General features: G+C 39.2%; 3 protein-coding genes and 1 pseudogene across 5 annotated transcripts; 2 read left to right on the top strand and 2 right to left on the bottom strand.

Annotated features, from left to right (window-relative positions):
* Window positions 1–23,629: 23,629 nt before the first annotated feature.
* LOC121400681 lies at window positions 23,630–26,060 on the top strand (annotated as a pseudogene).
* Window positions 26,061–32,196: 6,136 nt separating this feature from the next.
* On the bottom strand, window positions 32,197–34,977 carry LOC108712908 (EKC/KEOPS complex subunit LAGE3). Its single transcript, XM_018255423.2, has 3 exons — window positions 34,800–34,977; window positions 33,845–33,973; window positions 32,197–32,629 (listed from the first exon to the last, which is right to left on the bottom strand). Exons 1-3 carry the CDS (start codon window positions 34,820–34,822, stop codon window positions 32,512–32,514), a joined length of 270 nt encoding a protein of 89 aa, XP_018110912.1. The 5' UTR covers window positions 34,823–34,977; the 3' UTR covers window positions 32,197–32,511.
* A 178-nt stretch (window positions 34,978–35,155) lies between these two features.
* LOC108712891 lies at window positions 35,156–52,373 on the top strand. 3 transcript variants are annotated; one of them, XM_018255403.2, is made up of 9 exons: window positions 35,156–35,288; window positions 37,713–37,865; window positions 39,872–39,977; window positions 43,692–43,794; window positions 44,479–47,562; window positions 48,086–48,248; window positions 50,125–50,284; window positions 50,534–50,663; window positions 51,026–52,373. In XM_018255403.2, exons 1-9 carry the CDS (start codon window positions 35,230–35,232, stop codon window positions 51,196–51,198), a joined length of 4,131 nt encoding a protein of 1,376 aa, XP_018110892.1. In that variant the 5' UTR covers window positions 35,156–35,229; the 3' UTR covers window positions 51,199–52,373. The 3 variants fall into 3 exon arrangements, with proteins under 3 accessions (XP_018110892.1, XP_018110883.1, XP_018110901.1); XM_018255394.2 differs by having other exon boundaries at window positions 44,416–47,562; XM_018255412.2 differs by lacking the exon at window positions 35,156–35,288 and adding an exon at window positions 35,329–36,674 and having other exon boundaries at window positions 44,416–47,562.
* Window positions 52,374–56,805: 4,432 nt separating this feature from the next.
* LOC121393510 (C-C motif chemokine 25-like) lies at window positions 56,806–65,931 on the bottom strand. Its single transcript, XM_041562097.1, has 5 exons — window positions 65,798–65,931; window positions 64,051–64,183; window positions 60,270–60,390; window positions 57,401–57,509; window positions 56,806–56,892 (listed from the first exon to the last, which is right to left on the bottom strand). Exons 2-5 carry the CDS (start codon window positions 64,109–64,111, stop codon window positions 56,875–56,877), a joined length of 309 nt encoding a protein of 102 aa, XP_041418031.1. The 5' UTR covers window positions 64,112–64,183; window positions 65,798–65,931; the 3' UTR covers window positions 56,806–56,874.
* Window positions 65,932–72,089: the final 6,158 nt, after the last annotated feature.

The following is a 72,089-nucleotide window of genomic DNA, read 5'->3' as shown; positions in this document are numbered from 1 at the left end:
GTGACAGTTCTCTTTCAACAAAATGCACATTATGTTATGGTCAGGGTCGGACTGGGCCAGCGAGACACCTGGAAAAAACCCGGTGGGCCCCGGATCATCAGACCCCCTCCCTGCACTGCCTCTCCTTTCCTCCCTCTCAGACCCCGGTCGCGCTGACATGCAGAAAAAAGATATGCGCATGCGGGGTGGAGTGTCATGGCAGCAGAGAGGACTTTGCAGCTGGGGGTGGTTTGGGGGTCCCTGAGGTTGCAGGTCTGGTGGGCCCTGGGCCCCCAGTCTGACGCTGGTTATGGTCAGTATGAATGGCTGAAATTTCCTCTTAATTTATATCCTCATACATTTGTGTTTTTGCATTTCCAGATGTATTCTTTCCCCTGCCCAAATAGCTAACACTTTAAATGAATGCCATTCCATACGTTTTCCCACTTCTCTGCTATTTCTTAGATATGCAGCATTGAAAATGTCTATCACTGTATGTCTTAACATATATTCAACGACACAACTGAACACTCAAAAACATAAATAGAGGTGCAAATAAATGGGTAATTCAGGCATACTGAAATGTAAACACACTCAGCAATGTATACAAACACTCTGCTACATGGATACTTCAATAACATCCATAAAAGGGCACAATGAGGGGGGGAATGTGTTCCTCGGTGTGCGGAATCCCCAACGCAACTAAAGCAGAAATTAAACGCTAGTAAGGAAAACCCTGCCATCAATCCCTGGTCTGATCCTTTCAATGTTGGATCATACTGCTAAGCATACTGCTTAGTGCTATGGGTGCAAAATGCAAAATACTAAAGATGCATAGTAAGATGAACAGAAGGCTACGAATGTAAATAGTAATTCTCTTACAGCTGCAATAAGGGCAGGTAAAATAATGTTAATGTCAGACCAAATATCTTTAATTCTGGCCAAAATTCACCCCAAGCAGGCAGTGACATCAGGGGCGCTTAAACAGCAAAATCAAGGTCAGCAAAAGGGGCGGCAGTTGCTACTGTAAACAGTGGCGTAACTAGTTGTTACTGGGCCCCATAGCAAATTCAATTTAGGGCCCCAAAATATTTATAAGTTGGCCTATTTTACCAAGATATATTAAAATTGCTAATTAATTAGGGTCTCACTGGGCCCCCTACACTCCTGGGCCCTGCAACCGCAGGGTCTGCTTCCTCTATAGTTACGCCCCTGACTGTAAACTTAACAAATAAAGTTTGCAGTAAAGGGAAAAAAATGTACTTTTCAAAGAAAATAGCAACTCCGCCTCCAGTGGCCTCCTGCTGCCCTGCTACCTTGCCCAGATCGATTGCTCACTGCCTGCCTTCGGAAGGAAGAAGAGCCGATAGGAGACTAGTTCGGCATACGCCTCTGCTTATGTCATCTATTCAGACTTTTAGTGGTTTTCAGGTTTTTCCCCTAGTAATTGTCCAGAAAACTCAAATTTTTAAAGGTTTTGGAGGTTTTCATATTTTTTTACACATTGTTCAGATTTTTTTTGTTCAGGCTTTTTAGATTTGGATCTTTTCATAAATTACATGGCATTCATGATTTTAGAGAAAATACGTTTATTCATGGTTTCAAAAAAATCATTTTAACAGTCAGTAAATGATACATATTTATGTAAGCTACGAATGTGAATAGTAACTCTCTTACAGATGCAATAAGGGGAGGTAAAATAATGTTTTCTTTCAAGACGAGTTGTACAAGGAGTTAAAACGTGATAGCGCAGATGGCATTCTATTACCTTAAAAATCTAGGTCATAAAAGTAAGAAAGAGAAAATTTAAAGCATGACGCTGACTGTTTTATAACACAAGGTTAATTCACAAGAGTAACCATAATATTTAAAGTAATTTTACAGTTGTTTTGTTTCATAGACAGCGTGAGTTAGGCCTGCCGTGGCCAAGGGGACTATAAATAAGTCTGAAGCAAATTCTGAAAAAACAATTGCGTTGCGGAACACTTGCAGACACTTGTAGTTACTGATATTTTCACTGGATTCTGATTTGCAAGAAAAATGTCCTTAGGAAGCTGTATTCAAGATATAAGTAATATCGTTTGACTTATATTAAATAGAAAGTCCACTGCATGATTTATTTTTTGTAGAATGGCATATCCTATTTTTTACATGCTAGAGACTCTCTTTTAAAGGCTATCCAAATTAATTTTGAAAAAGGTTTTATGCCAGGATGTTATTCCTATGCAACGTGAACTGTTACAGTTTATGTCTATGGAATCATGTGCCTTCACACCTCCCTCATTGTACCACAAGAAGAGGTTTTGGCAAAACTGTGGACTGGCACAGAATCACAGGCACGAGGCAGAGAAACATTGCTGTAGAGGTAGAGTTACTGGAAATTATGAGGGGCTACTTGCTCTCCAAGAAACTACCTTCTTAGCAAGAAAAGATGTCCCCCTCATTGGCTTCTATAGGATATAAGCTCTGGATATACAGTTTTTCCTTGCACTAGATTTATATTTTCCGCATACCATACAACTGGCTGCAGATGTTTGCTGTCAGCCTCCACTGTCTCTCTGCCTTCACTCAGCCGCAAACCAGTCTGTTCTAGCTGAAATCTGTTCTTCCGCTCATCCACCTGCCTCTTTGCCACACTCCTTTTGTTTACAGTGCAATATATATACAGCACATAAGTAGAACTAGTTCTGCAGTTGGAAGTAGCTTTTATAACTTGCCAAAAAGGGTTGCTCTTAATTCACAGAGCTGAACCCCAGCCCAGCTCACTGCCTATGAGTGTTTACATGAAGAGGAGCTGAAAGTTCATTCACAAGATACCACGGGCAAAACAAGCTGCATGTGCTGAAAGTACTGCTAAATATAATCAGTGTCCTAATGAAAGTGACATGTTTAAGAAGACTAGGCCTGTCTTCTGTTCTTGTGGTAGTGATATATTTAAGGGGTCAAAAGTGTGTTGCAGATTACAACATACAGTCATATGAAAAAGTTTGGGAACCCCTCTTAATTCTTTGGAGTTTTGTTTATCATTGGCTGAGCTTTCAAAGTAGCAAATTCCTTTTAATATATAACATGCCTTATGGACACAGTCGTATTTCAGCAGTGACATCGTTTATTATAGTTTATTGGATTAATAGAAAATATGCAATATGCATCATAACAAAATTAGACAGGTGCATAAATTTGGGCACCCCAACAGAGTTATTACATCAATACTTAGTTGAGCCTCCTTTTGCAAATGTAAAAGCCTCTTCTATAGCCTTTGATGAGTGTCTGGATTCTGGATGGCGATATTTTTGACCAGTCGTCCATACAAAATCTCTCCAGTTCAGTTAAATTTGATGGCTGGTGAGCATGGACAGCCTGCTTCAAACCATCCCATAGATTTTGATGATATTAAAGTGTGTTTAGGGTCATTACCTTGTTGGAATATCCAACCCCTGCGTAACTTAAACTTTGTGACTGATGCTTGAACGTTATCCTGAAGAATTTGTTGATATTGGATTGAATTCATCCGACCCTCGACTTTAACAAGGGCCCCAGTCCCTGAACTAGCCACACAGCCCCCCAGCATGATGTATACTCCACCAAATTTCACAGTAGGTAACAGGTGTTTTCTTGGAATGTGGTGTTCTTCTTCCACCATGCAAAGCCATTTTTGTTATGACCAAATAACTCAATTGTTGTCTCATGTGTCCAAAGCACTTTGGGGCAAATTCACTAACGCGCGAAGCGCCGAACGCTAGCGTTAATTCGCTAGCGTTTGGCATTTTCACTACTGCGCAAATTCACTAACGAACGCTGGCGTAGTTTCGCTAGTGTTACTTCGCAACCTTACGCCAGGCGAATCTTCGCTAGCGACGAAACTACGCAAATTCACTAACTTGCGCAGTGTAGCGAACGCTACCTTTTACGCTAGACTTCCTTCGCCACCTCAGACCTGGCGAAGCGCAATAGAGTAGATAGGGATTGTTTCAAAAAAAGTCAAAATTTTTTCTAAGTCCCAAAAAACGCTGGCGTGTTTTCAACATGATGGCTGATAGGCTGAAAAAGATCGAAAATTTTTTGGGGCTCCCCTTCCTCCCCCCTACATTTCCTGACTCATGGCAACTTACCTAGACAGTGGGCACATGTGTAGGGCAAAATAAAATTTTTATTTGCAGATTTGAAGGTTTTCTAGGCATTTGTAGTGCAGATACGTGTTCCTCCATTGAAATTTGAATTTCGCGCCGTATGCAAATTAGCCTTCGCTAGCGCAACTTCGCTTTATATAGCGAAACAACGCTAGCGCAACTTCGCAACCTTACGCTACCCCTGTGCGCAACTTCGGATTTTAGTGAATTTGCGGAGCCCTGGCGAAACTTCGCCTGGCGAAGTGCGGCGAAGTGCGGCGAAGTTGCGCCTGGCGCAACTTCGCACCTTAGTGAATTTGCCCCTTTGTTCCAAAATTAATGTGTCTTGTCCAAATGAGCTTTTGCATACATTTGAGATGTTTTACCATGTTAGCCATTGAAAAAATGCAGAAAATGTAAAGTTTGGTGATACCTTTGATTGGCTAACTGAATAAGTAACAATTGCAAGCTTTCAGAGCACACAGGCCTCTTCTTCAGTGGAGTAAATTATTATACAGGCTGAGAGTGGTTTCCAAACTTTTTCATATGACTGCATGTGTTATAAGAGCAGAACATACTTATTAAAGGTATATGATCAGCAGTGCTTTGCTATACTTTGAACATTTAACAAAGAAGTGGAGGGATGAAATGAACTTGACTGTTGCCTATTTGCACTTTCTGTGCATTTAGGGTTAATACTGAGGAAAAAGATATACACCAACATAAGCAGGAATTCATGTATGTGTGTTCAAAGAAAATCTTGACAAATTATTCCTGAAAATAATGCTGAGCTGGATCTGTTGTTAAAGGTGAAGAGCCCTGGCATTATGTTTCTAATCTGTTCCTGGTGGCAAATTTTGCAACAAGCTGTCCATTTGATGGCATTATGGGGCTGCAGATTTACCATAGATAAACCCCACAATTTCCTTCATTATACAAGATGCAACATATAAGAATGGTGGCACTCACAGAAGAGACTGCACACTATCGGTAGATCATTACTTGGTTTAAAGTCAATATTTGAGCTGAAAACACGAAGAGCAAAACTACCTTTTTGCTTTGCCCAAAAAAATTGCTAAACCACAGAAAAAGTCACAAAATTTAGCAGAAATTTTGCCAAATGTACTGGAGTTATTTGGTGTTTTTTCTCTGCATTTTTCTTGCAACAAATACGTTAGAGTTAATAGTCTTTTGAAAATTGCATGGAAAATTCTAATAATTCTGTTGGAATTGGCGGTTTTATCTTGAATTTTTTTCCCACATGAAAAAACACATGGCATAATAGAGCAAAATTGCATGTTATCTATAATGTGGAAGGTATGATTCAGCTGCCTTGCTCATGCTGTCTTTAGGCGGTCACTTAAAATATAAAAAATAATAGGGGTTACACCTAGACACTGAATTGTTTTGGAAAGTCATTTGCAGGTTGTCCACATTAATTGTATAGAGAATTGAGACCAAGAAAACCAAGAAGCTCTGGCTTCCCACAGCACAAAGCAAAGTCTTAGATAATTGGAGGATGATTATCTGGGATCCTTTGTATTGTGAACCTTTGTAACAGTATTAAACACTGCACTATATTCATATCTCACTCTTCTGACTTCAATGACATTGACATAAATAATTAAAAAAAGCACTTGGCCTATGGAATAGTCATGTACATAACTCCTTGGTGACTTCTAATCTCCTTATTTCTAGACAGAAAGCAAACCAATAAATCTTTCTTGTAAATCTATGCCATACAATGTTGTCTGTTTACCCCTTTAAGGACACATATGTACTTATATAATATGTGCCCTCCCAATATGGTCAATAATGAATAATATATAGTACTGGTTTTACTTTGGGCTAAATATTAATATTATATGGCCCCTTCATTGGAGCTCCTTATAGATCTTCCACAGGCACTGTCCGAGTTTAAATGAGGGGTGGGTGTGTCATAACAGTCCCTGCCAGAAGCACAATAGTAGGGGTTATAGCCAACCATAGCCCTGCACCCACACAAGCAAGGCCAGACTTCAGTTCAGCCTAACTGCTAATTGGTTCCTATCCTACAGTGCACTGTGCTGAGTGCCGCCAGCTCACCTGCACATTATGGAATTTCCTAATTGCACTTATCTAATAAATCAGCTTGTGGCCTGAATCACTGTGTTACACCAGAAAGGCAGTATGCTCTTTATTCTGATGACTGGTTGCCGTATAAATTAGGCTTTATTTATGTCAGAACTTTTACTGGCCTACTCCACCGTAAAATTGGCCATATACCTGTTACTGACTACTGAAAAGGGAATTTCTCTCATACTTGCCACTTTTTCTGCCAATTTATGTAAGCCATTTTTCTTCTGTATTAACTCTGACAAATGTCACAGTCCCTGTTGATGAGTACCATGCTCCACATAGATGTTTTGATTTAGGTCAAATAATTAAATTTTATTTTGTTTAATTCAAGTTAAATTTAGCCAATAGTTCTTTTAAACACACCACTGATCTCACTTATTCACTTATCCATAATCTAGTCATAGCAACCCTTTTCTAAAAAAAAACATTCTCTGTGACTTTTAACTCACTCTACCTTCTGTCATTTCTAATATATAATAATCTGCAGCATGTGCCAGAACCCAGGTGGACGCAGTGGTTTTTCCACAGGCCATGAATCAGCCCTGTGTGGTGTTATCCTAATGTCGAACAGGCTCATGCCTGAGCTGAAGGTGAATATTCAGGTACTTCATAAAGTTTCTGCTCTTGCAGCCTTCTATAACTGAACCATGCATTTAATGGATACACAAACATCAAGTAATAGCTACCTTTTCTTTGCTGGTAGAATGAATAAAGGGGTCTGTAAAGCATGAAGAATACAAAGAACAAGAGAATGCTTGCACTTAGAATATGGATAGAAATATGACCATGGGTATTTTAAGTCACTACTGGCTAAATACAAGTTTCATGTTAAAAGACAAGTAAAGAGAAAAATATTAGGGGGTACTATTTTGACATACATTTTTAAAGAGGAGGAACCCCAGTTGGAAGAAAACTGCAGTTACCAGGGAAGTCTATAAAATTGTAACCCCACAACTGTTTTCACTTGCCCAGTTTGTACAATTGATAGATTTATAAAAAAAAATATATTTTTCCTTGCAAATCCACCTGCAAAGTTTTTTTCCTGATTTTATAAATTGTCAACTTGTGTGACAAAAACTAAAGCATTCGTTAAACTTTTCCTCTATGCATGTACAAAATAGTGTTAATCTTACAGAGTGCAAATTATTACTAGCTGTCATAGCAGTCCTGCATACTTGTCAACACTTCAATGTAGTCCTGAGTGTGCTGGACATGGGTCAACCTTAATGAAACACTAGGAAACATTATACTAATAGTTAAAGTGCATTTATGTTTGACTGCAAGGAATTTCAATTCTCAGGTGGTTTTTGAGGTTGCACAGTAAATCATAAAGTGTCTATAAAAATGGAAGTACACAGTTGTCTCTTGTGGTTTCTGACTTGTGACTGGACAGAAAGCTGCATCAACGCGAACCTCTATACTGTGAGAAGGAACTACATTAATAACTTGTATATACAGTATTATTGTGGACACAATCTTTCAGGGTCTTACTTTGGCTTGGTAGACAGTATAAATGGCACCAACAGCAGCTTCTCTTAGTGGCTTAGCTAAATAATTTTGGATCAGAGTTTAATGTTAAATACTAAGACAGTGTTGCGTTGAAACTGTACTGCTTGATTTAACATTAAAGGGAACTGTCACGAAAATTTTATATAAGCTTCATCATACTGAAATAAGAAACTTTCTAAATACAATCAATTAAAAATTCTGTAACATTTCTGAAAGGGGAACTATCATGAATGGGAATCTGCTTAACTTGGCCCAGTACTGACAGGCAGCTTGTGTTCTGAGCAATGCGGAGTGGGAGTGGTCCAACCATTCTTGACTGATATAAAGTTCCACCCCCACCTGGCCATCTTTCCTATTTGATAGAAAACCTGGCAAAGATTTTGAAACAACAAACTTTATTTCTTGGATATTTATGACTATCACTTGGAGTTATATGGCACAAAGGCCCAGCAGTTTAATACATACATGGCAAGTAAGCTGGCAGGTGATTCTGGGAGTTGTAGTTAAACCTATTGACCATTAGGGTATATGCTATCTACCAGTGAGCACTGTGCACGGGTCCAATACCACCTTACATATGTTTAAAATAAGAAGTCATGCACAGTATCTCACTTCAAACATTTATCTGTGCAAAATCCCCAATAACAATATGAATAACATTGAGTCATTGAGAAATTCACATGAAAACCTTCTCCCACACTGCCTTGTGGTGTGATATGGGGGAAGGTTTTCATGTAAATTTCTCAATGACTTAGGGACCCATTTACTTAGCTCGAGTGAAGGAATAGAATAAAAAAAAACTTCGAATTTCGAATGTTTTTTTGGCTATTTCGACCATCGAATGGGCTACTTCGACCTTCGAATCGAACAATTCGAACTACAAATCGTTCGACTATTCGATGGTCGAAGTACTGTCTCTTTAAAAAAAAACTTCGACCCCCTAGTTCGCCACCTAAAACCTACCGAAGTCAATGTTAGCCTATGAGGAAGGTTTGCTATCTTTTTTGGGCCGAAGAAAAATCGTACGATCAATGGATTAAAATCTTTGAATCAAACTAATTGCGGTCAATCCTTCGACTTCGATATTCGACAGTCGAATATCGAGGGTTAGTTAACCCTCGATATTCGACCATAAGTAAATTTGCCCGTTAATGTTATTCATATTGTTATTGGTGATTTTGCACCGATAAATGTTTGAAGTGAGATACTGTGCATGTCTTTTAAACATATTTAATGAGTTGTAGTTAAACTATAACTTTAGGGCAACCACTTGCACATTCCCATAAAACTACAATTTGCATTCTGTATAATTTATAAATAAATGTTGTAGGAACAATAATCTATACAGAATATTCAGCTATTTCCTAAGAATACATACACAAACTGAGTGGGGATGTAGTTATTATAGGGAGACTGAGTGTCAGTCACTTTGCTTATGTAAGTCAGCATGTTTGGGAAGGAATATAGTGTTTGCGCAAAAGATTCCCTTGTTTTGCTTATATATACTGTCCAGCACAGGTCAGCCTCTCCCCAGGTCTAATGGGCTGAGTACAAATCTATCCCTATAGAAGAACATTGTTCTGTTGATAGGCTGCTGAGGGGTGGGGGTAATATCACTCAAACTTGCAGTGTAGCAGTAAAGAGTTTATCAGAGCACAAGTCACATGGTTTGGGGCACCTGGGAAATGGGCATCATGTCTAGCCCCCTGCCAGTTTTAAAAATTAAATATGAACTTTACTCTTTTGCTGGAGCAGCACTATTAACTGATATTAACTATAAGAGAGCTCTGACTGAGACAGACATAGAGATGAGTCTGTGAACCCAACAAACAGAAGTCTATGTGCCTGTACACACACATTTAACTGCACAGAGGTCTGTAAAGTTGTTGTCATTGTGTTGCCACTGAACTGGTAGTGCTGCTGAAAACTATTTTTGTTGTTCTGATCTGTTTATGGAAGAAAACTGCCTCTGTTTTCCAACCAGTTGCTGTTGGCTGAAATAAAATCCCTTTTTTTCTTCAAGAGACATCTGCTGTCTTGACACTCTGTAGGAACTGCCATACTACCTCAAAAATGTTGCTGCAGTGTGTTATTCATTTTGATATTCCTAGCTATATGCAAGTGAGTTTTCAAAGTTGCAAGAAATAAAAGAAAACAATAAAGTTTAAGCTGTCCTGGGCTTTTAAAAGGTGTTAGAAATGATGTGTATGATTTCTGTTACTGTCACTGGTATAGAGCAAGTCTCTTTAGGGCAAAGCCAGACGTGGCGTTTTTACGTTGCGTTTTTAAAAAAGAACAGCCAATCATAAATACGCATAAACTGCACTACCACTGAAACTAATGGAAAATGCACTATGGCAATTCACACAGGGTGCTTGCGAGCTGAAATCCGCCACAGGACGCCAGTATTGACTTTTTTTAGCAGAAACGCCAATACTTCAAGAAACTACCAAATCAATAGACTCTATGGGATCTGCACGTTTGAAACCACACTTTACGTAAATACGCAGCGTATTTTAAACATGGCGTCCAAATTCAATGAGAACAATGAGAACAATGAGAACAATGAGAAGTGCATGTTGGGAAAAGAATCCTACGTGTTGAAAAACGACGGTCGCATGTGGTTTCATTAGCGTATTTACGCCTGGCTGTTCTTTTTTTTTTTTAAAACTGAAAGTTTTATTAAGCAGTTTCATATATGCAACATCACATATGTGGGGATATGTAGTATGAAAATAGGAGGAATGGGAAGGGGGGAAAAGAAAAAAAAAAAAGGGTGAAGGGAAGGGGGGTAAAGTAAAAAGTCTGTAGATATACAGTAGGAGAAAAACACAAGCAGTTTGGCTGCAGGTCCTGCATTCAAAAAAGAGAGTCCAAAAGTGAAAGTGTCCATCATACAGCTATGGCGAGGGTGACTTAGAAGTTTCATCCTTCAATTCGTTGAGGCGTGCCTATGAAGTGAGGGTTCCCCCCAGTCGGAGTTAGACGTGTAGAGCCAATAATAATTGTGGATCATGTTCGTGGGCCAGCCAGGGTAGCCAAATTGCATCGAAAGCTTCCATGTCTTCTTTAAGCAAATGTGTAAGTTTTTCGTTTGCTGCGATGTACATTATTTTAGCTCTCAAGGTTGCTAAAGAGAGTGTAGGTTTTTTCCATTGGCTAGCAATGATGAGTCTGGCTGCCATTAAGATGTGTTGGCTCAGTTTATGTGCAGCATTTTTAAATTTGTTTGGTTTCTTCCCTAGTAGCAAAGTAGATGGGTCCTTGGGGAATGTGGTATGTTGTACCCTAGAAATGAGTCCCAAAATTTCGAAACCGTGGGGCAGGACCACCAAGTGTGTTCCATTGTTCCCTTGGCAGAGCATCCCCTGAAGCAGTTTTGGCTGTTCTTTTTTTAAAAACGCAATGTAAAAACACAGCAAAAACGCCACGTCTGGCCATGCCCTTACTGCTATATGCACAAGTGTAATTTCATCAGCGCCGAGCCTGGCTCCATTTTTTTACTTCCCCCTGCACGTTTGCTGTTGGGGGGTGTGGCCTCATGACATGCCACAGCAAATCAGCTTTCACTCTGCTCTTTCACTCAAACCTTTCTCAGTCACAGACACCAGGTAGGGAGCCAGAGATTCTGGAGAGTGGTGATGGGAGGCTGTTTCAATAATTTGCCATAACGTTGTAATGGTGCAAAAGTTATAAATTGTCAAAATGTTTGTCTAGACTTTATATTTTCAATATTATAAAAAAAATCATGATAGTACCCCTTTAAATGTTCACTACAATATATACTTAACTTACTAAATCTAAATATAAACTGAGGCTGCCTATAGGTCTCAACCAAGCATATAACATTTCTTTGAGAGGTAGACATATCTTCATTGAATAGCATTTGCCCACATCCTTGTTTAAAGTACCTAAAACGTTCTACTTTCCATAGAATCACCACCCACTGTAGAAAGCAGGGGGTCCTCAAGTTCCAGAATTCATGACTTTACAATAGAACAAGGCAAGGTTGGGGTTGCATTACACTGTGAGCCTACAGGAGTGTTCAAGCGATCAGCCAGCCTGTTAAGGTTTCCTTTCAATCTATGGATTTAGGTATGTCTGTGTAAAATAAATGAAAGTTCACCTAAATGTGGTCATATTAAAAAGGGGTATATTTCCCTTTAGTGAAAATTTTGCCAAAAAACATTTTTTAAAATAATTTATTTTTTCTCTGTAATAATAAAACAGTAGTAGTAGCTAGTACTTGATCCCAACTAAGATATAATTAATCCTTATTGGAGGCAAAAAAATCCTATTGGGTTTATATAATGTTTACATGTTTTTTTTTAGTAGTGAGTAACAATTCCATTAAGTTCACTCCTAATAAATTGTAATACTGGCTCCAGCCTTAGATAGAAAATACTGCCTAGTTGCACCTAATGATATGTAAGTAATCCATAACAATGGCAAACTACTAAAATCCCTCTATTTGGAAAACCTTAAGCATTCCAGACAACACGTCTCATAACTTTAATTATTTCCTGTCCTGGGGTCGGCAATGTGTACCACGCTTCCATTGAAGACTGCTGTTGCCTACATACTGGCACTGAACCTTATTTATAATTGACAGGCCAAACATGCTGACCAATCTGTTTATGGATCACTACCTGAAACTATGATGCAGTGAAGTGCTATATATGGTGCATCTGGAATGGCAAGCATCAATGTTGAGGTACAGTACAAATCAAAGTGTAGATAATAAATTAGCCCCACCGTACCTGCAGCTTTTTTGCATCAGCCTGCCACTTTTACTGATGGTAGGGCTGCTGTAGAACCTCTTGTTCAACATGGTTTTGACTTACATTTCCACAATCCAAGCTGAACAGGTAAAGGCATTTGCATGTTACCTTTCCCTTAACATGAACAATGTAAATGTAGACATCTGCTACAGGCAATTACAAGGGCTACATACAACCATCACTCTCTACAGTTCTCTGCACTACGTAATGTTGCACCTTCCCTCAGTAAATGGTAATATAGTTCCATACCTTATTTCCTAAGTCAGCTGTAAAATTGCTTTTAACAATGTGATAAAAAATTGTTTTTGAATTGAATACACACCGTACTTTCCATAGCAGACCCCCTCCCCCGTTATAATATTTTATTAGTATATGTTTTGTGTACAGTAATTAGTCACTGTTTCATTTTTCAAGTAGACATGGCTCAAACTAATCCAATTAACCAATTCAAAAAACAAACTGAAAATTAGAAAATACAGATGTATTCTATGGACAACAAAAAATCAGCACATTTCTCAAAATGTATGTTTAAACAGAAACAGTAGATAATGTTTTATGTCAAATTCTGTAACTTTGTCTCAAAGCTACTGTGCATCTCTTTGCATGACAGCTCCTTGCTCAACTTTCTGCTTTCATGCTCAGCCTTTAAGAGCTGTCACAGTGTAAGAATCTGAAATGACTGATCTCTCATCAAAGCAGAACACAGCATTTTATTATTTACCTCTTTTGAATGACCACCTCTTCAACCAAAGTTTAGAGAAAGACGGCCAGGAGTTATTTAGGATGGAGTCAGACATCTCTTAAGCAGGTGGTGACTGGACTTTCACAAGGACATTTAATCCAGCAGTGTGCCTGTGGCCGCCAGGATCGATCTGTACCATCAGGACCAAAACAGCTCAGGATTCCCATCACAGCTCCAAATTAGGGTCTGACTGCAGGGGGAGGAACGGTTTTCTAAGAGCTTGCATTAGCTGCCGTGCAAGTTGAAGCCAATGGGAAAATATTTAACTCTACACTGTCCAGAAACAGTTTTTGAAACGTACAGCTTCAAAAACATCGACATAGATAAAAAACAGAGAAACACTTTATACAGTAAATAACTGCCTATAAGTCCATTTGGTGTAAAAATTATTTAATAAATACATATAAGTATACATTCAGTAAAATACATCCAATGATTTCATTACAATGATTTTGATACAGTAAATAAAATATATTTTAAGAATGTTGTTTCCTTTTAAAATATGTATATTAATGTGCATAAACATCAGGGGGTTTTCATTTTACTTTTTTGTCCTGTATTCATGTTTCTTACATTTTACATGACTGCATTTTCTCTGAAATTATGTTACATAAGATAAAGCTTACTACAATTGCAACCTTTCAGTTTAATACACTTTAAAATTACAGATTCTGGACTGGGAGTCTGGGGGCCCCGGCCCCAGTCGCAAGATCCAGCTCCTAGAAATGCCACCCCATCCTCCTGCCGAGTACCGCTTACCTCTTGCGACTGCTAATGGGGGGGCAACAAAGCATGCAATTCTGGCTGGGGCACAGGCCTGAGTCAGCAGTGGCCACAAGGGCTGGGCCCACTGGGATTTTCCCGTGTCCCGCAAGCCCAGTCTGACTTTGCGCTAAAGGGTTCAAGCTGACTTTTTCTGCTCCTTGCAGAGTGTCAGCCCGCTTAGCCAGAGCTAACTATGCACTTGAACTGGTGCACTAAGGGGCACAAAACAGGGTCTGCTGTGGGTTGCCACTCTCTACTCAGGGCTGTATTCTGGTCCGATGCTGCCCTAGGCACCATAACTCTTTGCTCCCATCGGCACATGACATTGGAGGAAGTTGCATCACTTCTGTAGCAACCTGCACCTGATACCCCACACCTCTGCCACCAGATTTCATGGGAATATATATGATATTTTGCCAATAAATCTTCGCCAATTCTAAACTGGCAGAGGTGTCTCAGCACATTGGGGGAATGAACAGTTCAGTTACATTTTACATTCCAGTTAGACGGGCAATTCTACTCTATTACAACATCAAAATGCCATTTGTTCTAAATGTGTGATATATCTGCAAAGTGTAAGGTGAGCTTTTGTTGGATATGCCAACATAGACTGATTAGATGAGTGAGGAGTCAGGCCAGAGCTGCATACGATTTTCGGACCGTGTGTGGAGAGTCCCGATATTTTTCGTCCAGCGGAGATCGGCCGTTTGGTCGATCGGACAGGTTAGAAAATTTCTGTTGCCTGCCGTTAATATCTATGCATATACTGCCAATCGTACGATTTTCAGTGGGAGACTGTAACCAGCTTTGTCAGACATAACTATCATACGATTGCTGTCAGAGGTAGTACATTGGCTGATCTGGCTGATCTATTCTTTTACTACTTTATTTGATCGGAATGGTAAGACTTTGATCTGAATGGTTAGTGGCGGGTCGGGAGATGGGAAAGTCCAGGAGGCATGAGGGGAACAATAATGAACACATTATAGACACCTGACCTAATGCATACCATACAGGCCAGGCCCAAGAATCCTGACATTACCTCATGGCAAAAGTTGAACTGTGGGCTGATCGGATCGGATCTTTGCATCTATGGCCAGCTTTACAGAGATCAAATTATCAGGTGCTTGTGCAGATGAATGAGTAATGCAGTTTTGCATTGTCTTTACTGCCTAGTGGGCTGATTTACTAAAATAGGTGCTAACAGTGCAACTTTTGCCATGAGGTAATGTCAGGATTCTTGGGTATTTGAACCCTGGCCTGTATGGTATGCATTAGGTCAGGTGTCTATAATGTGTTCATTATAGTTCCCCTCATGGCCTGTTTCCTAGACATTCTCTATAATTGTGCCTGTCTCTGACCTCAGCCTGTCCCCTGACTACGACAGAATTCCTCCTGCCTCTGACCTCAGCCTGTCCCTTGACTACGATTGAACTCTGCTTGCCCCAGATCTCTTGCCTGAATAAAGATGGCCATACACAGGCAAATTTAAGCTGCCGATATCAGTCTTTAGAACGATTTGGCATGGGACACTCCAGCGGCCTAAATGATCGATATCTGGCCAAAAATTGTCCAGATATCGATCGGGCTGGTTTGATTTTCCCTTGCGCACCGGCTAGTTGATGCGGTCCTCGTCCTGTTGGCGACCATTGCCATTGCTGTAATCCGCGCTAAGGCTGAAAGATCTGATTAGCAAAATAGTGTTGCCTTTGGTGGGCATATCAGTAAAAGATCCACTCATTTGGCAACCTCGCCAAACGAGGGGATCTTCTAGTTTATAGCCACCTTAAAGACTTGCTCTGTTATCTGTCTATCCTCTGTGTGTGCTGAATTTGATTCCTACATTCCATCCAATTCTGCATAGCTACTGTTTACCATTGCTGTTACCACTATATCACCTTGCTGCACCCAACTTGGCTTCTACAACTGATCTGTCAGGCAACATAGGGCCCCTTGCTTGCTCACTCTTCAATCATCTTGTTCTATGTATGCATTTTGTTTGACTTCTGAGAGGCAGATTGGATGTGCCCATTAATATTTATTTATTAAAATGCATTTCTTAGTTCATACCTAAAATAGTGTCCCACTAATAACAACTAATATTAAAGGAAGTACCCAAAAATGTGTGTATCTTTTTTCTATAATTGTTATTAGACATGCACATAACTCTGCTGTCCATGGTTTGTACAGAAGTTTGGCACTGCCCTCTAGTGAAAAGTGAAATGAAGACACAAGAAAGGTTGGAAACCAGTAATTAACATGAGAATATTATTATTATTTTAAAGGCTGGCATTAAAAATGGAGGAGAAATTAACAGAAATTTACAATCTGGATAGATACAAAATACCAGGCATGGCAAAGTAGAGGGCACTGTCAATACAGTAAGGCTAAGGCTCCAATTTAAGAGAGGGAAATGGAAGCCACAAGTACCTAAACTATTGTACAATATCATATATTGTGAGAGAAGCACTGGGAAACATGTTGATGCAGTGTATGTTCCCACAGACTATTTTCATATGTGTGGTGATAAAAACAAGGGGCAGATTTATCAAGGGTCGAATTTCGAAGTGAAAAAAACTTCGAAATTTGACCATCGAATTTGAGTACTTCGATAGTCGAAGTATTTTTTCCAGCGAAAACAGCCGTTTCCGATCGAAGTAAAATCATATGATCGAACGATTTAATCCTACAATCGAAGTAATAGCGCCTTCGATTCGAAGGTTTTGGTCGTAGCGTATATAGTCGAAGAGGATCGAAGTGAACCTTGCCCCACTTGATTCAAAGTTTTATGCCCCCACTTCCTTTCTGCCATTTTTTTCACACAGGAGGCCCTCTAGTGGCCACTTTAGGTGCATTTTCGGCCTGATTGCGCACTTCCTATTTAGACTGCACAGGTGGACGAGGTGTCTGAGGCAAATGGCTGGGAGGAGGAGGAGGAGGGGGAACGTCTCTCCAGCCCTGGGAAGGTGCCAACGGCGGCTGGATCCCACACTATTTGGGATCTTAGTTGTCGCAGGAGGGGGAGCACAGGCTGGGGAGTCACTAGGAGGGGTTCCTGGGGGGAGGAAGAGGAGGAGGAAGAGAGTGGGGGTCCCGTAGGGGGGTTGGGAAGAGAGTAGCTCAGGTGGGGGGGTCCCCTAGTGGGGGTGAGAGTAGGGCAGAGGGGTCCAGTAGTGGAGGTGAGAGTAGAGCAGGGGGGTCACGTAGAGAGGGGGAGCGTAGGGCAGGGGTCCAGTGGAGAGGGGGGGGACCATAGGGCAGGGGGGTCCCGTAGAGGGGAGGAGAGTAGGGCAGGAGCGTTGTGTAGGGAGGGTGTCCCCGAGCGCACGGAGGGAGTCCCCCAGGGCACGCTGCGTGTCTCGCTCACCATCTGGGACACGCAGCGTGTCACTCACCCCACCCAGGGCTCGGAGAGGCTCCCCTAGGAGGAGGCCACGGAGGCTGCCCAACAGCGAGGAGGAGGCGGTGGGAGCACCAACTGCCTCAGAGAGGAGGATGACAGAGGAGAGGAGGGCCCCACCACTAAAATGGCCCGAAGATTTTCCAGTGACAAGAATGGAACACTGGTGGACGAGGTGGTAACGCAATGGGATGTGCTGTTTGGGAGTCAGTCCCATCTCATCAGTGCTGCCAGACACCAACAACTCTGGCAGCAGGTAACGGACAAAGTGAACACTGTAGGCGCTTTACACAAGATCACCCCACTGTGTACAAGCGCTTCAGTGACCTGAAGCGTTGGCTAAGGGCAAAGCTGGTTACCAGGAGAGCTAAAGCCCAGAAGACCGGCAGAGGGTGTGTCCCTCCACTCAGACTGCAACCCTACGAGTGCTGGCTTCTGGACATTATGGGCTAAGAGGGCTGTGAAGGACTGGACACAGACTGGAGAAGTAAGTAGACTTTTATAGAAACAAATACTGTATCTGACTCCTTTTTTTCCATATTCCCATCATTTAGATAAATGTCTAATTTCCCCTTTAGCATTTCACTTCTTTGGTAAAATATTGCTCCTGTTTTGCATTAGAGGAGTTTTTTGTGCTTTTCTTTACAGCTTTGCTGTTTGTTTATTACAAGTTATTTACGTGCAGCTGTAACATAGACAAAATGGCAACCATTTCTTTATTAACCATTTCCCCACTATAGCACAAATGTTTAGAAACTGCATTAAAGGAGTGGTTCGCCTTTAAGTTAATTTTAAAGTATGTTATAGAATGGCCAAGTCTAAGCAACTTTTCAGTTGTTCTTCATTATTTATTTAGTATATATATTTAAAATTAAATGACTCTTTCCTCTGTAAGACTACACATGTGATGTTATTGTGAGTTTGTATTACTCATATTACTAATCAGACCATCCCCTAATTATATTCCAGTCTCTTATTCAGATGAATGCATGGTTGCTATGCTAATTTGGACCCTAGCAACCAGATTGCTGAGATTGCAAAGTGTAGATCTGCTTAATAAAAAGCTAAATAACTCAAAAACCACAAGTATTGTCACATATTACATTCTCTCCTGCTCGCATCATTGCAAATGTATTTAAGTTTTAACCATTCCATCTCGCTTGGTGTACCATTATAGATTCAAGTTTACCCATTTCATCTCCCTTGCTGTGTCATTCCATTGGAGTTAGTATTTGGAATGAGAAATAAAATAGATTTGTTGCATGTGGGAGGTCTCTACACCAGGCTACTAACAAAGTACACTTGCAATTCCATATTGCAAGTGTACTTGCCCCAAACATCGCGGCCTGACTCAGACAGTGACCAGGACGACGCCGCTCAGCAACCCCAGGAAGAGGGTGAGGCTAAAGAGCCAGGTAGAGCCCCGGAAGCTCAAGGTACAGACATGTTCAATGTTGTGACCAATGTTGTTGCTCCCTCAACTTGTTTAGAGCATTACTAATGTCGTATTTCACATTACAGAACACCGAGCAGAACGCCACGCCCAGTCACCAGCCGTGATTCCTGTGGTGCCCCCCAGACATCAGATCGATGTTTATAACTAATAACCCCTTGCTTTATTTGTCTGTGTGTCACCAAAGATGCCATGTAATGGTTAAGCTGAGCTCAGGAGAGGTGGTTAGGAGAACAAAATAGGATCAGACAGCTAGAGCAAAGTTTCTATGGGAACCAGTAATGATATCTCCTCAGTGGCTGTAAGACTGGAGGGTGTGTTTAGTAATCTAAGCTGGGAAGAACTGAGAATGTTCATGAGCCAACAGCCAAAGCATATTCCTGAGGGAGGGGCAGAGTGAGTTAGAAGAGGAGAAGGAATTCTAAGTGATTAAGGGGATACTGCAACCTTTACTGTTAACCTTTAAAAAACCAGTGGCAGGTGTCTGAAGCTTTAAAAGAGGCTGTTCACTGATTACATTTTTGTGGGGAGGGTTTACATGTCCTTTAAAACAATCTTTTTTTGTCTAAAAAAAAAAACAAAAAAAAAAAACATGTTTTCAAAGCTACAGACTGGTTTGAAATTTTCACTCTAATGTTGTGTTTATGCCACCCTCCCCCCAAACATAAACAACACCCCCAATCTAACTTGTAACCTTTTGTTTGTTATGGGTTATGCACATGTCCAATATATATATTTATATTTGATTTTTCTTGTCGGTCATGCTGCCGCCACTACTGCAGCAATTGGGGGACCACCACTGGAGGAAGGACGGCGACTGGGTCATCAATCTGTGGCGCAACCGGGACTTTTTGACGTGATGGTGGCTGCCATGCAGCCTATGCTCCATCAACAGCGCCGCCAGGAACTCTGGAAGGAGGCGTGGATGGCACAAATCCATGCTGAGATTCGGGAGACCCTGATGACCATCCATCGTGGATTCCAGGACCTGGTGGCAGCCCAGCCTCACCGACCAGGGGGCTCTGCTGAGGGTGAAGTCCCTGGTCCACCTGCTGCTCCCCCTCCACCCTCTGAAGCTCCTCAACATCAGAGGGAAAGGGGGCATGGAAGGGGACACAATCCTGTCCGAGGGGACTCCAGTCTGTGTCATTTTCCAACTGACACTGGCCTCTTTGCCTATTTTCTCCTGGTAACAAACTTTGCCCTATTGACGCTTCAGGTATCACTTTGTCCATTACCCAGCAATGGGACTGACTCCCAAACAACACATCCCATTGTTTACACTGTGCTCCATTCTCGTCACTGACATTGTCAATAACATCTGGAAAAGCACTTCAAAACATCTAAGTGCATTTGCTCTAACATATGTATATGCGTATGGTGTTATCAGCACCAAGGTGTGCCATATCTAACATCCATTGGCACTCTTTCCAATAACATCTGGAAAAGCACTTACAAACATCAAAAAGTGCATTTGCTCTAACATATTTCTATGGTGGTGCTGCAGTGTTGCCCAACACATTCACTCGGCCAAAAAATGTTACATGTAAGGGTCAATGAATTCAGGCCCGGACTTAGGGAAAGGCCCCCTAGGCCCGGGCCTAGGGCGGCAAGATGTTAGGGGCGGCGCGGCCGCTGCTGCCACTCCTGGCTCCGGCTGCAGAGTCCTGCTGTGTGCGCAGCGGCAGCGCCTGTCAGCACTCACTCAGCTTTCTACGTGGCGGTGCAGAAGATGATCGCTCCTGGGCAGTCAGTGTGCGCACGGCACGCATCGCACACTGTGCGCGGTGACGTCATCACGTCACGTGACTGCGCATGCGTCACTCGGCGCCAGCGGCCCGCCCAGCCAGCCTCACTGACTCAGCCTGACCTGAGGGTACTACTAGAAGAACATCACATGGTGCTAGTCTTTTCAGAAGTTGGCCCATCAAGTAAGTTAAAAGGAGGAGGAAATAAAGACAAAAATAATTTGGTGTTCTTTTATTTGATAACCCTGCTGCCTCAAGTTTAGTCCACTAAAATTGGCCAGATATTTATTGAGTAAGGATTGCATTGTGCTGTTAATGTTAATGTGGTCCGTCCTACCCCAATTGGTCTGTTTAGGCCTCCAATGTAAACCTATTTGTTGGCCCAGGCCAAAGCATTGTATCAGCCCAATATAATGTAAATTTGGCTGGCTGCCCGCGGCCCGCCCCTTGCTGCAAGCCTGCAACTGAAAATAATTAATATTTAACTGATACTGCCACTGCCCATTGGTACTGGCACAATTGACAGGCAAAATACCGGCACTCACGATAAATGAATCATAGATGCCTGGGTCAGTGACTTCTAATATCCTTATCATTTACAGTAGGGGGTACATTATCCCTTATAATACATGAGTGATACTCAGAGTTCCCTGTATAACTCAGCCTGCAGCCTTGTGCCTTTATATGGTCACAGAACAACCCCTCAGTGACTTCTAATATCCTTATCATTTACAGTTGGGGGTAAGTAAGAATATAGATGTGCAGGGTAATTATATAACAAGGAATGTGTATATAAACAGTGCGGTGAGTGTGTAACGCTGTATATGTGTCTGTGTGACTACATAGGTATGCAGTAATTGTGCAACACGGTAGAATGCAGATGGGGTGCACCTGTAATAGGGGGTTAACGTGTGGCTGTATACAAATGTGTAACAGTAGATGTGCATATTGTTTGCCAAATTTGCATGTAATAGGTGAGTGTGTAACAGCATGCAGGCATGTAAGGACTCTAGTTATTATTCTCATGTCAATCAGTGTTGTAAGTGGCTGGTTCCTCAGGAATAACCCACAGAAGTGCAACACTCAGCCAACCACAGATGTTGGTTTTAACACACACATACATAGGGTTGCCGGTATTTTACAGGCCTGGCTGGTAAAAATGATGGTTGATCACAATGTTATTAATAGGGAATAAAGATAAATATATAGGAAGGTCAGTGATATGATCCCAATGTTATTAATAGGGAATAAAGATAAATATATAGGAAGGCCAGTGATCCCAATGTTATTAATAGGGAATAAAGATAAATATATAGGAAGGTCAGTGATCCCAATGTTATTAATAGGGAATAAAGATAAATATATAGGAAGGTCAGTGATCCCAATTTTATTAATAGGGAATAAAGATAAATATATAGGAAGGTCAGTGATATGATCCCAATGTTATTAATAGGGAATAAAGATAAATATATAGGAAGGTCAGTGATCCCAATGTTATTAATAGGGAATAAAGATAGATATATAGGAAGGTCAGTGATCCCAATGTTATTAATAGGGAATAAAGATAAATATATAGGACGGCAATATTTTTTCCAGAAAAGGTCCAACCCTACACATACCCCCCAGCAGTGACAGTGGACAAACAGAGGCACATGCAGAGATACACTGTGTCCCTCATTGTGAGAGTTTTTTTGAGTGGTGTGCAAAGAGGGATGATTTATTGTACTACAACTCCCAGCATTCCCTATACAGACCCTTTCCCCTCTGAGCTGAGTCTCCCTCTGGCAGGGGCTTCTCCAGGTCCCTCTTGGCTGATGTGAGGCTCAGTCTGTCCCCAGCTGTCTCCTAGCAGATCATAAAAGAGCTGGGAAGGGACTTTTGGCTGATTAGACCAAGCCATGATCCCTAGGCTGGTAAAAAACTAAATGCAAGATGGCCGTGCGTTCCACAGCAGAACTCACGGCCCTTCACCTAAATCATGAGCAGCGGTGGCAGTGGGTGGTGGTGAAGCCAGGGCTGGAGGCCCCCACATTAGTTACTCCACTATGTACTCCATGCTGAGCATGCTGGGACACACACAGCACGTCAGCGTCAGCAGCAGGAGAAGAGGAGTGGGAGGGGCCGAGCCACAGTGGGAAATAGGGAGGAGGAGCGGTCCTACAGCCTGCCGGATTTCCTCCAAAGAGCGTTTCTAATTAGAATTATCACTCTGGACTCGGAGCGGTCCACTTAAAGTATAGAGCGGCCCCACGGGCATTTGCCCAACTTGGCAAATTGGCAGTCCGGGCCTGTGTTACATTATTCTGGGATTTGTAGTCCAGCAACAAAGTTTGGTTGATCAGTGCAGTGCAGCAGGGTTTACTACCCCTTTAAGCCTCTGAAAGGGGGGAAATCCTTCTTGACTCCAAGATGCAATGGGACCAGTCCCTGGATCAACTTGTACTATGAGCTATCTTCCATAAACCGTTCTGTATTCCGTCACTTGCTAAACACCATCCAACCCCTTCTTAAAGCTATCTAATGTATCAGCCTGTACAACTGATTCAGGGAGACAATTCTACATCTTCACAGCTCTCACTGTAACAAACCCCTTCCTAATATTTAGTAGGAACCTCTTTTCTTCTATTCTGAATAAAGGACATCACGAACATTAGTCTGAATCAAGTTTGTGTGGTTTGAATCGAGTTTATGTGATTTGAAGCGTGGCAGTGTGGGAGGGTATGTTGCATGGTTTCTCTAGGTCATTGCCAATAATAGAAAGTATAGATATAACTTTATGGGTGTCTTTTTCACCTTTATCTACTGTTACTATAAAAAACAAAAAAACGGGGAATTTTGTGTGATGTAAGAAACTTTTCTGAGGCGGCCGTTGCATTCACCGATTGAGTATTTTCTTTTAGCTTTCCTGTGACATGGCTGACAAAAGAAAAAAACTTAGTGGGTTTGCATATCGCAAGCTTGCCAAAGAAAAAGCTAGAAAGTAATGAACTGGAGCATACACGAAAAATGGAGACCTACTTTGAGAAAGCTAGTAGAGTAGATCTTGATGGTATACCTGAAGAGGTTGAATCTTCTGAGTCACCTTGTTCTTCATCTTATGTAAGAACAACAGATATTACAGAGGAAAACCTCACACAAGGAAGATGTTTCTGCAGAACAGGCAGATAATTCAACCTTAATGACAACTGCTGAAGGAACTCAAGAAGAACCATGTGAGGAAATCTCTTCACCAAGTTCAAGGATTCTTGAAAATAAGTTTTGAGTTTTGAGGATAACCTAAACTTTTCTTCTGATCCTGTTGACTGGGATAAACAGAATGAAAAGCTGAAAGATTTCTTAGCTTTTCATGGTGTCAATCAAAACAAGGAGGCCGACTTCTCATCATCCGTCCTGACAAAAGCAGGTGTATGTCTGATACACTGTTTAAAAGTGAACGGCCAAACGGAGAATCTATACCACGACCATGGCTAGTATATTCTATTAAGAGTAAGAAGATTTTTTGTGCAGCTTGCTATCTATATAGTGGAATCGGCATGTTAGCACATGAAGGATTCAATGATTGGAAAAATGCATCCATTCGACTAAATGAACATGAAGAGTCAAAGTTTCACAAAGACTGTTATTTGCAGATGCAAAACAGGGCAAAAATTAGCGGCAGAGTTGACCAGCTTTTTCTTGAGAAGCAAAATCAAGAAATAGAATACTAGAGGAATGTCTTAAAAAGAGTTGTTACGTCTGTGAAAACATTGTCATCGCGAGGTTTGCCATTCAGAGGTACAGATGAAAAATTTGGGTCACTTACAAATGGCAATTACTTGATGCTTCTAGAAGCAATAGCTGAACATGACCCCTTTCTGGCTGAGCACATCAAGAAGTATGGAAACACTGGTTCTGGCAGTACATCATGCTTGTCCAAAACTGTATGTTATGAATTCATTGATGTTATAGCCTCCAGTGTGCTAGAAGTTATCATAAATGAAGCAAAGCAAGCAAAATATTACTCAATAAGTGTTGATTCAACTCCAGATGTATCACACACAGACCAGCTTGCCTTCGTTATTCGCTATGTTAACAATGATGGCATCCCCAAAGAAAGGTTCATTAAATTCATTCCAAATGTGGGTCATAAAGCTGAAAATTTGTTCAGTGCAGTCATGGACACTCTGAAAGAATACCATATTGATATAATGGATTGCAGAGGACAGTCATATGACAATGCTAGCAACATGTCAGGTACCTATTCTGGTCTTCAGGCTCGAATTAAACAGGTGAATCCTCTAGCTGTATACATCCCATGCTCTGCACACTCGCTAAACCTTGTTGGAACTAGTGCTGCAGAAAGTTGCAGAGAAGCAGTTTCTTTCTTTTACATTCTGCAACAACTATACAACTTCTTCTCTGGATCCACTGCAAGGTGGGAAATGTTGATCTCTCGTTTACAGCAGAAGGCTACAGTAGTTAAGAATTTATCTACTACGCGGTGGTCAGCAAGGAGTGATGCATGCCTCAGTCTGAGAAGATCATGGAAGGAGATCATAGAAGCACTGGATGCAATAGACGATGATGTTTCTCAAACACCAATAACTCAAAATGAGGCTGCAGGACTAAGCAAAAACTTGCAAAAGTTAGAGACTGCCATCATGACAGTATTTTGGAGCTTCATTTTAGAGCAGTTTAATGCTACAAGCAAACGCTTACAGTGTGTGAATATTGACATTGGTACAGTTGTAAAGCTTTATGATGGTCTCACCACACTTGTGCAAGATACCAGGGATGAATTTGAAAGGTTTGAGAGAGATGCTAAGGAATTATCTGGGCTAGAAGATTATGATTCATCTACTGCAAGACCAAGAAAGATAAAATTGCCATTTGATGTCAGCCCCCAAGGACACATACAACTAAGCCCAAGAGATAAATTCAGGGTTAATACTTTCCTCCCTATGCTGGATAAACTGTCCCATGAGCTTAGAAGGAGAGCAGAGGCTTATAAATCAGTGAACAGTAATTTTGGCTTATTTGAAAATATGAGCATGCTTAGCAATGAGGATTTGCTTGCCCAAGCAAATCATCTGTGCAGTCAGTACCCAAATGACTTGGATGACAAACTGCCTAATGAATGCCTGCATCTCTGCTCTTATTTAAAATGTATTGGTGCCCTGGACATCACTGTATCTCAGCTGCTGAAAACCATTGTTGAAGACTCACTGGAAGTGATTTACCCAAATGTGTATGTAGCATTACGCATTTTTCTTTGCACACTTGCAACAAACTGCAGTGCTGAAAGATCCTTTTCTTGCTTAAAAAGAGTGAAAAACTACCCGAGATCTTCTCTTAGTGAAGAAAGGCTAAACAGCTTTGCTCTACTTGCAATTGAAGCGGAGATTGTCAGAAAGTTTTCTTATGACATCATTGATAAATTTGCAAAGATGAAAGTTCGTTCTAAAAGGCTTTGTTAATCCTAAAGTTTTCAGATTTTCTCAGACTACACTTCAAGATAATTTATGTTATTTTTTTTACTGTATTTACTAATATACATATTGGTTATATTTAAAAGTTATTTATAGTTTAATACATAATTATTTTATTGTCTGTGTTATTTTATTTTGCATAAATGATTGGATAAAGATTCGCTTCCAGAAAATGCGGGGGGGGGGGGGGGGCGGCACAGTAGCTGGGCCTAGGGGGGCAAGAAGGGTAAATCCGGCCCTGAAAGAATTCCAATCATTGCAAGCACATGACTACACTTTTTATTGTATATTTATCACTAGGGCAGTGTTGCTTCAAAGGCAATTTATGCTAATCTAGCTCTGTATATATGCGTTTTACATGTTATGTGCATTCATGTAACAATGGCCTATGTTCTGCAACTGTCAAAGTGAAAACAGTGTACCTTGTGCTTTGCACTATGAAGTATTGTTGGCTACCTTTGGCCTACTTTGGCTACCCAGCACTCATAATATGTGCTATTGCCTACTACTACCTCCTCCTCCACCTGTGGTACTTAAGTATCAAGTCCCAGGTATATGATATGCCTTAAAGGGCATGTAAAGTCTAAAATAGAATAAGGCTAGAAATGCTGTATTTTGTATACTAAATATAAACATGAACTTACTGCACCACAAGCCTAATCAAACAAATAATTTATGCTTTCAAAGTTGGCTACAGGGGGTCACCATCTTGTAACTTTGTTATACATCTTTGCAAGACTAAGACTGTGCACATGCTCAATGTGGTCTGGGCTGCTTAGGGATCGTCATAAACAAAGCTGCTTGAGTTCTGTATGGCTGGGAAGTAAGGCTGGGGCTCCCCCTGCTGTTCATAAGTATGATTGTTTCCCTGCTCAGCAGTTAGGGACCGTCTGACAATTCCTTTTCACAGCAGTAAATGAAGGGAGAATTTCACTGCATACAGTCAGGTTTCTTATAAAAATTGTACACATTTTTTAATTAAAGTATATTGGAGATAGGTTTCTTTTTCATTAAAGAAAGTAAAAATGGGATTTTATTTTTTTGCCTTTACATGCCCTTTAAAGGCACAAAGCATTGGTTGTTACTTTGCACTATAAAGTATTGTTGGCTACCTATGGCCTACTTTGGCTACCCAGCACTCATAATATGTGCTAATGCCCACTACTACTACCTCCTCCTCCGCTTGTGGTACTTAAATAGCAAGTCCCAGGTATATGGTATGCCTTAAAGGCACAAAGCGTTGCTTTTTAAGTTGCACTTGCAACTATTCCAACACATTACCTGGCCAGCACTAACCTCATATGTGTTGATACTTTCAAACATCCCATATTGTCATATATTGACAAGTGTCATTTGTATATCATATTGATTGTTATATTCTTGTTTTGTACACAGGGCTCCTCAATGCCAAACTTTTTTTGTCTTCTTTAATTTATGTTAACTTGCCCAGCATGGACACAGGGGTGCATTATGAATCTCATGCAAGAAATGCTTGCCCGTAACCCATTAAACCTTTTGTAAAGCTCTGGCCTTTAGTGCTCAATGGGGTCTGCTATATATTGAAATGAATGCTTAGACTGCATTCCTCCTGTGTGTTACATCTAGGCTACATGTTCAATTCGTTGTAAAAATGCTTTTGTGGTGTTCAACTAACAAACAAACTTTTGTCACAAATCCATATTGTCATTTTATTCTTATAAAAATGTTTGAGATTTTGAACAAGATTTTGTCAGTAAACCCACAAAACCAAAAACTGTCTTTCTTTTTTCACTTTTGCTAAGGGAGTTTCCAAAAATGCAATACACATGGATAATGTCATTTGAAACACACAGAGCAGGTGCATCATTTTTCAGGGTATATACCTAACCCCCTTTTTTTTTTGCAGAGTTAACAATTCAGTTCCAAGTTGAACAGAAGAAGGGGTTAAATAGGACCAAAAGCCTCATGAACTGACATATAAGCCCCATGACAAGACCAACATATTAAGGCCAAACAACAGACCTAGGTATTAGTGCATTTCACTCATTATTGAGTTAATATGGATGAAGGATCCTAGAAAGACTCTACCTGATTATCATTAGATTGATTAGTAAACTTTATTACAATGGGGTTGAAAGGGTAAGCAAATGACAACATACCCAGCTAAATAAGATGCTTTGAAATGTAAGTGAAAATATTGGAAAAAATCACAAGCACAAAAATTGGATTTAGGAATAAGGGCCTAACAAAATATGTGGCATTCTTTGGCCTCGCACACACCCTGATGCTAGAAATTAACTATTTTCTATGGTTTCACAGAACCCACAGTGAGTGAGAGGCATTGTAAGTGCAATTTCATCAACAACTTGGTAGGAGACATGCCTTCCCTTCCTTATTAGTTAATTGATTAACACACATCCAACCTCAAAGTCAATCAGGTGCTATTAATTACAATCCCTGCCAAAATCACTTAATTGAAGTTAAGTCCCAAGAAGCATAATGCATGTATTGTTACAAGATTGTAGCTGGTCTATGCCAAATACGTGCACATTCCTTTAAAGGAATCTTTCAAATGGCTTTATAGAAAATATAACATAGAACTTACCCACAAGCCAGCCCTCGGGAATTTGTAGTTGGGTGAAGAGGTGATTGGGAGCTGAGTGAGGGAGGATAGAAGCATCCTGGACACTTCAAGGAAACACAGATTGTTGTAATGGGAGCGCTTACAATGATGTTAGTGCTCCTGTTGATGGGGAGGTGGTGTGTGATCAATAGATGAATATAATCAATGAGTCATAAGTAATTAGAGAATTGTCCAATTTAGAAAAAGTCTTGCTTCAATGTTATCCACTCTGTCTGGTTTGAGGTTAACAAAATGAGCCTAGGCGATGGCCTCTTTTAAAGTAAAATAGCATCAGGTGTAGGTTTTTATTGGTAATCCAATGTTTTCCCAGCATTCCATGGACCCATTAACCATTTACTGAAGCCTAAGGATAGAAAGGCTCAATCAAATATTCGAATTAAAAAAAAACTTTGAATATTCGATTATCAAAGTGGGAGATGAAGTTGGGGAATAAATAATTTTTTAAAAAACTTTGAGGGAAGATTGATAAATTTCGAATCCTTCGATATTCAGATTCGATGGTCGAAGACGAATAGAAAGATCTTATAGTCAAAGGAAAAAACACTTCCATATTAAGTTTCCTACTTCGAATCGAAGTTGGACTATTCCCTAGTCGAAGTACTTCGAACCTTCACTTTGATCCTTGATAAATCTGCCCCCAAATGTCAGTTTTGCAACGGGAATAAAAGCTGGTTAGTTTAGAGTCCCTGGAGTCAAAGTACAAAAGTGTGTCCATCATTCCAGTAGGCTGCTCCAGGTGAATTGGGTTCCCAGGCAGGTAGCTGCATGGTGATTAGACTGCAGAATTGTCCCATGGTGTTGCAGCGTTGGTCCGACGCGATCCGACTGTCGGATGCAGACGCTGCGCACTGCGTCTGCATCCGACAGTCGTGTCGCGTTGGATCAACTCTGTGACACCATGTGACAATTCTATCTCTAACCTTATTTTTGTCGCATGCGTTTTGTCGCAGTGTGTCAGATTGCGACAAAATCGATTGTGGAGTCCTACCCTTATAGTCATATTGTGTGCTACACCTGGCACCAGGTGCCATCCACTGACTGTGGTGATCCATCTCTGCTGTTACTGTAGGTTCCCACTGTAGCAGTGCCAAAATAAAGTGAAAATTCCTTAATGCAAGAATGAATTAGAACTTTGTAAGTACAACACACTAACAACTGCTATGACAATACAAACACCTATTTATCAGAAATTAAAGTTTGTTCCCCAGGGGACATGCACCAAAGGAAATATATTTTTTATGAAAGAGAAGATACAATAGTGATCTCCATTGGTTGAGGGTTCTGCCGATATACAGGTTTGTGAAAAGAGAATGAATTTCATTAAACTCTGAAGGTATGGGATCCGTTATCCAGAAACATGTTTTCCAGAAAACTCTGCATTATGGAATAGCCATCTCCCATAGACTCCATTTTATCCAAATAATCAAATTTTAAAAAAATGGTGTCCTTTTTCTTTGTAATAATAACAGTACCTTGATCCAAACTAAACTATAATTAACTCTTACCGAAAGCAAACCCAGACTATTGGGTTTATTTAATGCTTACATGATTTTGTAGTAGATTTAAGGAATTAAATTACAGAAAGATCCATTATTTGGAAAAATCAAGGTCCTGAGCATTCTGGATAACAGGTTCCATACCTGTATTTTAATTTTGGAGCCCCTACACCTGTTTTGGTTATCATATACAAGAACTTGCCATTTCAGGTTCTCTCCTCTGTGAATTCATGTCAGGACGGTGCATGCCCAGAGTCAGTAATCGCAGAAAAGACCTGAAGCAGCATGAGATCGTGTCCACTAAACACACTAAGCTACTTTACTTTTAAAACATCTTTCAGCAAAGATGGAGGTTTGAGGCACCGCCAGAAGTGCTGTTCGGGAGGAGAGAGGATTAGGGATGGGTGAATTTGACCCGTTTCGTTAAAAATTCGCCGCCAGCGAAATGTCGCTGATGCCCATTAAAGTCTACGGGCGTCAAAAAAATTGTCGCGTGGCGAAATTTTGTTTTGACCCGCGTCTTTTTATTTTGAAGCACAACGCCATACAAGTCTATGGGTGTCATTTTTTCGGCGAAACAAGGCAAAAAAATTCCCTAGAGAGGATTCTAAAGAGGGCCAAAGTATATTAAGCAAGTGGGCTACAAAGATACCTGACCCAGTCACATAAAGGTACAGTTTGAAATCCTGCATGACCCCTATATTGTGTGTTACAGTAGCAGCTTATTGCTAACATTTTCCTTTATTTATATAGCGTCAACATAGTCTGCAGATCTTTACAGAGATTATACATCTTTCACATCAGCTGCAGCCCCAGTGGAGCTTACAATCTAAGGTCCCTCTATTACATTTACATATACTTTGGGAAATTTAACAGGAACCGATAAACCTGCCTGTATGTTTTTAAAATGTGAAAGGAAACTAGAGTAAACAGAGCATTATAAGTAAGCATTCACGTCTGCAACCATTGTCTCTCAAAAACGCAATGTGCAGGAGTTTTATTTTTTCCCTTTTATGTTGTAATTTGTGAACTCTTAATTTATTATGTACATGTACCTATAAAAAATTGAAATTATAGTGAAAATTAATATTAGTTTAAGTTTAAAATGTGCAATTTCATTTAAAAGCAAAGAATGCTGGGAGCTTTGGGTATAAATGGCTGCTCCCTGTCAGCAAAAGTGAGTCTGGTTTTGGCTATCAACATGGAAAGACCTGTGAAAGACTGTGCTACTGTTTGTGCTGCTATGTTTTATAGAGCTGTATAACACTATTTCTTCTGCCGTAAAGAAATAAAGCTATATTTTTCTTTGACTAACAAGCTTCAGCAAAGTTTGCAGAAGACCAACACCACACAACCACATAATAAACAAAGCTACTCTTTGAGGCACATTTATCAAGGGTCGAATTTTTGAATTCATGGGAATTTTTTAAAATTCCCATGAACTCGAAATTCGACCAATTGAAATTTATTATAAAAATCTAATTTTAAACTCGGGTGAATAGGATCGACCCATAATCTCGAATCAAATTTGAATCTTAAAAACTAGATTTGAGTTTATTTCTCCGAACAAAACTTGAATGTCAAGAAGGCTGCAAACAACTTGAAATTGATCCCTGGATGTCTCCTATTGATTTAAACAGCAATTCGGCAGGTTTTAGGTGGCGAATAGTCGAATTTGAGTTCTTAAAGGGCCAGAGTATGATAAATCTCAAAAATCTAATTCTAATTTTTGAAAAATTTGAATTGAATTTGACAGTTTTGACCATAAAAAAAATTAGAAAATTCAAAATTTCAATTTGACCCTTGATAAATCTGCCCCATTGTGTTAGTTTTTCTAATGCCACATAGATAAACATAATTTATGACTTGGTCCTCAATAATTTGTGACACGACATTATGAAGCATTAAAATCTTGTTTCCATTAAACATGGTAGAGTACCCTTAAATATATTACTCTGATCCAAAGCATACAGCATGTTACATTTTTAAACAGTTCAACAATGTATACGTAGAAAAAATCCTTTATTCACAGAAAATATCTGCAATACAATTCTGATCAGAATGGTCACATGCTACAAATAAAATAAATTCAATAAAGTAGTTTGTAGCCTACATAGATTTTCATGTTATCTTCAGCAAAGTTTAATCCTTGATGAGTGGGCAGAGTCTTCCACATGCACCTAACATTATGGTCTGTCAGAACAATGTGCCTCCGCAGTTATGTCATTGCACATAAATATGGGACCAACTACATTATTTATTCTAATCGATATGGAAATGCTTGAACATTACTGGGGCAGCAAGAATCTGTGTAATCAAGTCAGGGATTATCCAGAGGAGGGCCAAATCTGTCTATAGTCAAAATGACAAGTGATAGGTGTTCCAGAAAGGAACTGACAGACACACGCAGGATACGAGCTTCATCTGCTGTCCAGTTTCTGTTTAGAAGAGGAAAAATCTGTCAGGATTAGGTCTTTACAACCAACGCATTTATCATTGGTCAATTGAGATAGTAATAATTCAATAAATCTGGAAGTCATGGTAGTTAAAAAAAGCTTAAAACCTCTCTATTGCTAATCTACTTGCAAATTATTAGTTTACCCGGCAAAATTCTATTGCACACTGATATTTTATTTTGCCACACAACAGATGATAAGCACATTGTGTTTCATTTTCTGATCTAGATATAACTCCAAACAAAATATACAATCATATTTCTGCATTTGCTTTCAACAGCCTATTGTATGACTATGAAGATTTCCATTCATCCAGGTCATGGTATATCTAATATAAGTAATTCAAAAAACAACTGGACTTGCTGAGTAATTATTGAAGTCGTTTCACTACTCATCCGAGCAGCTTCTTCAGTTCAACTGACTGGTGTGGGAAGTTATCGGCATACAGACTCCTCCACCAATCCAAGCTGCTCGGATAAGTAGTGAAACGTCTTCAATAATTTGTCAGCAAGTCCAGTTGTTTTTTGAATTACTTATATTAGATATAGCCTATAGTATATTTATTGCTGCTGGAACAGTACAGTTCAGTCTGTTGATACACTTTTATATTGTGTATGTTGATTGTTATATGTGATGGTTATGTCATAATTATGTGCCTCAATTAAATTACAATTGTAAGTTGCAAAAAGTAACTTTAGTGTATTACAGGTCATGGAGGCAACCATAAACAACATGTTAGCTGATTTTGACTATCCCATGATTTTAGAGACCCCACCCTATACCCCTTTACTAAAGAGAGTTATTTTTCACATACACACAGCGAGGGCAAGTTCTCCCCAGCCATTTTAATCACTGCTAAAGGAAATTAACATCAGAATACGTGTGAATTACAGAATAGATACAGCCCACAGACATAAATGTGGTAGGTAACCCCCATTCATACAATTATTGCTTGGTTTCAGTTAATAATTGCACATCTAATTGCATTTCTTTCATTTGCAGTCGACATACAACAACACCCATCAAGTAAAATATATTGAAGATAAATACTACTTATATCTAGGATATATTTACGTATACGAGTCCTAGTAATATGAATCACTTACGAATATACAACAAACAGAAGAAGGAAGCCTAACAGCTAATTACTAAAAATAAATATTGTACACGGTTTGTCAATTTATTGATTGAACTTACACATGCAGAATGTTGTCTGTAACATTCAGAGTCTTGCTTACCCCTCCTTTTCTAGGTTCTGCATCGGGGCACAGGGAGTTATGGGCTATCTGAGCCTCTCTCGAGCTTGGGAAGGGCACACAGAGCTTACTGAATAAAAGTTATGGAATTAGTGTTGTAAATAGCTATGCACAGAGTATATTCTTCTTAGTTTATCTGTATTAAATATTTCTTGGATAAACTGTTTTCCAAGTTGCCCATATATTTGTAATGGTCTGTTGGAATAGATAACATAATAGGAAAGACACAAAAAACAAACATAGCATGATAATTGCTAACACAACAGACAAATTATTAAAGTGGGGTTGCCTGCTTTTCTGGAAAATAAATACTGGCCTTCCTATATGTTTCCCTATTAATAACATTGGAATCAAGCATAATTGTTACTGGCGAGGCCAGTCAAAATACTGGGCAGGTGGCAACCCTATTTACTAGGTAGTTTAAATTACAATTCACTAAAGAAGCTTTCTCATGACATTACATTAATCATTATTTCACACCAACTCTTGCAACATAATATATATATTTCCTATACAATTAGAGGCAGCAGTGTCCGGTACTTAATGTGACAGTATACAGGTAGTCATGACGTGTTTATCAAAAAAAGAACATATTTTGCGTTGCGTGGCTTGGCTTGGCTTGCCACCATACATATACATTCTTTTCAAGTACAAAGCTTGCCACTAAAGGTTAAGTACAAAATGAAAGGCACTCTAATTGTTAATTTGCATTTAAGAGTGGCGTCGTGTCAACAGACCGGCTCTACACTAAATATACATCACAAGTTTGGCAAAATCAACACGTACAACCTAACAGCACTGTAAAGCCTTTCTGTACTGCCCCCACATTCAATTCCATTTATTTTAACTAAATCCAGTCGCGCAATGTTACAGCGCTTCCTCCAAACAAAGGATACAATTGCAGCATGGCTGACGCCATCTTAATTATGGGCGGAAGACGTCATCTTTGGAACCTGCCCTACTTCCCGGTTACCCTGTTCATTAGATAGCGCCACGACACCTGCTGGTCACTGTGATGTTACTGAAGTCTGTAGTAGAACAGATGGGCTGGGCCTGGGGAAGGGGCTGGTTCTACGCCGCTAGTGGGAAGTTTGAATCCACGGTAACATTTTTGTTCCGGGCTCAGCCGCAGGCCCGCAGCAGCAGCTGTCAGAAATGTGGGCTGGAGCCTTACTGAGGTTTTACCCTGAAGCCCATGTGGAAACAACATTATTAAACGCTATTTATCCTGCAGTATAACGCGCCACATTCTCTTTCTCCGCCGAGGATCTTGGAACCTTTTGTTTAGTTTCAAACATTTGCACATTCCCATGTCCCGGTACCAGGATGGACGCGCTGACTATGGCTCGGCTTCTGTGCGAGGCAGTGGAGAATGAGGACGCAAAGTAAGTGAATGGCAACAACCCCTGGCGTATATAACACTCACTCATTCTCTATAGAACCTCTATAGCTACACGACTTGCCTGGGCATGTACTTTACACAAAGAAGCAGCCTCAAGTGACTTTATTTCTTGCTGCTGGTTATATATAAAAGTACCTCACCATCCAAGCAGGTTAGATTTTTAATGGCAGCGTCAGTGTGCTTTTCTACACCTACTTATAATTTAAACAAGGCTACCAAAGGTGTAAGTAGATGTTACTGCGCCCCCCAACATATCCAGAGTTTGCCTTGTTTTATTCACCAATATGTGTTAAATTGCTAAATGAGAGCCTCCTGGGCCCCCCTGCAGCCACAGGGTCTGCTTTCTCTGTAGTTACACCACTGAAGGGTACCCCAAAAATAGATGTATATATTATCTGTTAGTTACATAGCAATAACATGTTCATACAGCCCTTTACAGAGGTTAATCATCATTCACATCAGTTCCTGCCCCAGTGCAGTCCAGAGTTTACAATCTGGAACACTGTAAAAATTTGTCACCCGCTGTTATATCTTCACCACTGCGGCGAAAAATCTCCCAAAAATAGACATTTACATTTATATAATATTGAGACTGCCACAAACAAAACCTATTACTCGTGGCGATCTGGATTAATCGTGGGAAATGTCATCCCTTGGCGTTTTTCCACTGTTAAACTAGATTGCAGTGATTAACAGGTTTTTATGATAAATAGAAAGCAACCTGATGCATTCCACATGCATTTTGTGCTCAGTGTCGGACTGGGATACCAGAGGCCCACTAGAAAACTTGGGTTGAGGGCCCGCTTTCCAAACTATTCTCTCCTCACTTATCCTCTTTATACTCAGTCTCTTTTTTTCTACATACTATACTCTATTCTTCCATTATAAAGCCTCTGTGTTCCCATAAAGAAATAGGGAATGACCATGAAATAGGCCAAATGGTTAGAAGCAAAAGGCCCACTGACACCTGGGCCCACTGGGAGTTTTCCTGGTATCCCTGTGGGCCAGTCCGACACTGTTTGTGCTTCCCTGCAGTAGAGTGAATACAAAGTCATTTCAAAGAACAGGATGCTTTTCTTCATTCGCTTCTTTGCGTTGAACGCATGAAGCATCTGCCACAAGGAACTGCATAAAGAAACACCCTGAGGTCCCTATCACATTCACCAGGTCCTATACACCTGTTTGTTGGAGAAAGCAGGAGTATCTGGAGGAAACCCATGTAGAGGACATACAAGCTCCTCAGAGCCCCAGCACTGCAAGACACAAGCGCTAATTGCTGATCTACCACAATTATTATCAGGCAAAAAGGACTGGCAAAGCTTTATAGAGATTGCACTTTATTCTCATCAGACCCTGCCCCAGCAATAAGGTACCTATCACATTCACACACTATGGTCAGTTTTATCAGGTGGCAACCTGTCTGTATGTTTTTTGAGCACTGAAGCACCCATACACTGAGAGTGGTAGCTACTGGTAGACATTGAGCTGGTAATCAGTAGCTCTTAACTCTCCAACTTTGCCACAAAAAAACTGCATTAGGCTAATGTCACAAATGGCATTTTCTTTATGAACAGAGAACACATCATCACCGCCTAGGACTGCCGGGGCCTAATTCATAGCCAGTGTGCACACAGCATGATTTGGTCTGAGAATGCACACAAGCAGTGTAACCTATGAGTTTGTACACTCTGATACCTTAACATCACTAAAAGTAGCCAGCAGTTATCTGGGCAAGCCTGAATTAAACTTTTTATATATTTCCCCCTTTTTAAAAACCAAAAAAACTGGCATAACAATGAATGAAATTCAGCAAATTATTGCAAGTAAAGCAGTTTTTCATAAATAACTTGCTTGTCCATATGATTTTATAAATTCCCTGTTTCTTCTGTGGAACTAACAGTCATACAAACAGCCTATCATACTTTCAGTCTAGGTTAGGAATCATATGAGTGCCATATCTTGCCTAGTGCTTCCTTGTGCCTTTAATATTAATTGTTCTGCTGTGTTTATTTTTGAAGACCATTGATTCACATTTGCTAGCTGCATGTGCTATTAAATCCAGACAAAGTAATCAGCATTTATTTTTGCACTGAAATATAGTGTATGCTTGTGTATACTTGGGCTGTTTGCCTGTGTTTAAAAACATGCACACATATGCTTCTTTGCTTATGTGCAGGAATCATTTTTTAACAGACTACTGCAGACACTTGTGTGTTTGTATATACCATTTTACTCTACCTGACCCAAAGAGTTTAGGTTGCCAGGTTTCATTTTGAGCATGAAAGGGAATCATGGCCTAAATACTTTTGTCTCGTGTACTCTTAATGGTTTATGGCAAAGCACGGTTATTGCCAAAATGACATCTGCAATTTTGTCTTAATGCTTAAATTGCATTTTATTTCTTTAGGGAGGTTGAGCATCTGTTAAAAAATGGGGCAGACCCAAACCTTGTTTTGCCCACTGGTATTGCAGCCATCCACCTGGCTGCTGGGAAAGAGAATGAGAGTGCCCTAAGGTGTCTAACACTAATCTTGCAGCAAGGAGGGGACCCCAATGTGAGGTATGCTTTTCTTTTTCCAAACAAAACTGAGGAACCAGTGAGATCATACTAGGGTGGGATATAAGTAACCAAGAATCTCAGCACTCTAAAATAAAAATAGAATAAAAAAACTGCTTTAAAGGGTTGTTCACCTACTTTTTATAGTTCGTTTCGGGTAGTTACATAGTTAAATTGGGTTGAAAAAAGACAAAGTCCATCAAGTTCAACCCCTCCAAATGAAAACCCAGCATCCATACACACACCCCTCTCTACTTTTAATTAAATTCTATATACCCATACCTATACTAACTATACAGTTTAGTATCACAAAAGCCTTTGATATTATGTCTGTCCAAAAAATCATCCAAGCCATTCTTAAAGGCATTAACTGAATCAGCCATCACAACATCACTGTGCACTTTGCTTTAGCAAAGTCTAAGTAAATCACATCCACTGCCATCCCAGAATCGAGGTCTCTACTTACCTTCTCAAAAAAAGAAATTAAGTTAGTCTGGCAAGATCTATTACGCATAAAACCATGCTGGCACAAACTCATAGTATTCTGATTTGCTATGAAGTCCAGTATCTTATCCTTTATTAACCCTTCGAAAAGCTTTCCTACCACTGACGTCGGACTAACTGGCCTATAGTTTTGAGGCTGAGAACGGGATCCTTTTTTGAATAGAGGCAACACATTAGCAATTCGCCAGTCTCTCGGCACTATGCCAGATCTCAATGAATCCTGAAAAATGAAGTAAAGAGGTTTGGCTTTCACAGAGCCAAGCTCGCTAAGTACCTTGGGATGATTACCATCTGGCCCCGGGTACACAAGAAATAATGATTTTTTCAACTGCTTTCTATATAGTTATTTTTTTTACTGTTTTTCTAACATTGGTATTTAAACTTTAATGTTCCCCGCTCTGGTATATTAGTCTGTCTGCTCAATCCAGATGCAGACTCTGAACCTTTACATTTTGCACATTATGTGATACATTTCTCAGCAGCATCTGTGTAATATTAGCAACTACTGTATCAATTACAGCAGCTGCCTTTAATGAAGCCCAGGGATTCTGCTCAGCAGGTACAAAGATACCATATGGTGAACTATATGAAAACAACTGAATTGAAAAAAGTGTTAGGAGGGTGAACAAACCATTTAAGTCATTGGTGTGTAACACACCGTATAACCTATAGTACCAAAAAGAGAAAAAAAATCCAAGCACGATTGTCCTTGTGCTGTAAACTCTACTTTCCAAGTCTTTTTTTTTTCATTTTATTATTTTTTTCTATCTGTGCCATGTTCATGTTGTGGATAAATTAGAAATCGCCCAAGCACAAAAAATGGTTAAAGAGATAATTCAACTTTTAATATGATTTGGAAACTGGTATTCTAAGATAAAGTGCAGTTGGTGTTGTTTTTTTTTTTTTTTTTTTTTTTTTTATGATTTAGCTATTGGTTTGAAATTTCAGCAGCTATCTGGTTGCTAGGGACAATTTTTCCTAGCAACCAGTTAGTGTTTTGATTGGTAGATTAATTGGAGGGTTTCAACAGAAATATTAAAACCTTGTAACCTCAAAGAGCAATAATTTTTTCCTGACTGCTGGCTTTGGTCAACCCCATTTGAAGGATGGAAAGAGACAGAGGAGGAGGGTAAATAATTCAAAATATATAAAAAAAATGTTTTTAAGAAAAGGCCATTCTATAATATACTAAAAGTTACCTTAAAGGTGAACAACCCAAGAACAAAATCACTTCATACATAAAGCAATACAATGCACCGGAAATTATAGCTCTCGTTTAAGCATCATATTTTATTTGGCTAAGGACAACAATGCATCCCAAACTATTACCTTAATTTGCTAAAGGTAATTAATTTAACATCGCCATCCACAATTCCTTGAGGTTTATTCACATTTCTGGTTTTGGGATGCATTGCTATGGGATTAGTAGTGTTGGCATGGATACCTTTTACTTTAAAAGGTTTTTATAAAGATTTGAAGTTTTGTGTGTAAAATATATGTTACAGATCCATGGAACTGCTGACTCCTGTACATGTTGCTGCATCCTGGGGTTGTCACAAGGCTCTGGTATTCTTGCTGAGGAAAGGTGGTGACCCCACTCTTGAAGATCAGGTTTGTTTGTTTGTAATGTGCTGAATGCACTTGCTGTGTATTGTTTATCCTGTTACCTTTTTTCCAAAGTAAATATTCAATATTTATATGTAGGAAATGTAATTCCCATGTGCTGATATACAAGGGATTGCCTGTATCAAGGATTTGGTTTGAGATTCAGTTGCATGTTTCAGATTTGTCCAAATCCTTAAATGTTCAGATTTGGTTCAGCTGAACAGAATACAGTCTAAAGCAGTATGTAGGAAATATCTATTGGGATTGTGGTTAGGGCCTGTAAAAGCAGAGAGACATTTGTTAAGAGCTTTTACAGAGAGAAAGGACGCAATGTAGGGTTAGGATTCTCACTGTTAAAGAACAATTAAATCAAGGGCAGTTTTTGAGTTTAGTATATTTTTGCAATACATTATGTAACTATGAATTTCCTTGTACAAAGGACAGGTACATTTAGGGGAATATTTGGGCCTAGCATGCCTTTACAAGTGAGGTGGATCTAACTTCTGTGTTAGCTACTTATTTACTTTACATTTGTTTAGGGCAATGGCACACTGGATGATTTTGCCTCAGTATTTTAAAACGAATGGAGGGGCAATTTCAAGCATTTTGCCCCCACTTACCAAACTGCAAAACATCTGGGCAAATCAATTTTCACTTCACTTAAACTTACAGGTTGCATTTGTGTTTATAATAGACCTTCATAGAGAGCATAGGTTCTCAACTTTTATTTTACAAAGGTATACAATATTAAGGCTAATATAACATGGAGTGTTTTACGCTTAATAGGAGTGGCAGTCAAAACCGCAGTAGTAAGAACTACTCTATTTGCACGTTACCAGAAGCACATTAAGTGGTTACTGTTACATGCATAATTAAGTTGGGATGAAAAAAGACCAAAGTCCATCAAGTTCAACCTCCTCCAAATAAACCCCATTGTCAAGATTCACTGTATGACATTAGCATTACTTGACTACCAGACCTGTCCAATTTAAAACATTCGACACAGATAAAACCAAATTTTACAAAACCAAAGTGACTTTATATCCTCCACTTTTAGATCATAAATATCTATAAACAAAAATAAATAAATAAATTAAAGGAATAGGTAGGATGGGCCCTTCACTAGTCCATTACCTACTAGGGATGCACCGAATCCCAAATTTGATTTAGGATTCAGCCAAATCAAAGAGCCTGGCTGAACTGAATTTGCTTTTTCTGCTTGTGCGTTGCCAAGTTTCACCCCACGCAGGGTTTGGATTCAGTCTGTTCGGCCCAATTCGTACCCAAGGATTCTGGGATTCAGCTGATTCCAGCAAAATGGGGTTTGATGCATCCCCATTGGGAAGTGAGATCTCGTGTAGCTACACAGTTAATTTCTAAATTGTGATGAATCTTTAAGATGCTTTATCATTTGGGTATATTGTCTATTTGACGGTAACATAGCTAGACACCACAGACTGGCTGTTATGGAGTGCCAGGGGTCAGGACAGTCATAAAACATTAGCTATCTTTGGTCCCGCTTGTACATCGTTCCATTGATAGTCATTTATATTGGATGTGGAATTATTGAATAGTAAATGTGCCATATATAAAGTACAGCATAAGTGGTGCTGTTCAAAGTGAAGAATGCTTTTTTTCCCATCTCGTTTGTGTTGAACATAGAGTCTGATTGGATAATGGGCAGATCTATCAATTGGTATGATTGAATTAATTAATCAAAAGGCTTTGACTTGCGTCAGAAGGGTATCCATGTTAGTTAGAGTAGAGAAATATCCCCTTAAAGGAGAATTCCACCCTTCCTCCCCCCCGGGCAGATGCACCTAACTTGTTACTGACCCCTCCATGCACTTCCTCTCCAGTTCACGACAGCCATGTTCACCTGTGCGATCTTCTTCCTGTATTTGCTGGCATTTGGTGGCGCATGCACAGTAGAGGGATTCTACTTCCCTCTACTTTGCATGCGCCACCAAATGCCGGCGAATACAGGAAGAAGAACACACGGGCGAATATGGCTGCCGTGAACTCAACAGGAGAGGAACTGCATGGAGGGGTCAGTAACAAGTTAGGGGCATTTGCCTGGGGGGAGGGAGGAGGGGCAACACAGCCGAAGGGGTTGAATTCACCTTTAATTAATTATACAGTGTTCTAAAGGGTAAATTAATTAACTAACTAAAATATTCCACTTTTTTTTTAAAAAAAAAAAAAAAATCCCATAAAATGATATCTAATGTTTGACAACAAGATGGTGTGTTTTATGATCAAATAATTAATTAATTTCCAATAAAGTGCTTAATAACTCAAAACCATAAAGATTATAAAGTGCTTGTGCAATAAATGTATTTTAATATTCAGGCTCTTACACAGTTTAAAGTCACTTGTGCTCAATGCTTGAACTGAAAAGTTTTTTCAGGCTTAATTCCTTAATGAAACGTGACTTGTGCTAAATGGTGAAGTGATGCAACAGTCAGTTAATTTATGTTCATATCTATAAATTAATTGAGGTATAAATTGATTATTACCACTACTACTGCTTTAGAAAAAATGAAATTAAGATCTGTGACTGTTAAATAGTTAAAAAGAAAAAAAAAAGAAAATATGTTCTATGATTATCAATTCATTCAATAAGTCAATGCAAATGCTCGGATTTCATAGGTAAGTATGAATAAGAAATAATAGATGGTGGAGAAGTCCCAAGTAGATCTATTTTATACTTTTTACTTATCTTTTTCTGGTGCGCTTGCTTGGAAATCAAACTTTTCATTCTGACAATCTATTTTCTTTCCTAAGAGTGTTGGGATTCGTGGTTTTTTAGAAAGTTAGTTCTCTTACCAGTTAGATAAGACTAAAACTTGAGACCACAGTCCCAGTGGCCCTGACATCGCCTCCTTTTTGTAAAAAAAAAAAAAAAAAAAAGGTTTACACTAAAATGGTATGAACCGATTGCAGTGCCTATGAGAAAGCTAATTAGCAAAAACGCGCGTCGGCAATTGACTTTTACTACAATCGGTTCATACCATTTTAGTGTAAACCTTGGGGTTTTTTTTTTTTTTTACAAAAATCTTTTTCTGGTGCTTCCTTTTCTGTGCACTTGCTTGGAAATCAAACTTTTCATTCTGACTAAAATTAATTTATTGCACTAGCACTTTATAACCTTTATGGTTTTGAGTTATTAAGCACTTTATTGGAAATTAATTAATTCTTTGATCATAAAACGCACCATCTTGTTGTCAAACATTAGGTATAATTTTCCGTGTTTTTTTAAAAAAAAAAAAAGTGGAATATTTTAGTTCAATTAATTTACCCTTTAGGGTATAATTAATTAAGGGGATATCGCTCTACTCTAAGGAACATAGTCTGATCATGCAGGCAGGTTGAATGCTTCTCATTCTGCCTGTTATCGCGGAATGCATATAATAAATATATCTAATATGTCACTGCTGATTAAAAAGTTCACCATTGCTTGTCAGGATGGTAATTGTGTGTAGACACTGAATTATAAAGAGTAAAGAGCAAAAATATATTTGTGTCCTTCACTACTGGTCCACCTTTACAGCCATCCGGATTATGGCAAGTGTGAGCCTACATTCCTCATGCACCCCTCCTTTTTCAGAGTTTGAGAGTTACCTGAACAATGTAGAATTTTTTGTTTGTGTTGGTGCAACTTGTTTTGGCTATTCTCTTATGTATCGGTTCTTGTGCCCCTTTCATTTTATTGCTTAGGAAGGAAATACTGCATCAGATTTGGCATTAATGGAGGGGAATCGGAGATGTGTTGTGGCTCTGCAGGAGTATGTGGAAAGCCCAAGGATGGAAGAAAATCGTGGTATATTATATAACTTCTTTCTGGTTTTGCATCATTTATAGAAAACATATATCCTTATTCTCTTCGGGAGCACTGAAGCTGAAATCTTGTTTAGATACCTGTCTGCTGGTGGCTTTCTGTGCTTATTAGTACTTAAATCGATACTGACACATTTCTATTAAAATCAAAGGTTCGAGGGGCTGGGCGGCGGCTTTGAGGGGGGCTTTCCGGGAAAGTATTCCGGGTGCAGCAACTACTTGATACTGACACGTTCCTATGATTTTTATAGGAACGTGTCAGTATCGCTTTAATAGTGTATATGGACTAATTACAATAGGTTGTAATCAAATAGAACTGTGTATTAGCATTTCCATGTAGTAGGTTAGTAAAAGATTTGCAATTGCAGTATATGTTGGGTAGCCGTATTCCAGACATTTGTAGAATATAAATTACATTTACAGAAAAAACAAGGACGTTCAGTGTAGTTATATCATCACCCTACCTCAGTTTGCTTATTTAATTTAATTTAAACAATCTCTACAGGCATTGAGCCATAGATCATATATCAAAAGTTTTACACTTTGTTGCCATTATTGTCACTTTCCAGTACATTCTAACATATAATATATGCTTTCTCTGCAGGTTTTAGAAACTATGATGATATAACTCAAATTAGCAGCATCTCCCTTCTTCTCGATTCTACAGATGTCAACTCTCCATACAGTAGCACCAGAATATCTCCTTTTTCTCCTATGTGCAAGAAGGAAAATTTAACACAGAACATGAATAATGCAGCGGTAACAAGCCAGATGCTCCCACTAGGCAGGGATGAAAAAAACAGCTCAGATGGGGAGCAAAGTCTTGGCATGACGATAAGGACAAGCCAAACTAATCAAGAATCAACAGAACACCTAAGTTTCTGCATGCAAACCATCCACAATGATTTCTGTGGAGGTGATCTAACAGACTCTGATGTACTGTGCAGCACCAAGCTTTCACAGACCAGCCATTGCATTGCAGACACATCTGCTAATCTATGTACTGATGTCATAGATACAGATAATCTACCCCACGAAGCTCAAAAAGAAAATAACAATCTGTCAATGAATTCACAAACGATGTGTAATGAGACTAATCAATCACAAAATGTGAATATCACCCAAAACAAAATGAAAAAGGGTATTTGCAGCCACAGTTCAGAATCGCCTACAAAAAGACTTTTAAAATCTGTTGAAGAGATTATTCTGGACTTTTCCACCAGCAGCCAACTAATAGACTCTAATTACTTCGCAAGACGTGTGAAAGGTTTGGATGTAACATCACCAGATCACGTCTATATCTACAGCAAAAGCAAAATCACCTATGATGATAGCTTGGAGAAGACTCATATTCTTGATAGCAATGATAGTGATAATACAAAAGAACATAATGTGAGTTCCACCAGCAGTTACAACAGTTGTGAGAGTGAGTGTTATGCTAGTCTTGGAGAAAGTCCTTCCTCCAGTGAAAAAAAAAGTAGATTAAAAAGTGACTCTGGATGCTCCACCAGCCTGAAAAATTGCACCAATGCTTACCATTTAAAAAACAGTGAGGAAAAGGCATGCTCTCAAGCACAGATATGCCAGATTTCCGTACTCGGGACTGTGCAAACGTATTTAAGTGAAGAAAGTAAACTAAATGATAATGGTTCCCTAGGGCAACATCAGAATCATGTGCATTACCTTCAGTGTCCTAGAGAGAGGGACTCAGAACTACCATGCAACTCTCAGTCTGCAACACTGTGTGTAGATTATGAACATAATAATATAAATTTCAATCAAAGTCTTAAAGGCCAGCCACGTCATCTAATGTCTTATACCAGGAACATCAAGATGGATGTTCCTGCAAACAACAAAGCCCAAATCCATTTACATGACCCAGATCCACATTCAGTTAATAATCAAATAAAACTGACCGGTGAAGAACAGCACCAGGTACTGGAAAGGCAGCTGGAAGATATAATGGGTTTGACCAGGCATCAAGAAAGCCCCTCCAATTTCATAGGCACATCAGACACACTCACAGTAGAACCAGCTGCACATGACATACATGATGAAAGTAATGCTGATCTAGACCACATATTTAATAAGCAGTTGAAAGATATGATGATTTTGACCAAGCAACAAATCACTCCCTTTAATTGTACACCCACGTGTGAAACCCAAATCCAGGTATATCATTCAGACACTCTTCCAGTTGCCAATCGGACAAAACTGACTGGGAAAGAGGACAAGTTACTGGATAGGCAATTGAAAGATATGTTGTTTTTGACCAAGCAAAAGGTTAGTTCCTCAAATTTCACTGCTTCACCTGACACGCTTCTACTAGAACCAGGTGCAGAAGATGTGCACAATAAGAGTTACACTGATTCCAACCAGGAATTTAATAAGCAGTTGAAAGATATGATGGTTTTGACCAAGCAACCAATCAGTAACTATAATTTTACACCTGCCCCTAAAACCCAAACTGAGGGATATGATTCAGACACTCTTCCAGTTATCAATCCGACAAAACAAACTGTGAAAGAAGACTTTCTTACCAAGCAACAAGTCAGCTCCTCTCATTACATAGCTACACCTGACACACTTTCAGCAGAGTCAACTGCAGAAGATGTGCAAGATAATAATTCTGCTCTAAACACAGAGCTGAGGAAAATGATGATGTTAACTAAGACTTCCCAAGCTAATTCAGATCAGGAGAAAAGCTTTTGCCATTTCACTCCTCGTACAAAAAGCCGACTTCTTTCTTCAAATTCTCGCTCTAGCAGTTCACTTTTTGATGAGACAGTGGAAATGCCCCAGCGAGGAAGAAGAATCCGAAGCCCAGATACTCAGAAGTCTCCATGCATGTCAGGCATTAGTGGTTCCAGGAGAAGTTTGTTTCATTCTAGCATGACATGTGATCCAGCAGAAAACTCAGGCACATGTACTAATGGACAGGAAATACAAAAGACAGCTGATGCAAGAAATGTGACCGTTAGCAATTTTCTAACTGATGACCTGACCTCTTCAGATACAGATAGGTCAAAGTCAGATGCACATTGGCACCAAAAATGTGGAAGCCGTGGAGTAGATTGCCTGGTGTCTGGAACCACATGGCTTACAGAGGATGGAGCAGATGAAAGTAGTAGTGATACCGCCTATGTATATAATAATGGATCCCTGGAGCAAAGAAATGAGGCTTGGTTTGATAGGTCACTTCAGCAGAGCACATGTTCAAATGACCTAGTTGCTAAGGATACACCTGCAACAAAGGCGTCACGTTATAGCTTCAGTAGACTGTCTTGTGTTCTGAAATCTGATGACGGGACACTAAACTCTTGCCATCTTGAGACAGTTAATGAGTCTGGTACCCAAGATGTGCCTTTATCCCCTGGTGGCCGGCCTCTGAATGAGAGCACAGCTGAACCTGTGGAATATCTCTATACGGATTGTGAAAGGGGCCATTCTCTTATAGAAAGACATGTTCCATGTATAGATGACTCTGCTGCTAAAATCAGTGAGGATTCTGATGATACAATTATTTATGACTGGAGAGAGCATAAGAGCAACAAACAAAAGGCTATCCAGGCACCTTCTAATAAGGTGGCTGTGGAATTGTACAGACTGTCTAATAATGATATTGCAGCTAGGCTAAAGGAGCTGGGAGAGGAAACTGGACCTGTGACCAGCCAAACCAGAAAACTGTACATTGCTCTACTCGATAAGCGTCTGAAAGAATCATTGGTTAGAGGATCCACTGGAATTACAGGTAAAAAAAATCAAAAAGACATATGTTTACATTATATATATATATATATATATATAGATAGATAGATAGATAGATAGAGATATATATATATATATATCTTAACAGGGACAGAAACATTGTTTGTACATGCATGTTAACATAATATAACATTTGCTTCGATCAAGTCCCCTGGTTGCTATTGGAAAGAAAATTTTAAAAAAATATATGTACTATACATTTGTAGAAGGATCTGCACTCCGTATCCGTGAAAAAAATATGTTTATTCTCAATCACTCAATGCATAGTGATTGAGATGAAACTTTTGTTACATTTTTGATCCTGCACCCAATTTATCCTAGTTTGAGTAATGACTTCATGAGTTCTCAGTCAGGCCTTGTATGCTGGTCCTTGTGTTCCCATGTGATGTTCTCTTCAGGAGAGTCCTCTCTGTAGCCAAAGTTGAATCACCTTTGAAGTATTTTTAAAGGTAGAAGGTTACTTAAACTGTTTAATGAATGTTACTTTATTTTTATGCTGTCCTCAGGATACAGCCGAGAACTTTCCCTAGCTCTTCGCACTTTCCAGATCCCTGACAGTAACACGGATGAATGTACACTATCTAAAGAATTTGATAAGCCTGATAAGAGCCAAAAATGGAGAGAAGGGGTTCTGAAATCCAGTTTTAATTACTTGCTGCTAGACCCCAGGTGAGATGCAATTCCTTGTTAAAGGGCACCAATCATAACTAAAATCATTTACTAAGTAAAGACACTATGTAAAAGTTCAAGAAATCCGATTTTTAAAACCGTTAGAATTGTTTGTATAATGTAAATCATCAGCTCACTATTCCTTCTGCAAAATCTCCCCTATCTCCACTGTAGTTCTAACTGAGGCAGGCATCTTGGATTTCACTGGCTCCTCCTACCTATATCTTCCCAGCTCTGAAATCTCGCACATGCTCATTTGAAATTCCTTGGTTGCTTAGCAACCCTTCTAAGCTATTTTCGAATCAGCCAAGCCTCTGTGTTAGCTGCTGTTCAGTAGTGCTGCCACCTTCTGGAAGTTAGTGTGTGCCCTTCATTTGCATAATAACAACACCAGCAGGGGACATGAAAGGGAAATCTTGTGATACTTCTAGTGGAGAAGTTTACCAAATCTAGGCATTCTGGGTAGAATACTCCTGAAATTTGCTTGTTATAGTCATTGTTATAGTCACTGTATGGACTCCCTCAGTGAAAGAAACCATTTGACAAAGTAAGGGATTTTTTAAAACCCTGCCGTTTTTTTTCAAAAAACTATATGTGTAGTTTGATTAAACATGTATAGGTTATACTGGTCAGATTGCTAATATGTGTTTGATTTTGGCTGTGATAGGTGCCCTTTAAGAGATTTTTCCTGAGATTCACATAGCAAATGGAAACTGTATTTTGAAAGAACAATAAATAGAAAAGTTCTTAGATTCCTATGAATTTTTACACATTAAACTATAGAAATAGAATAAAGTATGTTTTATTAACTTCTAAACTTTTTTTGCTTTTTGGCTAATGACAACAGTTTCTCCTGAATCAGGTAGAGGGATAATATCACCATCACTCTATCATTTTACTTGGCTCTGTAATATGTCTGGTATTTGTGATACCTTTTTTAATTGAAAGAACAAAGCAAAAATATATAAAACTTGGTGTTTTTTTTACCTACAGTTCCCCTCATAATTGGCCAGTCAGTGAAGTTTCACCAGAATGAAACTGCAGGGAAAATTAAAATATCTCTTTGTTGTCTGTGTGTAGTGTCAAAGGGCAAGTTAACCCCAAACTTTCCAATATACATTTATTAAACATTTTCAGTGCTTTTGAAGTAATTGATAAAATAAAAACAACTGCTATTGAAAGCAGCATTTGCCTAACTCGTTTTTTTAAACAATGTTGCTAAAGTCTTAAGCTGGCCATAGACGCAATGATCCGATCGTACGAATCGAGGATTCGTACGATTTTCGGACCGTGTGTGGAGAGTCCCGACATTTTTAGTCCGGCGGAGATCAGTCGTTTGGTCGAACGGACAGGTTAGAACATTTCTGTCACCTGTCAATAATATCTCTGCGTGTATTGCCAATCGTACGATTTTCAGTGGGAGACTGTCACTGGCTTTGGTTGGACATAGATATCGTACGATTGCTGTCAGGGGCAGAACATTGCTATTCTGTTCTTTAACTTATCTGACTGGTAAGACTTTGATCTGAATGGTTAGTGGAGGGTCGGAAGATGGGAAAGTCCGATTGTACGTTGATTTGTACGATCGGATCTTTGCATCTATGGCCAGCTTTAGTTCCCCAGCAAAGACAGATCTGTTAATAAGCTGCTTTGTCTTACAATGTATCAACAGTCTGCGCCAACAGGGCAGAGAATAGAAAGGGACAGACAAACACTGCTTTCAATAACAATACATATTTGTAATTAATGTATATTGCAGAGTTGCTTTGAATTATGTTATCTTTTATTAGGAGAAAAAAATAATTGTTCGGGTTGACATTCCCTTTAATTCCAAAATTAAAGTTATACCACAACATAAATTTTGTATGTCCTGCAGAGTCACTCGAAATCTACCTGCACGCTGTCATACTCTTTCCAAGCTTGATTGTTTTCGGACTTTCATCAGCTCTATATTTTATGTGGGCAAAGGAAAGAGATCCCGGCCATACTTTCACCTCTATGAGGCCTTAACCCACCACAAAAGCAACAACAAAAAGGTAAGAAATGTAAGCCTGCAAACAATTTTTGCTTGTTAGAGGGACTGTAGAATGATTAAATATAAAAATAAAATAGCTTTTATTTCTATTTTAAATAGCTGTTCTAAATAATCTTTTATAACTAAGTTCTTGGCCCAATGCCAGGCTTTATTATAGCCACAGTTTTGAGATTTTCTTAAATGCAGTGAGCATTGTATGTAAAGTACTGTTTGTGACCTAATTAAAATAATTTTCATTGTTACTTTCTAGCCTTGTGACAAGGTGCAGCACATTCTTGACATTTGGAACAGTGGTCTTGGTGTCATTTCTCTTCACTGTTTCCAAAACACCATTCCTGTGGAAGCGTATACACGAGAAGCATGCATGGTGGATGCAATTGGTAAAACTTTTTGTAAAAAAAAAGACATATTGCAGTGAATTATTTGTAGTCTAAAGTCAGAGTTATGGACTTTGTGTTTTTATGTAAGACCTGTATAAAGAAATATGCAGACATATAATGGTATGGTGAATTCCATACGGTGTGCTTTTTACAAATTAGACGTAGTGTGATAGTTAAGCAGTTCAAAGGGTCATATTAATTGGAACAATTGAACTAAAGATACGGAAATTAACGCTTTTCATCAATTTATGTCTTCCTTATCCCTGGTTAATTATGTCTCGGTTATGGCATATATTGTAACAGAAGTTTTATGCTTCCAGTTTTTCCAAGTTTGATGCAACTTCCATTTTTTCATTCTCAAGGATTAAAGATGTTAACCAATCAAAAGAAGGGTGTTTACTATGGCCAGTTACAGAGTTGGAGCCCCACTCGTCGCCAGCTGCTTGGTGTACACATGTTGCACAGAGCCATGAAGATCTTCTTGGCTGAGGGAGAGCGTCAGCTTCGGCCCCCAGACATTCGCTCAGGATCATGACAACAAGCAAACTCAACAGTAACAAAAAACTACATGGATGCCAGCAGAGCATGTTGACAAATTTGCCCAGAAAATACTTAAAGAACTTTACAGTTCTGACTCTGATTTAAAAAAAAAAAAATCGAATTTCTATAATATGCAGTCCTGGTGCTTTTTAACATGTGGAATATGTTTTTAACATTTAAAGGCGAAGGAAAGATATAATCACTTGGGGGGTGCAGATGTTAGACACCCCTTTGTGACTGTAAGTGGTTAGCTGAGCCCCGGGGCCAGTGCTTTTATTTGCTGAAAACTGCACCTGCCACCGACACTATTATAGGAGCACCACATTGCAATCTTTTTCCGCTTCTTCTTCGATGTTCCATAAATTCCGCTTCAGATGCACCTGTAATGCAGAGTGAAAAGCTGTCTTTTTGCTTCTGCACCCAGCCTGGACAATAAAGATGATCCTTAAAGAAGATGATGATTGTGGAATGAAGCTCACAGAATTACCACAGACAGGAGCACTGACCCAGGGTCTCGGATAATCTATTATAATCACTGGTGGGTGCGTAACAACCCCCCCCATTGAAGATTTCCTTTAAGTCTATAAATCAGCAAGGAGAATAACTGATTTTGCACCACTCAATTTTATACTTGGGATTGTAGAATATTGTATATATAATGAATTCTAGAATATATATCAGAGGTGTTTTTTTAGGCAATTATATATCAAAATATGCTTTCATAGTAATGAACTAGTGTTTATGGCAGCTAGGTATGAATCAAGGAGTTCAATGCAAATTCAACAAATCTACAATTAACTTTTAATACATTTGGAAAGTCCACATTCAGTTTCTTACAGAGAAGGGAATACATTAAAATACTTCTTATACCTTCTTCCTTAATGAATTAAGATACTTAAAATAATACAAAATTAATTATTGTAATATATATATATATATATATATATATATATATATATATATTGCTGAATGTTAAAAAAACAACAAAGCTAAATGCAAACTGAGGTCAGGATATTCATGAGATACATGTTGCCATTCAACCAACCAAATTGCAGTCTCTTTCTGTACCTCACAACATTCTTCATACACAGATTTCATCACCTACTACTGTTTTGTATGCTTGTACGTTCTTTTGTATTTTTTTTTTAAATAAAGCACTTTGTACTGACATTTCTGTATACATATCCGTGAATTTTAACATCTTTAGTTACATTATATGGTTGGAAGTGTGTGGTTTATGATCAGTAGTGAATTTTGTATGGTTATGATATTGATGCTTGAGAGATTGTATCACCTAAAACTTTTATCACCCATTAGGTGGCAGCACAAGCTACTTCATTGCACACCCAATGTATTTAGACACTTGACCAATTTCCTCATTATACTGAATTCAAAATCCTACTAATTTTGTTCTCTGTAAGATATTTATTTCAGAGCATAGAAACCATAAGAGCATTTCCTACTGCTCTCCACATGTTACCTCAACTTAAGCTTTGCCAAAAGTTCATCTTTCAGCAAACTGGATTTGCTGAAGTGTGCTCTTCTATGGAATACCTAGAGTACATGAGAAAACTAACATAAACACCATTGGACTATTCTGTTTCCATTACAACCTCCCCTGTAAACAGTATACAGTAGCTTGTTTCATAAGGATCATGAGTTCTGTCTGAACAACCCCCTCCCTTCCCCAACTGCAGTCTGTGTTTCAGGTCCATTAGTCTGGGATTTTCCTTTGTTAAGAGCAAGAAATCGATATTTATTAATTTAAAGAATAGGCAATGTTCAGAGATGTACTCAATGATGTGATTTGTGTATTCATTATTAATAATGCATCGCCAATTGTAAAATGAGAGTATATTAGAAATCACAGAGGAGTTATATGACCTGTATGAAAGCACTCTGCTTTTGGCCTCTTGCCTTTATATGGTTGTAGAAGTACTCTGTAATTTATTTATGCACATTGGCTATACCAATTGCACTGATCAAGGGCATATAGCTTCTTTTAGCAACAGGTTAAATGAACAGTAACATAAAAAAATGATAAGGTAATACAAATATGATACAGTGTTGCCCTGCACTGGTAAAACTGCTGTGTTTGCTTCAGAAACACTACTATTGTTTATATAAAAAAGCTGCTGTGTAGCAATGGGGGCAGCCATACAAAGGAAAAAGGGCTCAGGTTACACAGCAGATAAGCTCTATAGAACATAATGGTGTGCCATATAGCCTTTTTTCAATTCCCACCATTGCTACACAGCAGCTTGTTTATATGAACTATAGTAGTGTTTCTGAAGCAAACACATCAGTTTTACCAATACAGGGCAAAGTACATGATATTTTAATTACTTTAAGGAGTACTGGCGACTAATCACCTCTTCTTCTGGGCGACACTCTCCCCGATCTGCCTTCTCATACCTTACCTGCCGGCTATAATGAGAAATCGCCAGCGGGATGGCAATCGCAGCGCTTCGTTTTCCGAAGCCGCCCGAAGTTTACTGGCGATTTCTCATTATAGCCGGCGGGTAGGTAGGGGAAGGCAGATCGGGGAGAGGCGACTAAATCTCCCCATGTGCCCTTACCCTAAAACACTTCCATTTTTTTTGTTTTTCTGTTCCTTTTACACCACAGCATGGGTTAGTGAGTGCTGGCAACTTCTACAATTGCTTTGTGAACAGGGAAGGCCAGTTATAGGCTGGATTTGTCCAAAAACCAATCCAATTCCAGTAAGCCCATGATTCAAAAGGGTTTTGCAGAAAGCAAGACCATTGGGAGATAGCGAAAACTGATAATTAATACGGTTATAGAGGTGTATGCGTTTTACATAATGGAGTAGCAGTGTTTTTTTAGCACTGCACATTGTTGGTAAATTATGTATATTCATTTGTAGTTTGATGCCACTGGAGTTCATAAGTATAATGTGCTCAATCCAACAGTGGTGGGGTTTGCCAAATCCACAAAATTATTTGAAGTATACCTAAACAAAATCCACTGAAGACCATGCAGGTACAGTTTCTGTGTAATTTTATTCAGAGATGCATTGTTAGTAAATCACCCTAAGAAATTTTAAAGGGATAGAATACACCTAAAAACACATTTGCTGAAAAAAATTATAACACATTGAGCTTTTGTTGAAAATGTATTCTGTCTATTCTTTCAATTTGAAAAAAAAAATATATTTACTAATTTAGTTGTTTTGACATTATAAAGCACTAATTGGAAATTAGTTTTTTTTATTTTTTTTTACTTCCCTCTCCCCTTACAAACAAGGCAGTGGTTCAGACCCAGGTTATGGGCTGGGTCAGACATCAAGAAAAAACCCAGTGGGCCCCGCCAGCCCAGACCGGCTCCCTGCATGAAGTGATTTACCGCTGCCCCCGACCTCCATACCTGGCCCACAAGAGAGTGTACACAGGGGGGGTTGAGGCTCTCCGTCTGACACTGTTCAGACCCTCTTCTTTGCCTTTGAACAAACAAGCCCCTCCCTTCCCTAAGCTACAGTCTTTGAGCAGCTTCTACAGTAGTGACCTATAACTTCTTGCAACAAGTGTCAAGCTAGTACTTGCATCCAGTCTAGGGCGGCATGCCACCCAGCTGCATTCTAAGGAGCACTGTATGCATAATCACCAGTGCTCCAGTGGGTACTGCCGCATGCACATGTGTGCTTGCTGGGAGGGGGGGTGGGGCACTAGGATGGCCAAATTAGAAAACCGGGCCTGCTTACACCACCATCACACACCAAGGAACTTGTAGCAGACTGTATTACTGAATAAAATGCAGGCACAAACAATGTTGCGAATAAACTTAGGGACACTTTATTTACACAGTTTCTGAAATATTTGTTGCCACCCAAACTCTGTACCTTCTTACAGATTTTCAGCACGTGAGTCAGACTTGCGTTCATGGAACCCTAGGCCCTACTCAACCTAGTCCCTCTTACACTGAGCTCCTATCTGTGCGAGGTACCACCAGGATACTGGTCCCTTTCTCTCCTAGTTGAAGCCTCAGCTGTCATCTCACTAACCTACCACTTACTCACCCTTCCTATAGTGAGGTCCACAATTCTAATCTACCACTATCTAACCATCTAACTATTCTCCTAGGTACATTTTTGAGGTGAGAGGCCTCAGGCTCTCTGGCATCATCCACTTCCTTTCAGCCAAAGAGGAAGTGGTACTCTGTTCTTTGCCTTATGCCTTAAAGGAAAACTATACCCCCAAAATGAACACTTAAGCAACAAATAGTTCATATCATATTAAGTGGCATATTAAAGAATCTTACCAAACTGGAATATATATTTAAGTAAATATTGCCCTTTTACATCTCTTGCCTTGAGCCACCATTTCGTGATGGTCTCTGTGCTGTCTCAGAGATCACCTGACCAGAAATACTACAACTCTAACTGTAACAGGAAGAAGTGTGGAAGCAAAAGACACAACTCTGTCTGTTAATTGGCTCATGTGACCTAACATGTATGGTTTGTTGGTATGTTTGTGAGTACAGTGAATCCTACGATCCCAGGGGGCGGCCCTTATTTTTTAAAATGGCAATTTTCTATTTATGATTACCCAATGGCACATACTACTAGAAAAGTATATTATTATGAAAATGGTTTATTTACATGAAGCAGGGTTTTACATATGAGCTGTTTTATGCAATATCTTTTTATAGAGACCTACATTGTTTGGGGGGTATAGTTTTCCTTTAAGGGACTTTCCCTGCTTAACAGAGCCATCTGGTGACTGAATCAACAATAACAATACTTACATAAAATCATTTATTCTATTCCTTACACTTCCCCCTTGTTTACCCTAACAACGTCCTAACTGTTAACTAAATAAAATAAAATTATGTTCATTGCATGTCCCAATACTGGTGCATACTGTATGTACATTTAAAGGGTGGGTCGCCTTTAAGTAACTTTTCAATTGGCCTTCATTTTTACTTATTTTAGTTTTTTGCCCTCATCACTGATTCCATCTGAAAAAAAAATGCTTTGTAAGGCTACAAATCTACTGTTATTGCTACTTTTTATTACTTCTCTTTCTATTCAGGCCTCTCCTATTCATATTCCAATCTCTTATTCAAATAAATGCTTTGTTGCTATGATAAATTGGACCCTAGCAACAAGATTGCTAAAACTGCAAACTGGAGAGCTGCTGAACAAAAGCTAAATAGCTCAAAAACCACAAAAAATAAATAATGAAGTCCAATTGCAAATATCACTCTCTAAAGCATACTAAAAGTTCATATAAAGGTTAGCAACTCCTTTAATGGCTATAGGGAAAAGATAAACAGTGATAGGAATATTGTGCTAAAAACCTAATGCACACTGATACACAACTGATCCTTCTCTCTGCATAAAAATGCCCCATTCTGGCAGGGACAGTGTATGATTTCTTACTCTATATGGCTCAATCTGCAGGCAGTCCATATAAAAGATGGCAATAGATACCAGTATAGAGAGGTCATGGGTTCCACTATGGGGACTTTGGGGACTATAAATACATTATGATATTTTTATAGCTTGATTTATTCTCTTGTAATGTTATTTTACAGATTACAGACAAATTATGATCTTAAACTAAATATCAACTTGATATGATCTTGTCTAATGGAAAACCTCTATAATGTCATTTTATCCTCTTTCCATTTGCAGAAATGTCTCAGCATATTATCCAGGATACATTGTCTGAAAACAAAAAAAGTAAGTGCATATTACAAAACAATGTCCATTTATACACCTTTCTGTAAAGATTGGGCAAGATGCAGAGGCAGACTTTTACCAGCACAATACTTAACAACTTGGCAAGTAATATTAATTAATTATGCTAAAAGTGTAAGATCTAGTGGTGGACCGAGACCAGGATTCGGCCAAATCCTTGTGCTTGGCCGAACCGAATCTGAATCCTAATTTGCATATTGTAAATTAGGGGAAAGAAGGGAAACCACATGCCTTTTCATCACAAAACCCCATATGCAAATTAGGATTCTGTTCGGTATTTTGCCGAATCTTTCACGATCTGAAAGAAAACCTGCTATAGAGTTACATACCAAAGGTACAGCTAACTGTTGTGTGGAGTAGTTACAATAATGTTAATAAATAACAGAATATTAATTACACTCTCAACATGAAGTAATAAAGACCAAGTAAAGTCAAATTTATAAACTCATGACCATTCATTGAGTTTCTAACTTACCTTCATCAGATGATGTTTTGAAAGCTTCATTTTCTGAAATTGTTTTATTACTAATCCTACCCATTGTTCCCTTGGATTAGCACAAATAATTCTCTTTTTTAAATAAAATCTGGAATAAAGGAGATTGAACAGAATTATTACATACAATGTATATACAATGTATATATTAGCAGGTTTTTTAAGATCGTGCAACATCCTTACATGGATACTTCATTTTTAACTCATTTTATTATAATGCCTTTTGATTTTTTCATACAAAAGAAAATCTTGACTGGACAGTTATTAGGATGTAGACATGAGAGAGGGCAAAAAGAAAGTGTGATCTTTGCAGCAGAGAAGACAAACAGAATTTCTGAATGTAAGAGCCTAAAGGAGAAACAAACCCGTAATAAAAAAACCCTACCCCCTACACAACAGAGACCCCTCTCCCCCCCAGCCTAGTTGCCACCCCCCCAGGGCAAATGCCCCTAGTTCTTTACTTACCTCTTTCGTGCAGATTCTGTCCAGTGGAGTTCACGGGCGCCATCTTCAGCCGCTTTGGTAATTTCCGGAATGACATCGCACGCGCAATTGTTGCGAAACAGAAATTTGCTCCAACTGCGCATGTGGCGGTCTCATTCCGAAGATTACCGAAGAGAAGAAGATGGCTGCCGTGAACTCCGCTGGAAAGAATCTGCACGGAGGGGTAATTAAAGAGTTAGGGGCATTTGCTCGGGGTAGCAGCTAGGCTGGGGGGGAGGATGGAGGGGGTCTATGTAGGTTAGGGTTGTTTTTAAGGGTTTGTTTCTGCTTTAACTCCTTGAGTGCTTATGTCGGAAGGTGTCGGATTAACAAAACGCATCTGACAAGTCAGATATGGTCACATTGGTCAAAATATAATGGGATTGATACAAAAGACGAATGTGTAAACTACATGAAATAATTTCCATCTGATGCGACACATTTATTGGATGGGAACCCAGCATGCTGTGGTCTGAATTCCATCTGATCAGACTTTACATTCTAGCTATAGGGGGATCATATTTTGTAGCATCCTACAAAATCTTGTGTTGTTGTATGGTGCTGTATGGTATTGTGTGATGTTGCATGGCATGATCATCAGCCCCACAAAATCTGATCAAAAGGCTTCTTTCTGTACTTGTCTGGTATCTGTTGATGTGTCTAACTGCTGCTCTGATTTGTTAATGCTTGCCTTCTGTGTCGTAATCTATTGCTAATGCTTCCAATAATCCCTTTTACCCTTTTCTTTTACAATTTCTAATGTCCCTGCTCTCATGGTATTTCTAAAAACGTTACCCTCCTTATCTATTGCCATTTGTTTCCCTGCTGCTCCTTCATAATCTCCATGTCTGTAGCCCATTGTCCACTGCTGTCCTTCCATATTGTGCAAGTGACCCTGTTAAGGTCCCCATACACGGGCCGATAAAAGCCGACAGGCCGACAGGCGTCCTGATTGATATCTGACCCGGAAGTTGAGCAGATGTCAATCGGGCAGGGAAAAAAATCCCGTCAGATCATTGATGCTGTCCTGCAATCCGACCACCCGAATGGCCTCCATTCTCCATTCTCCATTCTGATCCGATCCTAATTAATTTTTAGTATGATATAGAATGGCTAATTCAAAATAACCTTTCAACTGGTCTTCATTATTTGTTTTTTATAGTTTTTGAATTATTTACCTTATTCTGACATTTAGCTTTCAAATGGGGGTAACTGCTCTGTAAGACTACAAATGTATTGTTATTGCTACTTTTTATTACTTATCTTCCTATTCAGCCCCTCTCCTATTCATATTCCAGTCTATCATTCAAATCAATGCATGGTTGTTAGGGTAATTTGGAGGCTATCAACCAGACTGCTGAAATTGCAAACTGGAAAACTGCTGAATAAAAAGCTAAATAACTCGAAAACCACTGATATTAAACAATGAAAACCAATTGCAAATTGTCTTAGAATATTACTCTCTACATCATACTAAAAGTTAACTCAAAGATGAACAACCCTTTCAACCATAGCTTACTTATCTCCACTGTCCTTGCAATTTACCCATGTCACTGCTGACCGGCTTGTGAGATTGAAACTAGTTTTCTTATTCCAATATTATAAAGTACTGGCCAGGTGGCAACCCTACCCTAGATATGTTTGGGGCCCTAAAATTAATTTGCTGTGGGGCCCAGTACCATCTAGTTATGCCACTGCTCCTACACTTATGGGTTCTTCCTTGGATGTCTGGAGGAGACAGGTCTCTCAGGTGTGTTTGGAGGAGAGACACAGTCCTGATTGTTCCTAGAGTGTGAGAGGAAGCATAAGAAAGGACCAAGGGGCCAGTGGAACTTGAGACACAGTGAGTATTTGAAAAGGAGAGACAGAGTGCCTGAGCTTGAGAGAGAAAGTGAGTGCCAAGGGACCCATGACTGCACCTGGAGAGAGGCTGAGTCTCTTGGAGAAAGTGCAGCAGTGAAGGTGACTCGGAATTAGGCTGTGTGGCATGACTGATAGAGAGAAGTGATCTATGATCTGTGAGTAACAGGCAGGCACGGACTGTGGGTTCTGGCAAATGCCAGAGCGGCTGCGGTAAGATGCCATAGAAAGTGACTATTAAATGGGCTGGTGGGGGCTGTTTGGGCCTCTGTGTACTAGGAATGCCAGGGCCTATTTTGGATCCCAGTCCAGTCCTGGTAACAGGGTATTAACATTGTGGTGGGCCAGAGTCAGGAAGACTACAATCGCATTTTTTTTGCCATATAAAGACAAACACTCTGTTCATGTTCAACCACAGTTTGCCTAAAAACTAATCTTCCCACAATATGAACAGTATAGTAAATGTATAGATATGAAAATTATTTACATGCATATAATGAATACTCACATCACAGCTCTCATGTTACAGCTTTCACTGATTTCTTGCACCTGATAGTATTTGATATGCTTATAAAGTCCTGAATAATGTGGTACCTTGGCATAAGACAGGCAACAGTTTTCAAAATCCCCTGAAGAAAATGAAATTAATATCACAGTGATAAAGACAGAGTAACCTTGGTATACCCCATAACCAAGTAACCATAACGGTATGTACAGTTAAAGCTAAGAATAAGCTATTATACTTCTGGTGGATGTTCATAGCCAAGGTGGGTAACCCCTGCAGTAGTGCTCTATTGTTTAATTGACTGTACTTTCCAGTGATTAAGTAAACTCTTTCAGCTACCTATACCAAATAGTGATGTGCGGGCTGTGCCGATACCCGCGGGTTTAACCAGCGGTGGGTCTACTTCCGGTTGCGAGTGGCAGGTCCGGGTTGAGCTCTTCTTCCTGCCACCTTCCACTGCTGGCTTCCGACTTCCAGCTTCCTTTTTTATAGACGAGTGCCTTATTGCCTGCCCCTTTTTGTGACATCATTAGCGGGGTGGGGTCGGTGCGGGTATATAAAAGGAACCCGGAAGTCGGACGCGGGTGAAGGGAGGGCGGGTTAGGGTTGGGTGCGGGTCGGGTAAAACCCAACCTTCACATCACTAATACCAGAACCCTGTGTTGTGATATTTTTGAAAATGTACAGACTGAGGGACACAATTTATCAAATACATTTATGAAACAAACCATACTGCTAAATTTACCAAAAATATTACTCTGAAGCTAAATTCACTTGTACAAGGTATTAGGTAGAGGTAAAGGGTATTAGGTATCAGGTAGAGTACTTTTTGGAGAATTGATTCTTCTCCCATTGACAGTGTGTTGTTTGCACAGTGCAGTCACTTAGGAGCTAAGACAAATTGGCTGACAAGGGTGGATGGACCATGTCAAGTTGTCAAGTAGTAAACACATGCAGTCAACAGTACAAGGAAATACCACAACAGCTCGTAATGGTGGCAATCAAAACATGTTTGCTAAAGCAGCCATTGAAAGTACTGTGGTGGAGATTTAAGGTAACACATTGGCACAGGGGTCCCCAACCTTTTTTACCCATGAGCCATAATCAATTGTAAAAACAAGCATGAAAAAAGTTCCAGGGGGTGACAAATATGGATTGTGATTGCCTATTTGGTATACATTATGTGGACTGGCAGGCTAAAGGATGCTCTGTTTGAACCTGGTCTTCACGCAACCAAAACGTGGCTCCAACCCAGGACTTGAAAAATAAGCCCCAGCTTTGAGGCCACTTGGAGCAACATCCAAGGGGTTGGTGAGCAACATGAGGTTTGTAAGTCACTGGTTGGGAAACACTGAATTAGTGTAACATATATAACTGGTGTCTTCTCTCTTGTAATGACTCCTGATCAGCAAAGCACCACCAGCATTATGCAGAGGCTCTTGTTGTGTTTTATGGGGAGTTGGTGACTTCAGAGGGTAGGCCCATAAAGTTATAATGAACCTACAATGATGAGCTGATTTGATGTTGTACTCCATTCCCACGCAGTCTAGATTTGTGATACCCTTGAGTGCAGATGTGTTTTTATTCTGCATCATTGTTAATGCTTACCCAACCAAGAAGTATTAATGTACAACATCATTGTATTCATTTGAATATATGCATATTAGTGTTTTCTTGTACAAGTATTTCCTATATATATATCTATCTATCTATCTATCTATCTATATATATATATATATATATATATATATATATATATTGTGACAACAGGTCAGTAAAAGTTTGTGGATTTGTGCAGGATGATGTGTATGTCTGTCCAAGGTTTGAGCAGTTTGCTCTCAGTTTCTGGTAATGCAGCTCACAGACCAGTTAACGAGCTCAGCAGAATTGAATCTGCTGATCCAGGTTGCTTTAAGAATTCCCAGCCTGCTTAGGTTTTCGCTCCACCCTGGAACCAGTTCTGACGGGAGATATCAGGCTGGGGAGTTCTGTGAAAAACTTATTTTTTTTGGTAAGCAAACTTTTGGGGTTTTGGGTGAAATACAAACCTTTCTTTTGTGTGTGGTGAAGACTGCTGTTGCTAACGTAGAGACCAGAGCAACGCAAGGTTGTTTCCGGTCTGATAGTCAGGGAAGCCTGAATGTATAGTTAGCTGCCAAGCTGGCAAGGGTTTATTTTGCTGTTTTATTTTTAACCTTTTCCGTTTTGTACAGCTCTAAATGGTTTGCATAGGGCTGTTTAAATAAAAATCCACACGTGTGTTTCACCAAACCCATTGTTCTACTGTGCCTGATTTTAATCGGTGTACTCATCCAGGGAGTCACCGTTATCCCGTTGCTGGGCTAATCCCTACATATGGTGTCGGATGCGGGCAATTCTGTGTGGAAATGGCCAGTATGGAGGAATTATTGAGGCAGCTGGTGTTGGCGAATGCAAATCAACAAAAGGCAAATGAACAGATACACCTGGCTGTGCAGCGAACAGAGGTTCGTCAGCAAGAGGCGCAGCAGCAGTTTCAGCAGAGTATGGCTGTACAACAACAAGCCCAGGCAGAAGCGGAAGCCCGCCACAGAGAGCTAATGTTACAGCAGGAGCAGCGCCATCAACAGCAGATTGAGGCCATTGTGAAACAACTCCCACTGAGACAGCAGGCTACAGCAGAAGGTAGTCCCAGCAGTACACCATCATACAGGGTAAGCAGATTGTTACCCAAGATGACTGCAGATGATGATTCTGAGGTGTTTCTGACAACATTTGAAAGAACTGCTGAGAGGGAGTGCTGGCCAAAGGAACAGTGGGCTGGACTGCTGGCCCCTTTGTTAACTGGTCTGTGAGCTGCATTACCAGAAACTGAGAGCAAACTGCTCAAACCTTGGACAGACATACACATCATCCTGCACAAATCCACAAACTTTTACTGACCTGTTGTCACAATATATATATATATATATATGTGTGTAGAAAAGATGAAGCAGCACTCATTTGTTGCAAAAGGATATATTAAAAATTCAGTACATCGCATAGCAGCAACGTTTCGGACAATCAGGGGCGATCCTGGCCCCTCTGCCGCTTAAGGCAGCAGCAGTTGCTGCTGCCCCCCTCCCCCAGAAATTCGCTCTTAAAGTACCAGGTGCAACATTTTTGCCAGCCCTGGTAACCAGTGGGGTGACATTGGCGAAGCACCCCTGCGGACAATCTGTGTGCCCTTTATCAAGCCAAAAAGGGCACACAGATAAAGGGCACACAGATTGTCCGAAACATTGCTGCTATGTGATGTACTAAATTTTTAAAATATCCTTTTGCAACAAACGAGTGCTGCTTCATCTTTTCTACTTTTGTATATGACATGGGGATGAGACGGCGTCTCCTATAGGAGCGAGCACCGAAAAATTATCACAAGTATACTGAAGAGTGCTGGGGCACCTGTTTTGTATTTTGTATATATATAATTTGTGGTACTTATTAGCCCATGTTCAATTGCTTTATGGACAATGGATAAATAAAATCTTGTGAGACAGAGAGCTAACGGTTAAAGTTACTTGCTTTTAACTGAATGGGTCTTAAATCTGAATATACTTTTGCAAGTAAAGCACAAGTTGTATCTAACTGACCAACTACTGCCTGTAAGTGTTGTTCTCACTTAGCTGATAACTTGAAGCTAACAGTATGTTATTAAAGGGACGAAATGTAGATAGGAAAAACCTTTTTTTCTAGGAAATATGACCTATAGACATAGACTCTGGCTTGCTGTACTGTATACATTCATAAACATTACTATACATACCTGTTGTGCCATATATACATAAACAGATAAAAGTAACCAAAACCAGGAGACGCATGGACATTGTACGTTACTTTTAGCTTTAACAATAAACACAAAATTCAGCAGTCCAGGTGAGATTTTTTAGCAGCAGTCCCTATAAGTAAATATAAACGTAACCAGTTATTATCATTGTTTCTTCATCATTGAATCACTGACTCTTGATGAATATGGGAGCATTATAATATGCCAAGCTATTTAATAAAACATATACAATTGAAAATATAAACTGAAATAATGAACCAAATGCAAGCCTAAAGAAGTTTGAAATGTGTTTCTGGATTTGAAAATGCGAATAAACCAGTGGATTGCCCAGTTTCCAATTTCTACTTTTTATGGGTACAGTTGCTGGCAGTGATTAGCATGGATGCTGTAGCTATGATTGCTGCCTTGGAAACAACTGCCATGGACGTCATTCCCATAATGACTGTTGACGTGAAAACCCCCCCTAATGACTATTTCAGTGAAAACCATTGTATCTTTGTACTGTACAGGTAACGGGACCTGTTATCCAGAATGCTTGGGACTTGGGGTTTTCTGGATAACCGATCTTTCCGTAATTTGGATCTTCATACCTTAAGTCTACTAGAAAATCAAAACAATAAAGAAACCCAATAGGCTGGTTTTGCCTCCAATGAGGATTAATTATATCTTAGTTTGGATCAAGTACAAGGTACTGTTTTATTATTACAGAGAAAAAAGGAAATCTTTTTTGAAAATGTGGATTATTTGGATAAAATGAGTCTATTTGAGATGGCCTTTTTGAAATTCTGAGCTTTCTGGATAACAGTTCCTATATCTGCACTTTGGATTGCTTACTAAAACCCTATATGGATCAGGGCAGCATTACTGGGGTTATGTAATAAAAAGAACTAACTTTGCCTCATATGCAGTAACCCTTAGCAGCATCAGTATGTACAATTTACTGGTTACTTGTTTTAAAGCAAAAATCTTATTGGTTAATAATGGTCACTGCTACTGGGCAAACAGTGCCTTTCATTACATTAAGGGGTATGTGTTTTAACACTGTATCGCTGACTGATATTCTTAATTAAAAATGCATAGGTTATGCAATATTATGTATTAACATGACTTTAAGGGGCAGATTTATCAAAGGTCGAAGTGAAAATTAAAATTTAAAAAAATTAAAAATTCGAGCTAATTTTTGTGTACTAGGAAATAGTCCAAATTCGATTCCAATTTGAAAAAAAATAGAAAATTCGAACTTTATCATGTACTGTCTCTTTAAAAATTCAACTTCGACCATTCGCCATCTAAAACCTAACGAATTGCTGTTTTAGGCTATGAGAGACTTTCTAAAACCTATTTGGAGTCAATCGAAGTTTGTTTGGAAAAACTTTGAATCAAATTCGATCGAATGCAATATTAATTCGATATGTAGAATTTGGATTTGATCGAAAACGGACCTAATCGGCCAAAAAAAAACCTGTGATTTTTTTTTTTTTGCTAAATTTCGGTTGGTCTTATTTTTTTATTGCCATAGTTTTGAGTATCCTTTTATTTTTATCAGGGCTATCATCAGGTAGCATTTTGCAAAGCTACTTGTTTTAATCAGAAGCAACAATTAGGCATTCCAGAAATGTAAAATACATTTAACATTTATTCAAGTTGCACTGAAATCTATGTGCTCAGCTGTATCTTATATTTGCCAAAAATCTAGCAGTAAAAATATAAAGTAAATATTACTTACAGTCTTCCGTACAGTCTTCTGGTGAATGTTTTTCTTGTTGCTAATATGGCAGAACTCTGCAGCTTGGGAAGTGCCTTAACGTTTTATACTATAGCTCCACCATCAGATCTTTGACCCATAACATATCAGTTTCCTACTGCAAGCTTACTACTGGAATTTATATAACAGCAACTCAATGTCTTGGCAACACCCATGAGTCCAGCCAATCCAAACATCATTCTTAGTAACACTTATTGCTTCTGAATTTCTCTAACTTGAAAACAATCTCATGGGAACAAATTCGATTAAAATTGATCTGCATTATGAATTTTCTAAGTGGAAACTTCCTATATGTATTTTGCTGTTAATGTGTTTTATCTATTACAATTTTATCAGTATCTAAAAGTATGACACAGTAATGTTGTTTTTGATTTATCTTGGATACTGTACAGGGAGACATAAATGTCATAAATGCAATGTTGCTTCCTTAAGAAGAGTGCCGATTCAAGCGTAGAAAGGGATTATCTAAACACGTTCCGCAAATCGGTACAGTGTGAACATAGCCTAATAGCTATACCTAAAGGTAATTTTTCGCAATAATAGCTACATAGCTGCAGATGTATACAGAATTTGTTTAACTTTTTGTTTATAGCTATAGCATTATAGCTATAAGGATCACAACTAAATCTTGTGGTGTTGCATGGCAAGATCAGATAAAATCTGACCAAAATATCTTGTGTAGTTTAACCCTTATAGGGACCCATAAGTCTCTGTTCAAATCTGTGCAGGCCAGTGCCAGCTTCTTATATTACATAACCCTCTTGGCCCATATGTAGTAAAATGCACTGTTTGCCAAGGTGTAGTTACCCATAGCTACCAATAAGATCAGTGGTGTAACTATAGAAGCAGACCCCGCAGTCACAAGGGGGTCCGGGGTTCCTGGACTGCTTCCTCTATAGCAAGAAGCCCCCCCCCCCCACTTCCCCAGCTGCTCTCTTACCTGCTGCGGGGAAGCAGAACGCGTCTGCACGGGCGGACAGTGGGCGGTGAGTGATCAGTGTCTGGACGGGAAGTGGGCTAGAGGATGAAGATTAGAGTGCACTGGGCCCTCTGAAATATTTTTGTGCAGGGGGCCCTGCGCACTCTAGTTACACCAGGAATAAGATGTTTGCTTTTAAACAGATAATTGATAAATGGTACCTGCTGTTTGGTTGTTACTGCACATGGGCAAACTTAGTCCCTTTTATTACATAACCCCATTTGTCTTTTACTAAATTTGAGGGATGCTATGTTAGATAAAACTAGTGATGCAGCAATGAAGAACATGTTTTGAGGTAATGTCGGATAGCTTAACCCCAATCCTTTTTCAACAGGTTCACTTCAATGTACGCTTACTCTCTATCCCTGTCATCCCTGTTCCATCACAGTAATTATCCCAAACTCCATCACTTCTCAAGCTCAGCCCTTTCTTCATTCTTTCCAGAAAAGTTGTGGGCTGAATCCTGTTTGCTTCCTTCTTCTTCCAAAATAGCCATAAGCCTGCTCATGTTTCCCATTCAGCATTAATCTTTCCTTTCTTAGCTTAGTCATAAACCCTTTCCATAAAGAATCCCAAATCCTTCACAGCCTCATTCTCTGTTGCCCTAACACTGTGAGGGGTGTATGATTCAAAAAAAGATTCTCATAATTGAGCTAACATCTACAGTTTATTCTTTATGCGTCTGACTGCTGAAATACCAGACAGATTGCAACCCTTTGCACATAATTTGTCTCAAAATAAATAAATATGAAGTAATGTTTGATATAAAGGGAGAAGACAATTCATTGTTTCATATTCCAATAAATCATTATCATTTCAAAGCTGTAACCGCATAATGTTCCAGCTATGAAAAATGACTAAGGTGTCATAAAGATGAACAATCTCCCTAATAATTGGAAAACACCATATTTTCAAACCAGGAACCGGCTGCTAATCTGGTGCACTTTGCCACGTAAATTACATGAAGTTCAGAGGTGAAATTGTAAAAAACAGGGGAATGGCAATTAATGACAATGCTCCAAAAACTGAGAACTATGTTGGTTTGCCTTGTTTTTGAGTGAGGTATAATTATACTATTTTTCTTTTGAAAGTGCTTCCCTACCATAATTACAGGTTCCTTAAAGGAGAACTAAACCCTAAAAATTAAAATGGCTAAAAATGCCATATTTTATATACTGAACGTATTGCACCAGCCTAAAGTTTCAGCTTCTCAATAGCAGCAATGATCCAGGATTTCAAACTTGTCACAGGGGGTCACCATCTTGGAGACATGCTCAGTGGGCTCTGAGCAGCAGTTGAGAAACTAAGCTTAGGGGTCATCACTAATTATTAAGCAGTAAATGAGGTTGGTCTGTAATATAAGCTGATACTACAAGGATGATTATTACATTCTGATGCTAGTTGCGCTGGTTTATGTGCTTCCATGTAATAACTATCTTTATTAATTACTAATCAGTCTTGTAGTGTGACATTTATATTCTATGTGTACTGTATATTGTGAGTGGGTCCCTAAGCTCAGTAACTGACAGCAGCAGAGAGCATGTGCATTGAATCAGCAGAAAAGAAGATGGGGGGCTATTAGGGTATCTTTGGAGACACAGATCTTCACTGCTAAAGGGCTGTGGTTCCCTTGGGCTGTTACAGAAGAGAGAGAGAGTTCAAATCTCGAGGCTTTCCGTCAGTTTAGAAACAAAATGGAAAAAAAAAAAAACACGTCCGCATGAGATATTTGTTTTTGCTATGAGGACTAAATCTTGAGTTTATTGATGCATGTTCACTTATCTACAGTTTGTCCTAATCACAGGCATTATTGACCTGCTATTAGTGGATCAGAATATCTAATGTTTGTGATATGGAACTGTCTGGGTGTTGTTAGGTGTACCTTTAGGATACATTTAATGAATCTACCCAGCGCCCGAAATTAGATACAGGTATGGGAACTGTTCTCCAGAAGCTTAGGACGTGGTGTTTTCTGGATAAGGGGTCTTTTTGCAATTTGGATCTACATACTTTAAATCAACTAAAAAAATTATTTAGACATTAGATAAACCCAATAGGATGGTTTTAAATCCAGTAAGGATTAATTATATCTTAGTTAGGATTGAGTACAAGGTACTGTTTTATCTTAAAGGAACAGTAACACAAAAAAGGAAAGTGGTTTAAAGTAATGAAAATATCATGTACTGTTGCCCTGCACTGGTAAAACTGATCTGTTGCTTCAGAACCACTACTGTAGTTCATATAAACAAGCTGCTGTTTAGCAATGGCAGAAATTGAAAAAAGGCTATATGGCACAGGTTAAATAGTGGATAACAGATAACACCATTATGTTCTACAGAGCATATCTGCTATCTGCTGTGTAACCTGAGCCTTTTCTCCTCTGAATGGCTGCCCCCATTGCTACACAGCAGCTTATTTATATAAACAATATTAGTGTTTCTGAAGCAAACACAGCAGTTTTACCAGTGCAGAGCAACACTGCATTATCATTTGTATTGTATTGCAAATCACTTTCATTTTTTTGATGTTACTGTTCATTTAACAGAGAAAAAAGGAAATAATGTTTTTAAAATTTGAATTATTTGATTAAAATGAAGTCTATGGGAGATGGCCTTCCCATAATTTGGAACTTTTTGGAGAACTGTTTCCAGATAACGGATCCCATACCAGTAGTATGAATGACTAATTGCTATCATGGTGGTACAGTTTACCAGCAAATAACTTTATATTCATTACATGTTCTTTTACCATGAAACAGTCTAAATTTGTTTTTAAGAATTTTTATAACCCATGATGGACATTAACAAATGTATAAACATATATTTGATTAAGTTTTAGGTATACCTGTTTGAATAAATAGAACCAAATATTACAAATGTCAAACAGTAAGTGAAAAATAGCATATTACCCGATGGTGACAAAATGGTAGAAATGTGTTTTCTATTGATTTTTAGTGCTATATTTTCACTACAACCATTATATACAATATCATTGGATACATGTGATTTTATATAAAATATATATATATATAAATGTATATATATAGTGAATAAAGTACCACCTCTTGTAAAATATAAATATATTATAAGTTACCGAGGAGTTTCATGACCATATAAAAATACGAGGCCGAAGGCCGAGTGTTTTTATATAGGTCATGGAACTCCAAGGTAACTTCTAATATCCTCATATTTTACAAGAGGGGGTACTTTATTTATTATAATACACAAATTTCAGTGAGTCATGTGACAGAAATGACATCAGGGGGCTGATTCACTAACTTTGAGTGAAGGATTCGAATTTCGAAGTTTTTTTTGGGCTACTTCGACCATCGAATGGGCTACTTCGACCTTCGACTACGACTTCAAATCGAAGGATTTGAAGTAAAAATCGTTCGACTATTCGACCATTCGATAGTCGAAGTACTGTCTCTTTAAAAAAAACTTCGACCCCCTAGTTCGCCATCTAAAAGCTACCGAAGTCAATGTTAGCCTATGGGGAAGGTCCCCATAGGTTTGGCTAACTTTTTTTGATCAAAGGATATTCCTTCGATCGTTGGATTAATATCCTTCGAATCGTTCGATTCGAGGGAGTTTATCGTTCGATCAAAGGAATTATCCTTCGATCGTTCGTTCGAACTATCTGCGCTAAATCCTTCGACTTCGATATTCGAAGTCGAAGGATTTTAATTCCTAGTCGAATATCGAGGGTTAATTAACCCTCGATATTCGACCCTTAGTGAATCGGCCCTCAGAACTCACCTTTAATAATTGATGACATCAGAACTCGCCGTTTATAAGGATATAATTTACAAGATATTAATGGCTTTTGTGTATTATATATAAATATTCATTATTTAGCATTATTTGCATTAAGCGCTGACTATATCGCTAGAATAGGGTAAAGAATTCCATTTCACTACTCCTCTATACCTCCTCCTCCTTTGCACCCTAAATTGGTGTTTCAATTGCTGTGCTTTCCGATTCAATAGAACCAAACTAAAAATATCTCAATCTGTATCTGAAGCTGAACAACCCCCCCCCCCTACAAGTAGTGATGAGGATGTGTCACTAGCTAAGGTAACCATGGGGCATTCTGAAGTTATGCTGAAGAACAGGCCTACTTTCTGACCATTTCACATTCAATTATGTTTACCGTAATATCTTAAAAATGTCTTTGTAATTGATGGATACATTTTTTCTCTCATCACATCATATAACTTCTAATATTCTTATACTATACTGTGCATTATTCCATATATCTGCTCTATGAGTAGGGGTAATGTTTTCAAACGAGAAGATTGTTTCTTGCTTTAGTTTGTTATAGCACTCAAATAATGTTTCCATTAGTCATTAATCACTCGTTGTGATCTGTGTATGAACCAAGTGGTCATTTGAGAGCTTCAAGCTTTAAACACAGCCAATGAACTGTGGAAGCACCAACAATGATGATCCAGCACATAATGCTAGGTATAATAACAAAGGTTCTAAAAACGTAATCAGATTTTGGAAAGAGAGCGGAATGTTTCATCCCATCTTCATGACAAAATAACCTGTAAATGTAAAATAGCCAATCCCCCATTAGAATATTCTGGAACTTATTGATGGTTTTGGCTGTGAAATAACCCTTCTAGTAACAACCATAAATGTTTTTAATATATTGTAGACTGAAACTGATATTGCTTAGTGTTGTCTTCTGACATTTTTGTCTTCAGAAATTTATGAGATTCTTTTGGAGATGGTTTAACCCTTTGGGAAAGTTTATTACCTTTGTTTTTATTGGGATTTGTTGATTATATATATTGAATGTTGATTATGGGTATATGAAGACAGGATGGTTCCATGTGAACACTTTCTTTGAATTATCTTATGCAGGTCTGGACTGGGAGTCAATATAGACCCTGGCATTCCAAACACATGAACAGCCCCCCACCAGGCCACTAAATAATGACTGTTTCTGACATCTTACAGTAGCTTCTTTGGCATTTGCCAGAACCCACCAGTCCGGATGTGATCTTATGTAAAAAGGTTGCATGTAATGCTGAATTGTATGTTTATGCTATCAATCTACAATATGCTACTACCGGCGGTACATCCAGTGCAATACACAAAAGGGGGAAATGCTGAATCTGCAAGGAGAGCTGTTGCTGTTGGTACCTCTCATGCAGATTTCGGCATGAGTGTTCTTTCTGTGGCAGGTTACATCCAGTCAGGTTACATCAGTAGTACTACAGCTCAAGGCAATACTACTTGACCCAGTGTCCTGAAAGCCCACCCC

Source organism: Xenopus laevis, chromosome 1L, assembly GCF_017654675.1.
Source record: "Xenopus laevis strain J_2021 chromosome 1L, Xenopus_laevis_v10.1, whole genome shotgun sequence".
In the NCBI taxonomy this organism is placed as follows: domain Eukaryota; kingdom Metazoa; phylum Chordata; class Amphibia; order Anura; family Pipidae; genus Xenopus; species Xenopus laevis.
This window is presented reverse-complemented; position numbering and strand designations above follow the sequence as displayed.

What these genes read in the sequence shown, in the direction of transcription:
- LOC108712908 (XM_018255423.2), bottom strand. Translation starts at nt 34,822, where the DNA reads ATGGCGTCAGCCATGCTGCAATT. An exon ending in GCGTCAGCCATGCTGCAATT is followed by an intron (nt 33,974 to 34,799) that starts GTATCCTTTGTT and finishes ACTTTTATTCAG; the next exon opens with TAAGCTCTGTGTGCCCTTCC. An exon ending in ACAGACAACATTCTGCATGT is followed by an intron (nt 32,630 to 33,844) that starts GTAAGTTCAATC and finishes TCTTCTAAACAG; the next exon opens with AAACTGGACAGCAGATGAAG.
- LOC108712891 (XM_018255394.2), top strand. Translation starts at nt 35,230, where the DNA reads ATGGACGCGCTGACTATGGCTCGGCTTCTGTGCGAGGCAGTGGAGAAT. An exon ending in GTGGAGAATGAGGACGCAAA is followed by an intron (nt 35,289 to 37,712) that starts GTAAGTGAATGG and finishes TTATTTCTTTAG; the next exon opens with GGAGGTTGAGCATCTGTTAA. An exon ending in ATGCATGGTGGATGCAATTG is followed by an intron (nt 50,664 to 51,025) that starts GTAAAACTTTTT and finishes TTCATTCTCAAG; the next exon opens with GATTAAAGATGTTAACCAAT.
- LOC121393510 (XM_041562097.1), bottom strand. Translation starts at nt 64,111, where the DNA reads ATGTCCATGCGTCTCCTGGTTTTGGTTACTTTTATCTGTTTATGTATA. An exon ending in ATGTATATATGGCACAACAG is followed by an intron (nt 60,391 to 64,050) that starts GTATGTATAGTA and finishes CATTTTCTTCAG; the next exon opens with GGGATTTTGAAAACTGTTGC. An exon ending in TGTAACATGAGAGCTGTGAT is followed by an intron (nt 57,510 to 60,269) that starts GTGAGTATTCAT and finishes CCTTTATTCCAG; the next exon opens with ATTTTATTTAAAAAAGAGAA.